The sequence below is a fragment of the Salmo salar genome, chromosome ssa13 (assembly GCF_905237065.1).
Source record: "Salmo salar chromosome ssa13, Ssal_v3.1, whole genome shotgun sequence".
Taxonomy (NCBI): domain Eukaryota; kingdom Metazoa; phylum Chordata; class Actinopteri; order Salmoniformes; family Salmonidae; genus Salmo; species Salmo salar.
The window spans coordinates 43,670,030-43,742,118 of record NC_059454.1 but is presented as its reverse complement, the minus strand read 5'-3'; the positions used below and the strand labels follow the sequence as shown (position 1 = coordinate 43,742,118).

Here is a 72,089-nt window from a genome sequence, read left to right as displayed (position 1 = left end):
TACCAGCACTCCGCTCGTGCAGGGCTGTTATTTCCATCCAGCTAGGACGGGTTGTGCAAGAGGTGCGCTCCAGACCTCCAGTGCTTACCCATGGCCCGGTAAATCCAGTTCCTGCTTCTCGTGCTGACCCTGAGGTGCGTATCCATAGTCTGGCGTCTCCTAAACCAGCACCACGCACCAGGCTTCCAGTGCGTCAGCCCAGTCCAACTCGTCCTGTACCTGCTCCCCGCACTAGCCCTGAGGTGCGTGTCCCCAGTCTGGTACTTCCAATACCAGCCCCACGCATCAGGCTTTCAGTGCGTCAGCCCATTCCCGAGCTTCCGACGACAGTACCTCATCCAGAGTGTCCGGCAACAGTGCCTCGTCCAGAACTCCCGGCAACAGTGCCTCGTCCAGAACTCCCGGCAACAGTGCCTCGTCCAGAACTCCCGGCAACAGTACGTGTTTGTTTTGGTTTTCCTTTGTCCTAAATAAAAAAGATGAGTATACATTTTCCCGCTGCGTTTTGGTCTACACCCTACAACACCCGTGACATAACCCCTTTGTTATGGCAAGCCTAAATAAGGTCAGGAGTAGAAATATGCTTAACAAGTCACATTGTTTAAAAGTTGCATGGACTCACTCTGTGTGCAATAATGTTTAACATGATTTTTGAATGACTACCTCATCTCTGTGCCCCACAGATACAATATCTGTAAGGTCCCTCAGTCGAGCAGTGAATTTCAACCACAGATTCAACCACAAAGACCAGGGAGGTTTTCCAATGCCTCACAAAGAAGGGCACCTATTGGTAGATGGGTAATTAAAAGCAGACATTGAATATCCCTTTGAACATGTTAAAGTTATTCATTACACTTTGGGTGGTGTATCAATATGCCCAGTCACTACAGTTGCTGCACCAGTTGCTGGAGAGGAAGGAAACTGCTCAGGGATTTCACCATGAGGCCAGGGGTGACTTTAAAACAATCCCCTCTTTTAAAATGCCTGTGGTAGGAGAACTGAGGATGGATCAACAACATTGTAGTTACTCCACAATACTAACCTAATTGACAGAGTGAAAAGAAAGAAACCTGTACAAAATAAACATATTTTAAAACATGCATCCTCTTTGCAACAAGGCACTAAAGTAATACTGAAAAACATTTCACAAATCAATACACTTGTTGTCCTGAATAAAAAGTGTTATGTTTGGGGCAAATCCAATACAACACATTAATAAGTATCACTCTCCATATTTTCAAGCATAGTGGTGGCTGCATCATGTTATGGGTATGCTTATAATCATTAAGGACTGGGGAGTTTTTCAGGATAAAAAAAGAAATGGAATGGAGCTAAGCACAGGCAAAATCCTAGACGAAAACCTGCTTCAGTCTGCTTTCCACCAGACACTGTGAGACGAATTCACCTTTCAGCAGGACAATAACCTAAAACACAAGGCCAAATCTACGCTGAAGGTGCTTACCAAGAAGACACTGAATGTTCCTGAGTGTCTGAGTTACAGTTTTGACTTAAATCTACTTCAAAATCTATGGCAAGACCTGGAAATGGTTGTCTAGCAATGATCAACAACCAATTTGACAGAGCTTGAATAATTTTGAAAATAATAATGAGCAAATGTTGCACAATCCAGGTGTGGAGAGCTCTTACAGACTTACCCAGAAAGACCCACAACTGTAATTGTTGCCAAAGGTGCTTCTACAAAGTATTGACTCAGGGGTGGGAACACAGTACTTATGTAAATGAGATATTTCTGGATGAAATGTTCTATACATTTTCAATCATTTCTAAAAACATGTTTTCATTTTGACATTATTGGGTATTGTGTGTAGATGTGTGAGAAAAACAATATATTTAATCCGGTGACACAACAAAACGTGGAATAACTCAAGGGGTATGAATACTTTCTGAAGGCACTGTATATGTACACCTCACCTCAATCTGCCAGTGATTTCTGAAATCAAGTTTGTATGAAAAATAAAGTCAGAACACCCCAACTTTACAGTATATAAATTAGATTGGTAGAGTAAGAAATAATAGAGGATATATATTTTTCTAGATGTAGTTATCCTCTCTTTTGTAAAGACAAAGACCACAACCTGTAAGTCAGAGTATAAGTGTATAAGTGTAAACAGATTTATAGCATGCCAGTGGCGCAGTGGATTAATTCCAGATAAAACACTGCAAAGCTCCCAGGTTCAATACCTGCATGTGATATCTACAAATTACGGTAAAACTATGTTTACAATGAATGTCTAATAAAATGCCGTATGTGTTGTTACATGGATTGTCGTTTAACTAACTTCCTCAATGGTAAGATAACACAAACACATGAAAGAAATCTCCATGGACTGTTCAAAACAAAATGGTATCATTCTGGGAACATTGGAAGAACATTGAGGGAATGTTTTGTGTAAACATGTCATCACAACTGGACAGATTTTAGGTTCTGGGAACCTTACAAGAACACAGAACAGCTGTTCTGTCTTCATTCTTGCAACATCAAAGGAATGTTTGTGCACCCTGATACAAACATTAAAACATGATCTGAATGTCAGCACAACTCGACAGTTTTAGTGTTTTGGGAACTTTTAAAGAACATTACAAAATATTCTGGGAATGTTCTTACAACATCAGACAACAGTTTTTTGTGTTTTGGCAACATATCTCTTGCCATGTCCCCACAATGTTACCACAACCTAAAGAAATGTGTTAGGAACTATTAAAGAACAGACTAAATGTGTTCTGGGAATGTTCTTGCAACGTCAGGTGAATGTTTTATTCAAATATAATCATAAGCACAACTGGACCGTTTTTCTTTTATGAGAACATTTGCCGCAACCTAACAAATACCAATTTTGGTATTCTGGGTAGTCTCCATAACCCACAGTCACAGAGAACAGGCACAGCATCTGCCATAGAGAGTACTGTATGAGTCATGTGTTTTTATGGGGCTCAGGGCAGCGTTGGCATTAGCATCTGTATTATGAGACCAACACAGAGACTCCATACAATAAAATAGAACATTAATTACATGTAATGTATCTCTATTGACACCCCCTTCTAATGTCATAGTACAGTATTTGATACAATTTCTGGATTTGTAAATGGAATATTAATACCGGAATTCTATACTTGTACAATTAACGTGAGTGACTTAATATCTTGGTAATGACTGATAATATTCATGACCATGAGAGAAGGGTAGTGGCATTGTAGAGCCCGTGTGCCCTGTGTCCCTGTCTCTATCTGTCTCTTTACTGTTGTTTAGTGGCCTGGCTGGCACCGAGGTTCTAGGGGCATTTCTGTGGCATCTGTTGCTCTCTCAGAGCAGGGCAATGCCCATCTGTTTTGGTCAACCCATTCCTTTCTCTTCTCCCTTTCTCAATTTATCTATTCATCTGTCAATCCATCGCTCATTCCCTCTCTTCATTCATCCCTCCATCCTTCTGTCCATTCCTCCCTCCCCTTTCCTTCCCTCCACCCCTCAATCTATTCATTCATCCATCCATCTGATCTGTTATTCTCTCTCATCATTCATCTCTCCTTCAAACCTACAGTTGAAGTCGGAAGTTTACATACACCTTACACATTTAAACTCAGTTTTTCACAATTCCTGACATTTAATCCTAGTAAAAATTCCCTATCTTAGGTCAGTTAGGATCACCACTTTATTTTAAGAATGTGAAATGTCAGAATAATACTAGAGAGAAGGATTTACTTCAGCTTTTATTTCTTTCATCACATTCCCAGTGGGTCAGAAGTTTACATACACTCAATTAGTATTTGGTAACATTGCCATTAAATTGTTTAACTTGGGTCAAACGTTTTGGGTAGCATTCCACAAGCTTCCCACAATAAGTTGGGTGAATTGTGTCCCACTCCTACTGACAGACCTGGTGTAACTGAGTCAGGTTTGTAGGCCTCCTTGCTCGCACACGCTTTTTCAGTTCTGCCCACACATTTTCTATAGGATTGAGGTCAGGGCTTTCTGATGGCCACTCCAATACCTTGACTTTGTTGTCCTTAAGCCATTTTGCCACAACTTTGGAAGTATGCTTGGGGTCATTGTCCATTCGGAAGACCCATTTGTGACCAAGCTTTAACTTCCTGAATGATGTCTTGAGATGTTGCTTCAATATTTCCACATAATTCTCCTCCCTCATGATGCCATCTATTTTGTGAAGTGCACCAGTCCCTCCTGCAGCAAAGCACCCCCACAACATGATGCTGCCACCCCCATGCTTCACGGTTGGGATGGTGTTCTTTGGCTTGCAAGCCTCCCCTTTTTTCCTCCAAACATAACGATGGAATACATAACGATGAAATACATCCACAGTTACAGTGAGGAAAAAAAGTATTTGATCCCCTGCTGATTTTGTACATTTGCCCAATGACAAAGAAATTATCAGTCTATAATTTTAATGGTAGGTTCAATTGAACAGTGAGAGACGGAATAACAACAACAAAATCCAGAAAAATGCATGGCAAAAATGTAATAAATTGATTTGCATTTTAATGAGGGAAATAAGTATTTGACCCCCTCTCAATCAGAAAGATTTCTGGCTCCCAGGTGTCTTTTATACAGGTAACGAGCTGAGATTAGGAGCACACTCTTAAAGGGAGTGCTCCTAATCTCAGCTTGTTACCTGTATAAAAGACACCTGTCCACAGAAGCAATCAATCAGATTCCAAACTCTCCACCATGGCCAAGACCAAAGAGCTCTCCAAGGATGTCTGGGACAAGATTGTAGACCTACACAAGGCTGGAATGGGCTACAAGACCATTGCCAAGCAGCTTGGTGAGAAGGTGACAACAGTTGGTGCGATTATTCGCAAATGGAAGAAACACAAAAGAACTGTCAATATCCCTCAGCATGGGGCTCCATGCAAGATCTCACCACGTGGAGTTGCAATGATCATGAGAACGGTGAGGAATCAGCCCAGAACTACACGGGAGGATCTTGTCAATGATCTCAAGGCAGCTGGGACCATAGTCACCAAGAAAACAATTGGTAACACACTACGCCGTGAAGGACTGAAATCCTGCAGCACCCGCAAGGTCCCCCTGCTCAAGAAAGCACATACACATGCCCGTCTGAAGTTTGCCAATGAACATCTGAATGATTCAGAGGACAACTGGGTGAAAGTGTTGTGGTCAGATGAGACCAAAATGGAGCTCTTTGGCATCAACTCGCCGTGTTTGGAGGAGGAGGAATGCTGCCTATGACCCCAAGAACACCATCCCCACCGTCAAACATGGAGGTGGAAACATTATGCTTTGGGGGTGTTTTTCTGCTCAGGGGACAGGACAACTTCACCGCATCAAAGGGACGATGGACCCATGAACCGTAAAATCTTGGGTGAGAACCTCCTTCCCTCAGCCAGGGCATTGAAAATGGGTCGTGGATGGGTATTCCAGCATGACAATGACCCAAAACACATGGCCAAGGCAACAAAGGAGTGGCTCAAGAAGAAGCACATTAAAGTCCTGGAGTGGCCTAGCCAGTCTCCAGACCTTAATCCCATAGAAAATCTGTGGAGGGAGCTGAAGGTTCGAGTTGACAAACGTCAGCCTCGAAACCTTAATGACTTGGAGAAGATCTGCAAAGAGGAGTGGGACAAAATCCCTCCTGAGATGTGTGCAAACCTGGTGGCCAACTACAAGAAACGTTTGACCTCTGTGATTGCCAACAAGGGTTTTGCCACTAAGTACTTAGTCATGTTTTGCAGAGGGTTCAAATACTGATTTCCATCATTAAAATGCAAATCATTTTATGACATTTTTTACATGCGTTTTTCTGGATTTTTTTGTTGTTATTCTGTCTCTCACTGTTCAAATAAACCTACCATTAAAAATATATACTGATCATTTCTTTGTCAGTGGGCAAACGTACAAAATCAGCAGGGGATCAAATCCTTTTTTCCCTCACTGTACACCTCCAGTTGACTCAAATTATGTCAATTAGCCTATCAGAAGCTTCTAAAGCCATGACATCATTTTATGGAATTTTCCAAGTTGTTTAAAGGCACAGTCAATTTAGTGTATGTTTACTTCTGACCCACTGGAATTGTGATACAGTGAATTATAAGTGAAATAATCTGTCTGTAAACAATTGTTGGAAAAATGTATTGTGTCATGCACAAAGTAGATGTCCTAACCGACTTGCCAAAACTATAGTTTATTAACAAGAAATGTGTGGAGTGGTTGAAAAACGAGTTGTAATGACTCCAACCTAAGTGTATGTTAACTTCCGACTTCAACTGTAAGTGTATATTAGACAACTGCTGGGTCTGCCCATGGAGAGCTTCTGATTGACATGTATACTATGGTGCATTGAGTTGGTTGGAACCTCTCTAGCGTGCTGACAATAAACAATGATTCATTTAAGACTGACTTCGAGTGTCCATGTGTAAGAATTTTTCCACAACATGAGAAAAGAGAAACGACAGTCCATCATTACTTTAAGACATGTAGGTCAGTAAATACGGAAAATTTCAAGAACTTTGAAAGTTTCTTCAAGTGCAGTTGCAAAAACCATCAAGCGCTATTATAAAACTGGTTCTCATGAGGACCTCCACAGGAAAGGAAGACCCAGAGTTACCTTTGCTGTAGAGGATAAGTTCATTAGAGTTACCAGCCTCAGAAATTGCAGCCCAAATAAATGCTTCACATAGTTCAAGTAAAAGTGTCACAGTATCCACAGAAGGTGGCGCCCCTCCCCGGTCGGGCGGTGCTCGGCGGTCGTCGTCGCCGGCCTACTAGCTGCCACCGATCTATGTTTCTGTGTCTTTTGGTTTTGTCTGTCTAGGTCCACACCTGTTCCTTGTTTGTCATTAGTGGGGGGGTATTTAGTTTGTCCTTTTTGTTCAGGAATTAGTGCGGGATTGTTTTCATGTCATGTATGAGGGCAGGTGGTATTTTGCGCTGCCTTTTATTCACAGCGTGCTTTTGATCAGTCATTTGTATTGCCGGGCTGCGCCCCGTGCGTTTTTGTTTTTGGAGCTATTCTCCTGTCGGGTGTGGTGCGCACCCTGCCTTGCGGCTACCTTGTTCAATGGTGTTTAATAAACATCTGTGTTACCGGACCTCAGTCTCCTGCACTTGACTCTGCCCCTTTCCTGCTACCTAAGATAGTCGTGACAAAAAGACACATTACAACATCAACTGTTCATAGGAGACTGTGTGAATCAGGCCTTCATGGTCAAATTGCTGCAAAGAAACCACTACTAAAGGACACCAATAAGAAGAAGAGACTTGCTTGGGCCAAGAAACACCAGCAATCGACATTAGACCGGTGGAAATGTGTCCTTTGGTCTGTAGTCCAAATTGTAGATTTTTGGTTCCAACCGCCGTGTCTTTGTGAGACGCAGTGTGGGTGAACGGATGATCTCCGCATGTGTATTTCCCACCACAAAGCATGGAGGAGGAGGTGTGATCGTGTGGGGGTGCTTTGCTGGTGACACTGTCTGTGCTTTATTTAGAATTCAAGGCACAATTAACCAGCATGGTTACCACAGCATTCTGCAGCGATACGCCATCCCATCTGGTTTGGGCTTAGTGGGACTGTCATTTGTTTTTCAACAGAACAATGACCCAACACACCCCCAGGCTGTGTAAGGGCTATTTTACCAATATGGAGAGTGATGAAGTGCTGCATCAGATGACCTGGACTCCACAATCCCCCGATCTCAACCAAATTGAGATGGTTTGGGATGAGTCGGACCGCAGAGTGACAGAAAAGCAGCCAACAAGTGCTCAGCATATGTGGCAACTCCTTCAAGACTGCTGGAAAAGCATTCCAGATGAAACTGGTTGAGAGAATGCCAAGAGTGTGCAAAGCTGTCATTAAGGCAAAGGGTGACTATTTGAAGAATCTCAAATGTTAAATAGATTTTCATTTGTTTAACACTTTTTTGGTGTGGGGGCTGTGCTTTGGCAAAGTGGGTGGGGTTATATCCTGCCTGTTTGGCCCTGTCTGGGGGTATCATCGGATGGGGCCACAGTGTCTTCTGATCCCTCCTGTCTCAGCCTCCAGTATTTATGCTGCAGTAGTTTATGTGTCGGGGGGCTAGGGTCAGTCTGTTACATCTGGAGTATTTCTCTTGTCTTATCCGGTGTCCTGTGTGTATTTAAATATGCTCTCTCTAATTCTCTCTTTCTCTCTTTCTGTCTTTCTCTCGGAGGACCTGAGCCCTAGGACCATGCCTCAGGACTACCTGGTATGATGACTCCTTGCTGTCCCCAGTCACCTGGCCGTGCTGCTGCTCCAGTTTCAACTGTTCTGCCTGCGGCTATGGAACCCTGACCTGTTCACCGGACGTGCTTGTTGCACCCTCGACAACTACTATGATTATTATTATTTGACCATGCTGGTCATTTATGAACATTTTAACATTCTAACATCTTGACTATGTTCTGTTATAATATCCACCCTGCACAGCCAGAAGAGGACTGGCCACCCCTCATAGCCTGGTTCCTCTCTAGGTTTCTTCCTAGGTTTTTGGCCTTTCTTGGGAGTTTTTCCTAGGGAGTTTTTCCTAGCCACCGTGCTTCTTTCACATGCTTTGCTTGCTGTTTGGGGTTTTAGGCTGGGTTTCTGTACAGCACTTTGAGAATATCAGCTGATGTACGAAGGGCTATATAAAAATAAATTTGATTTGATTTGGTTACTACATGATTCCATATATGTTATTTCATCGTTTTGATGTTTTCACTATTATTCTACAATGTAGAAAATAGTAAAAATAAAGAATAACCCTTGAATGAGTAGGTGTTCTAAAACTTTTGACCGGTAGTTTATTTCCACATAGAAGCCATGCAATTACTTAAAACAATGTTGACTGCAAACAGGTTCAAGTTAACATATTTAGCAAAGATGGGATGAGTCTACATTTTGTTATTTCGTTTCTGTAAGTTGTTTATCAAACTTGAAAGGACTAACATTGGAATTGCAGTTGATTCCAAGGCAATACATAAAATACCATAAACATACAACTTGAAGCAACCACATACACTACATGACCAACAGTATGTAGACATCTCATCCAAAATCATGGGCATTAAAATGGAGTTGGTCCCCCCTTTGCTGCTATAACAACCTCCACTCTTCTGGGAAGGCTTTCTACTAGATGTTGGAACATTGCTACGAGGACTTCAGCCACAAGAGCATTAGTGAGGTCGGGCACTGATGTTGGGCAATTAGGCCTGGCTCGCAGTCAGCGTTCCAATTCATCCCAAAGGTGTTTGATGGGGTTGAGGTCAGGGTGCTGTGCAGGCCAGTCAAGTTTTTCCACACCAATCTCGACAAACCATTTCTGTATGGATCTAATTCTGTGCATGGGGGCCTTGTCATACTGAAACAGGAAAGGGCCTTCCCCAAACTGTTGCCACAAAGTTGGATGCACAGAATCATCTAGAATGTCATTGTAGCATTAAGATTTCCCTTCACTGGAACTAATGGGCCTAGACCGAACCATGAAAAACAGCCCCAGATCATTATTCCTCCACCACCAAACTTTACAGTTGGCACTATGCATTCGGGCAGGAAGCATTCTCCTGGCATCCGCCAAACCCAGATTCCTCCGTTGGACTGCCAGATGGTGAAGCGTGATTCATCACTCCAAAGAATGTGTTTCCACTGCTGCAGAGTCGAGCTTTACATCACTCCAGCTGACGGTTGACATTGCGCATATTGATATTAGGCTTGTGTGCGGCTGCTCGGCCATGGAAACCCATTTCATGAATCTCCCAACGAACAGTTATTGTGCTGACGTTGCTTCCAGAGGCAGTTTGGAACTCGGTAGTGAGTGTTGCAACTGAGGACAGACGATTTTTACACACTATGCGCTTCCACACTTGGCGGTCCCGTTCTGTGTGCTTGTGTGGTCTACCACTTTGCGGCTGAGCCATTGCTGCTCCTAGACGCTTCCACTTTGATGAACTGACTTCTTGGAAAGGTGGCATCCTATGATGGTGCCACGTTGAAAGTCACTGAGCTCTTCATTAAGGCCATTCTACTGCCAATGTTTGTGTATGGAGATTGCATGGCTGTGTGCTTGATTTTATACACCTGTCAACAACAGATGTGGCTGAAATCGCTGAATCCACTAATTTTAAGGAGTGTCCACATACTTTTGTATATATTGTGTATTTAGCCATGGAGCACGTTCTGATTGGCCAGTGAGGGGCCAAGCCTCGACACACCTACAACTGGTTTATTCATCAAAACCCAGCCCTTTTGGCCACCGCCAGCCCTGTGCTGATTATTTCAGGTTGTGAAAATAACAAAAATATTTCTGACACACCCCGGAACCTATAGCTACCACCAGTGCTTAAATGTACCATTGCATTAGGTTTGTTAATCAATTACAAATTCCATGACCCTCAACTGGACTAAATAAAAAAATACTAAACCTTCCCCCTGACTATTATTGAAAAAAAACATGGCCCTCCCCCAGGTAACAATTGTGTAAATTTCAACCTCTGTCCCCCAAAAAATCTATGGCACTGTATTGCAGTGATAAAGGCATCACTACAGAACCGGGTTCGATCCCAGGCTGTGTCGCAGCCGACCGCGACCGCGAGACACGAGGCGGCGCACAATTGGCCCAGCATCGTCCGGGTTAGGCCTGGGTTTGGCCGGCCGGGATGCCCTTATCCCATCGCGCTCTAGCGACTCCTTGTCGTGGACCGGGCGCATGCACGCTGACTCATGTCACGTGTTGTACAGTGTTTTCACCGACACATTGGGCAAGTGTTAAGGAGCGCGGTTTGGCGGGTCATGTTTCAGAGGACGCATGGCTCGACCTTCGCCTCTCCCGAGCCTTTTGGGGAGTTGCAGCGAGGAGATAAGATCGTAATTGGATCGCAATTGATATCACAAAATTGGGGGGGAAAATGATCAATCCCCTTAGAGCAGCCAAATAACGCACAGAAATTGACCATAGTGATGGATCAACTAGTTTTAACCACTGTTATCATGCAGCTCGGGGTAGCCACTCAGAATTTATGCTGTGGTCTTCGAAAGAATTGATGCTGTGGTCTTCCAACATGGCCGCCAGGATAGGATCTTAATTTGATCACTCTTTTGATCACTCTTTTGTTTCTGATACAAACTTGTAGTGTATTCAAGGTTTAAAAAGGCTTCTAAAGTTCGTAAATGTCACTTTAAAATGTCAGACTTCATTTGCCCTAACAAAAAATGTATCAACCCCTACAAAAAATGTCCATTAATTATAATCCACACAATAATTCACATTTCCTGTTGCTACAGTATTATTGTCCTGCTGTAGCAAACTGGCTGAAATTAAGATCCTACATCTTAGAGAGGGATGTTCGCTGTCGCGTAAGTCCCACTAATAAACCAACCCGATCGAATTTCATCCATTATGGTTTTGGCACATCACCAAATCCCTGCCTCTTTCTAACAAATTAAATACAATAGATTATCTGTTGTTTAAAAAATGTAATTACTTCATTATGATCTGAATACAACCAATAACAATAGATACATACTGAATATGTCTTGTAAAATATCTATTTTTTTCAATCTCCTCTTTTTTTCCCCCAACCCCAGGCACTTTCATCCCCTGTCATCCATTTGCGCTTTCTGGGGACATAATTATTTAAATGAAGCCAGAAATATAAATATGTATAAATGATTATGAGGATCAGAGCAATATCATGGCTGGGTGTGTCATGAATACATTCAATGTACATTTCCAACACAGAGCAGCTAGAGTAGGATACTGTGTACACAATGGATGGATGATCCTTTTGAAAGCTAGTTCCAAGCTTGAACAAGCTTCCAAAGACAAGTCAAGCAGTTTGTTGACCGGCAGACTGTGTTGACTGGGTTGTTGTAATATAACTGGTTTGAGTAGCAACACTTCAATGATCAAAACAAAGGCTCCGCGGCAGTCTCAGTGAAAATGTGTAAATTACCAAGGTATGATTATAGTGAGTGTTGTCAGTGGCGGATTTAGGTATAGGCGACATGGGCAGACGCCCAGGGCGGCATCTTGCCGGGGTGGCACGGGGCGGCCGCACATTAAAATAAAATAAAAATTAAGTATTATTATATTATTAAGTATTATTATATTCGGAATGGTGACATTTGTACGATCCGTTTTCTATCTCTCATTTGCATGTCACGTCAATGATATCATGTCACCGTCTGGGACTGTGGGTCAAATAACCTTGTCGGAGTGGGCGCCCTGATTGTAGTTTGTGAGCTAGGCAGGTTACTGCCTGGGAAGGTCTCCCACTCAGAAGTACGAGATGGGGAGGGGGGCGGGGTAGGTTGACCTCAGGTCTCCCCACTGGAAGCTTGAGGTAGGGTGAGCGTGGGGAATCTATCAAATAGAGTACCTCTAACTTTGTACCGTACTAATGCAATTAATAATGCAATTAGTAGTGAAATTTTGTTTGTGTTTCTTGTTTGAAGTGCAATAGTGTAATAATCAGGTTCTCTTCTTTCTAAGTGTGTTATTCTATTTGTGTGTTTGTGTGATATAGGATTTGTGGAATTCAGTTTTATTTGTGTGTTTTTTGTTAGCAATAGGGTAATAGTGTAATAATTAGATTCTCTTTTTTTTATTTGTAGTTATATACAACAATTTGTTTATTTTTGTCTTTGGTACTTCTTTTTGTTTATTTTTGTATGTATTTTTATATTTATATCGTTTTAAATGTTATGATTTGGCTCCCTGGGGTTTGCCATACAAGCTACAACCGCAACTGAGTGTTGCCATATAACCTGGCTGGGTTGAGCTATTCAAACAGTCACCAGACAGGTCAGAGCTGACGGGGGAGTCAGTGACTGACTGTTCAGAGAATTTACCTGTGTCTTTACCCCCTATAGAGATGGCAGGTTTGATATCGGCAGGGGAACACCAAGCAGACCGTCTTTTTTTCATATTTCTGGAGGAATTTGGGAACGGTGTACGTGCGTGCCTGCCTGTATGTATATGTGCGCATGCCTACCTGTGTCTGCATGTGTGGCATGTGCCTGTGTGTGTTTTATAGCAGTTCTCTCCAGCTCTCCCCACTTAATTAGACTAGGCCAGGCCGTGGGTAGAGGAGAGCCCTGGAATACCCTCTGCAAGCCTGCCTGCTGGTCTCTCTCACTCCCTGGCTGCCTGCCTCACTTCCTGCCTCTCCCTTCCGGCCTCTCTCTTCCTGCTTGGTTGCTTGCCTGTCCTCCCTCCCTCCCTCCCTCCCTCCCATCACTGCGTAGCCTACCTGTGTGTAGCAGGACATGTTTCTCCGATTTGTTTTACTTTACTGAAATGAGACTTTGGTAAATAATGAGTATTTTGTTATGCTAGCTAGTACAGTTAATTATACAGTTGAAGTCGGAAGTTTACATACGCCTTAGCCAAATACATTTAAACTCAGTTTTTTACAATTCCTGACATTTAATCCTAGTAAACATTCCCTGTCTTAGGTCAGGTAGGTTCGCCACTTTATTTTAAGAATGTGAAATGTCAGAATAATAGGAGAGAGAATTATTTATTTCAGCTTTTATTTCTAAGTTGTGTGAATTTTGGCCCATTCCCCCTGACAGAGCTGGTGTAACTGAGTCAGGTTTGTAGGCCTCCTTGTTCGCACACGCTTTTTCAGTTCTGCCCACACATTTTCTATAGGATTGAGGTTAGGGCTTTCTGATGGCCACTCCAATACCTTGACTTTGTTGTCCTTAAGCCATTTTGCACAACTTTGGAAGTATGCTTGGGGTCATTGTCCATTTGGAAGACCCATTTGTGACCAAGCTTTAATAACTTCCTGACTGATGTTTTTAGATGTTGCTTCAATATATCCACATAATTTCCCTTCCTCATGATGTCATCTATTTTGTGAAGTGCACCAGTCCCTCCTGCAGCAAAGCACCCCCACAACATGATGCTGCCACTCCCGTGCTTCACAGTTGGGATGGTATTCTTTGGCTTGCAAGCCTCTCCCTTTTTCCTCCAAACATAACGATGGTCATTATGGCCAAACAGTTTTACTGACTCCAACCTAAGTGTATGTAAACTTACGACTTCAACTCTATATAGCTAACATCATGTTTGATGAAAAAGTACTTGAAGGCGTTAGTATTTTCAGATATGACTGTGTCATCACAAATTATGTGCAACAATCATGACAAGGGATACCTACCTTGTCCCTATTTATATATTTCCTTCAATCAGGGCTGTGTTTGAGGGGAACAAGATCTATTGGGCTGTCAAATTCAGACAAACGTCAGATTGCTTTGACCCAACAGAGCCGTTCAACTAAGAGGGAAATGATTGGTTGAGGTTGACAGATAAATTAATTTAGCTAGTTATGACGGAGGAGGTTCAGAGGCGGTGATGAGTAACCTAGCCTGAAAGACCTAGCTGAAGACTTGAATTTTTGTATTTATTTAACCTTTATTTAACTAGGCAAGTCAGCTCCCCAAGCTAATGCCTAGCCCTAGGCTTTAGTTTACCGGGCTAACACAGTCGTGTAGCAGAGACAGGCAGTGGACATGGAGTTGAACCCACTAGGGAGGAGGGTTATAATAATCAACTTTTGTCTTTTAATGTCCAGTTCGTTGTGTTATGACCACTTTACATACAGTAACCTTGAGGTGTGAAATGTAACGTCTGTCTCTCTGGATGATTAGAGGTGTAACTTCCAACTCGACTCCCGGCGGCTTTTGGTCCCCAGCAGGCAGTCTTGGCTCCGGCCTAAAGCCTCTCTCACTGTCTCACTATTCCTCAAATATTTTCTCTGCTCAACCAACCAAAATATCATGGAATACACCTCTGTCTTGGCACCTCCTGTAGCCTTTCTTTGCTCATCTACTTCAATAGCATGGAATACACTTCTGTGACCATCTCACTATCTCTCTATTAACCATTTCAGACAGAAGATGTGGTATGTTACCTGTAAAAAATGTATGTCAACGTTTATATTACCCCCTTTCAAACAGACCGTTATTTATCTCACTATCTCAAGGCATTGACATCTGCTGGTCAGCTCAAACTGCATGAAATACACTACCAACATCCTGAATACAGACATGGGTCATTGCTCCTATAGCCTCTCTCACAATATCTCAACTATCTGGTGAGACACTCAAACAGCATGGGATACACCTCTGTGTACCAAACCAACACTCTGAACACAGACATGGGTCGAATTGTTATTCGTTAACCATTAATCAATTGATAGGTGAAAGCAAGGCTTTTTCCTCAATGCATGTGTAAGATTAAACCGTGACGTACTAGGTGCCAGTTTCCCATGGGTGTGGGTAATTGAGATAAAGCTATGAGCTATATAAAGCTCAATTAGATCTGACTTGTGAAATTCAACATGATTTGCAGTCAATAGACAAACAATACTTTTGGATCACAACACCCCCTGATACACATCCACCAGATCATCGGGCTTCAATGCAAATCGGGAAGAGTCAGTGGAAATTGCATCCATTCAAATCGAATCCAGTTTTATTGGTCGCATAAGAACATTTGCGGATGTTATCACAGGTGTAACGAAACGCTTTTCTTTCTACTTCCAACAGTGCAGTAATGCCTAGCAATAATAATAAAAAAATACAAAATACAATACACACATACTCATAAAAATACATAAAAATAAGAAAATATCGGCGACCAGAATAAATATATATACATATAATGGTTTGTTTTGTATGTAAACATTATTAAAGTGACCAGTGTTCAATGAAGAATTTGTTCTTAACTGAATTGCCTAGTTAAGTAAAGGTTAAGGTGCAGGGTAGAGTATCGGGTGGTAGCCAGCTAGAACAGTGACTAAGGCTAGTGGTGACTGTTTAACAGTCTGATGGCCTGGAGATAGAAGCTGTTCCTCAGTCTCTCGGCCCCGGCTTTGATATACCTATACTGTCTCCGCCTTCTAGATGGTGGCGGGTGAACAGGCCTTGGCTCGGGTGGCTGAGGACCTTGATGATCTTCTTGGCCTTCCTGTGACACCGGGTGCTGTAGATGTCCTGGTGGGCATCACCCAGAGATGCATTGGGCTGACCATACCACCCTGCAGTTACAGATGGTGCAATTGCCATACCAGGCGGTGATACAGCCTGACAGGATGCTCTCAATGCTCTCAATGGTGCAGCTGTAGAAGGTTCTTAGGGGCCAAGCTGAATTTCTTCAGCCTCCTGAGGTTGAAGAGGTGCTGTTGCTCCTTCTTCACCACGCTGTCTGTGTGAAGGGACCATTTCAGGTTGTCAGTGATGTGCACGCCGAGGAACTTAAAGTTTTTGACCCGCTCCACTGCGGCCCCGTCGATGTGAATGGGGGCATGCTCTCTCTGCTGTTTCCTAAAGTACCAGATCAGCTCCTTCGTTTTGTTGACGTTGAGGGAGAGGTTATTTTCCTGGCACCACTCCGCCAAAGCTCTAACCTCCTTCCTGTAGGCTGTCTTGTTGTTGTTGGTAATCAGGCCTACCACTGCTGTGTCGTCAGCAAACTTGATGATTGAGTTGGAGACGTGCTTGGCCACGCAGTCATTGGTGAACAGGGAGTACAGGAGGGGGCTGAGCACGTACCCCTGTCCCCCATGTTGAGGATCAGCATGGCAGAGGTGTTGTTGCCTACCTTCACCACTTGGGGTCTGTCCGTCAGGAATTCCAGGACTCAATTGCACAGGTAGGGGTTCAGACCTAGGGCCCTGAGCTTAGTGATGAGCTTGGAGAGCACTATGGTGTTGAAGGCTGAGCTGTAGTCGATGAACAACATTTTTACATAGGTATTTCCTTTGTCCAGGTGGGATAGGGCAGTGTGCAATGCAATGGTGATTGCGTCGTCCATGGATCTGTTGGGGCAATATGGGAATTGTAGTGGGTCTAGGGTGTCAGGTAAGGTGGAGGTGATATGGTCCTTAACTAGCCTCTCAAAGCACTTCATGATGACAGAAGTGAGTGCTACGGGTCAATAGTTTTGGGAAGAGTCAACAGATCATCATCACTAACCTAACAGTTTTTTCTTATTAGCTATTTCCTTTGTGAAGTTGACCACTACAGTTAAATAGATGGATGAGAAATTACATTTACATTTTAGTCATTCAGCAGATGCTCTTATCCAGAGCGACTTACAAAATGCATACATTTCATACATTTTTTTCTCCGTACTGGTCCCCCGTGGGAATCAAACCCACAACCCTGGCGTTGCAAACACCATGCTCTACCAACTGAGCCACACGAGAAATCTAGTATTGGAGCTCCAACTACTGGTTGAAAAAAGATCTATGAAAAGATTATGGTTTATTAATTAAATTACTGCTTAGAATGCTTAGAAAACATAATTACTGTCTTATTTCTCCAGACAAATGAGATTGAGCCTGGCTTGAGACAGACTACCCAGTAATTTGAGCCTCTGGTGCTGATGAAAGCAGACTAATTATCTAACAGTGGAAAGGGTCTGTTGACTCTATTGTGGTGCTTATTGATCTGTTGATCTAGCAGAGTTAAGTCCATCTAATGATTTAATTGGTGTCTGCAAAGCCTAGTCCTAGAGCAACAGACCACACTATACAATATGTTCTGAGGAATAATAGACCAACTTGATTTAATGAGTGACCAACATACTAATACTGTAGCCTATTGAGTGTAAGGAAATGCAAATTGAAAAAATATGTTAAAAGAACTGCCATTGGAAATAGTGAGGTTTATGGTTAGTTAAAGGTAATGTTTGTATTTTGATTTTTTGACAGATTTGTGTTTGACTTGGATCTCTACAGCACAGGTATTGCCTCCTTGACTCTAATCTAGGCCCTCCTAGAGAAAAGACTACAATTAAGTTTTACTGTCTTCTTCATAAACCTAGTAATACTACTTTTATGTGGATTATTCTATAGGTTTAAGGTAGCTTCCTATATCAATCTATTATATAATTGATTATAAAGCCAAACAATCCATTTCATTTGAGTCGTCGGGGAGAATAGAATTGTGGGGCAGTGAAAGGAACGCTGGAAAGTCAGGAGAACCGCGCGCATATTGTCTGTGAGCCTCAGTATAAAGAGCCGCAGTGTTGCCTCTTTTTCTCACATCAACTGCAGGCATCGGTTTAGGACTAAACCGCACGTCGGAATAGGCTACAGTGCGTTTACGTGACCGAGGACCGTTTTTCTTTGGGGTTTCGCGTGTTTTACTCATTTTCTTTGAAGTCTTTTGTTCTATACCGTTACAAATATGAAGGAAAGGAGAAATACGCAGCCGTTGGTGGTGAGATGTAAACTGGTTCTTGTTGGCGATGTTCAATGCGGAAAAACGGCGATTTTGCAAGTCCTCGCGAAGGATTGCTATCCAGAGGTATGCGAATATTTGCAATACTGACATTTTAAGATACAAAGCATAAATGTTCTGCAGAGCATCCATATTGATTTAGTACATGCCTCTGTGGGTTTGATGAGCCTAATACATGTTTTTGTAAAGTTCGGAATATATTCTAATTGATAATGGATTAATTTCCGCTTCAGCTAGAGGCTGCTATAGCTGCTACACGATGCGCATTTCCAAGAATTCCGTTTTCACGTTGGATTATATCAACTTTTCTAAACCATATATAATCATGCATATAAACCATATATCATCATGCATAATTATTCCCCCATTCATTTAAATTGTTCATTTTATTCACTTTTTCCACTTTTTTTTATTATATCCCATGCATATAGGGACAGAAATGATTTACTGCATAATTGCTTATTGGACCAGCCTACCAATTAGTTACACTCAAATTTGTACTATTTTCACATTAGAGAGCTTCCTTTCATGTAGGTCCTAATTATGAAATGATAAATTCCATGAGGAGTAGCAGATTGTTGAGGTTATGTTGCTTCTCTCCGTAGACGTATGTGCCCACGGTGTTTGAGAACTACACCGCGTGTCTGGAACTGGAGGAACAGCGTGTCGAGCTCAGTCTGTGGGACACGTCAGGTAACAACACCCTTCATCCTACATCATCCCTCCTTTCTCTCCATCCGATATCCTCTCCTCTAACCATCTCACCCGCTATATGACCTGCGTCACAGTGGCCTGAAGTATTCGCTCTCAGGGCCGGCCTTTAGCTCTTTCTTTTGACTGTGTTGAACATTGATCCATTACTGACATGACTTACTATATCATAGCAACGCCTGAAAGCACAGCACATCCAGTGTTATTATGTGGCAGCACAATATTGATGTATGTGTAGTGTGTTCGACGACATGGAATCCTGGTCGTGTAGCTTACTGACACTAGCCTACAGTATGGGTTTTCAAAACCTCTCCTCGGGGAACCCCATCCTTTCCATGTAATTTAACTTTTCCAGAGCTAGCAAACCTGATTTAACTTCTCAACTAATTATACACTGATTATGTGAATCAGGTGAGTGAGTTCAGGGCTACAACTACATTTTGAAATGTCTGGGGGTCCGAGGAGAGGTTTTAAAACCACTGGCATAATATATGTTGTGCTAACTGAGTCTGTACCCTGTGGCCTACAGTGTGTTATTATGCTAACTATGTTAGGCTAACTGAGTGGAGCATGGGGTCATGGTGTTGGTGTAAAACCTCCCCAGGGCCCTCCACTGTAAAACCACTGACCTGAAAACAAACGACTAACTGATAACCTTGATATACCCTGCCAAGCTGCACCTGTTCATACCCCCCCCCCACACACACACACTGCTGCCCTCCCTCCCTGATACACACACACACACCACCCTCCCTCACTGACACACATCATGATGATCCACACATCTAGCCTAGATACAGTACCTGGATCTCATTCTATACACAGATCTCATTCTATACTCCCCCCACTCTAGATATACAGATACCACTGTAGGCTACTCTAGATATACAGATACCACTGTAGGCTACTCTAGATATACAGATACCACTGTAGGCTACGCTAAATATACATATAGCACTGTAGGCTACTCTAGATATACAGATACCACTGTAGGCTACGCTAGATATACAGATACCACTGTAGGCTACTCTAGATATACAGATACCACTGTAGGCTACTCTAGATATACAGATACCACTGTAGGCTACGCTAGATATACAGATACCACTGTAGGCTACTCTAGATATACAGATATCACTGTAGGCTACTCTAGATATACAGATATCACTGTAGGCTACTCTAGATATACAGATACCACTGTAGGCTACTCTAGATATACAGATACCACTGTAGGCTACTCTAGATATACAGATACCACTGTAGGCTACGCTAAATATACATATAGCACTGTAGGCTACTCTAGATATACAGATACCACTGTAGGCTACGCTAGATATACAGATACCACTGTAGGCTACTCTAGATATACAGATACCACTGTAGGCTACTCTAGATATACAGATACCACTGTAGGCTACGCTAGATATACAGATACCACTGTAGGCTACTCTAGATATACAGATATCACTGTAGGCTACTCTAGATATACAGATATCACTGTAGGCTACTCTAGATATACAGATACCACTGTAGGCTACTCTAGATATACAGATACCACTGTAGGCTACTCTAGATATACAGATACCACTGTAGGCTACTCTAGATATACAGATACCACTGTAGGCTACTCTAGATATACAGATACCACTGTAGGCTACTCTAGATATACAGATACCACTGTAGGCTACGCTAGATATACAGATACCACTGTAGGCTACGCTAGATATACAGATACCACTGTAGGCTACTCTAGATACACAGATACCACTGTAGGCTACTCTAGATATACAGATATCACTGTAGGCTACTCTAGATATACAGATACCACTGTAGGCTACTCTAGATATACAGATACCACTGTAGGCTACTCTAGATATACAGATACCACTGTAGGCTACTCTAGATATACAGATACCACTGTAGGCTACGCTGGATATACAGATACCACTGTAGGCTACGCTAAATATACATATAGCACTGTAGGCTACTCTAGATATACATATAGCACTGTAGGCTACGCTAGATATACATATAGCACTGTAGGCTACGCTAAATATACATATAGCACTGTAGGCTACTCTAGATATACAGATAGCACTGTAGGCTACTCTAGATATACATAGATATACAGATAGCACTGTAGGCTACTCTAGATATACAGATACCACTGTAGGCTACTCTAGATATACAGATACCACTGTAGGCTACTCTAGATATACAGATACCACTGTAGGCTACTCTAGATATACAGATAACACTGTAGGCTACTCTAGATATACAGATACCACTGTAGGCTACTCTAGATATACAGATACCACTGTAGGCTACTCTAGATATACAGATAACACTGTAGGCTACTCTAGATATACAGATACCACTGTAGGCTACGCTAGATATACAGATACCACTGTAGGCTACTCTAGATATGCAGATACCACTGTAGGCTACTCTAGATATACAGATACCACTGTAGGCTACGCTAGATATACAGATACCACTGTAGGCTACGCTAGATATACAGATACCACTGTAGGCTACGCTAGATATACAGATACCACTGTAGGCTACGCTAGATATACAGATACCACTGTAGGCTACTCTAGATATACATATAGCACTGTAGGCTACGCTAGATATACATATACCACTGTTGGCTACTCTAGATATGCAGATACCACTGTAGGCTACTCTAGATATGCAGATACCACTGTAGGCTACTCTAGATATACAGATACCACTGTAGGCTACTCTAGATATACAGATACCACTGTAGGCTACTCTAGATATACAGATACCACTGTAGGCTACTCTAGATATACAGATAGCACTGTAGGCTACTCTAGATATACATATAGCACTGTAGGCTACGCTAGATATACAGATACCACTGTAGGCTACTCTAGATATACAGATACCACTGTAGGCTACTCTAGATATACAGATATCACTGTAGGCTACTCTAGATATACAGATACCACTGTAGGCTACTCTAGATATACAGATACCACTGTAGGCTACTCTAGATATACAGATAGCACTGTAGGCTACTCTAGATATGCAGATACCACTGTAGGCTACTCTAGATATACAGATACCACTGTAGGCTACTCTAGATATACAGATACCACTGTAGGCTACGCTAGATATACAGATACCACTGTAGGCTACGCTAGATATACAGATACCACTGTAGGCTACGCTAGATATACAGATACCACTGTAGGCTACTCTAGATATACAGATACCACTGTAGGCTACTCTAGATATACATAAAGCACTGTAGGCTACGCTAGATATACAGATACCACTGTAGGCTACTCTAGATATACATATAGCACTGTAGACTACGCTAGATATACATATACCACTGTTGGCTACTCTAGATATGCAGATACCACTGTAGGCTACTCTAGATATGCAGATACCACTGTAGGCTACTCTAGATATACAGATACCACTGTAGGCTACTCTAGATATACAGATAGCACTGTAGGCTACTCTAGATATACAGATACCACTGTAGGCTACTCTAGATATACAGATACCACTGTAGGCTACTCTAGATATACAGATACCACTGTAGGCTACTCTAGATATACAGATACCACTGTAGGCTACGCTAGATATACAGATACCACTGGAGGCTACGCTAGATATACAGATACCACTGGAGGCTACTCTAGATATACAGATACCACTGGAGGCTACTCTAGATATACAGGTACCACTGTAGGCTACTCTAGATATACAGATACCACTGTAGGCTACTCTAGATATACAGATACCACTGTAGGCTACTCTAGATATACATATAGCACTGTAGGCTACTCTAGATATACATATAGCACTGTAGGCTACGCTAGATATACAGATACCACTGTAGGCTACTCTAGATATACAGATACCACTGTAGTCTACTCTAGATATACAGATATCACTGTAGGCTACTCTAGATATACAGATACCACTGTAGGCTACTCTAGATATACAGATACCACTGTAGGCTACTCTAGATATACAGATAGCACTGTAGACTACTCTAGATATGCAGATACCACTGTAGGCTACTCTAGATATACAGATACCACTGTAGGCTACTCTAGATATACAGATACCTCTGTAGGCTACGCTAGATATACAGATACCACTGTAGGCTACGCTAGATATACAGATACCACTGTAGGCTACGCTAAATATACAGATACCACTGTAGGCTACTCTAGATATACATATAGCACTGTAGGCTACGCTAAATATACATATAGCACTGTAGGCTACTCTAGATATACAGATAGCACTGTAGGCTACTCTAGATATACAGATAGCACTGTAGGCTACTCTAGATATACAGATACCACTGTAGGCTACTCTAGATATACAGATACCACTGTAGGCTACGCTAGATATACAGATACCACTGTAGGCTACTCTAGATATACAGATACCACTGTAGGCTACTCTAGATATACAGATACCACTGTAGGCTACTCTAGATATACATAAAGCACTGTAGGCTACTCTAGATATACATAAAGCACTGTAGGCTACTCTAGATATACAGATACCACTGTAAGCTACTCTAGATATACAGATACCACTGTAGGCTACGCTAGATATACAGATACCACTGTAGGCTACTCAAGATATACAGATACCACTGTAGGCTACTCTAGATATACAGATACCACTGTAGGCTACTCTAGATATACATAAAGCACTGTAGGCTACTCTAGATATACATATACCACTGTAGGCTACTCTAGATATGCAGATACCACTGTAGGCTACTCTAGATATGCAGATACCACTGTAGGCTACTCTAGATATACAGATACCACTGTAGGCTACTCTAGATATACAGATACCACTGTAGGCTACTCTAGATATACAGATACCACTGTAGGCTACTCTAGATATACAGATACCACTGTAGGCTACTCTAGATATACAGATATCACTGTAGGCTACTCTAGATATACAGATATCACTGTAGGCTACTCTAGATATACAGATACCACTGTAGGCTACTCTAGATATACAGATTCCACTGTAGGCTACTCTAGATATACAGATACCACTGTAGGCTACTCTAGATATACAGATACCACTGTAGGCTACTCTAGATATACAGATACCACTGTAGGCTACTCTAGATATACAGATACCACTGTAGGCTACGCTAGATATACAGATACCACTGGAGGCTACTCTAGATATACAGATACCACTGTAGGCTACTCTAGATATACATAAAGCACTGTAGGCTACTCTAGATATACATAAAGCACTGTAGGCTACTCTAGATATACAGATACCACTGTAAGCTACTCTAGATATACAGATACCACTGTAGGCTACGCTAGATATACAGATACCACTGTAGGCTACTCAAGATATACAGATACCACTGTAGGCTACTCTAGATATACAGATACCACTGTAGGCTACTCTAGATATACATAAAGCACTGTAGGCTACTCTAGATATACATATACCACTGTAGGCTACTCTAGATATGCAGATACCACTGTAGGCTACTCTAGATATGCAGATACCACTGTAGGCTACTCTAGATATACAGATACCACTGTAGGCTACTCTAGATATACAGATACCACTGTAGGCTACTCTAGATATACAGATACCACTGTAGGCTACTCTAGATATACAGATACCACTGTAGGCTACTCTAGATATACAGATATCACTGTAGGCTACTCTAGATATACAGATATCACTGTAGGCTACTCTAGATATACAGATACCACTGTAGGCTACTCTAGATATACAGATTCCACTGTAGGCTACTCTAGATATACAGATACCACTGTAGGCTACTCTAGATATACAGATACCACTGTAGGCTACTCTAGATATACAGATACCACTGTAGGCTACTCTAGATATACAGATACCACTGTAGGCTACGCTAGATATACAGATACCACTGGAGGCTACTCTAGATATACAGATACCACTGGAGGCTACTCTAGATATACAGATACCACTGGAGGCTACTCTAGATATACAGATACCACTGTAGGCTACTCTAGATATACAGATAGCACTGTAGACTACTCTAGATATGCAGATAGCACTGTAGGCTACTCTAGATATGCAGATACCACTGTAGGCTACTCTAGATATACAGATACCACTGTAGGCTACTCTAGATATACAGATACCACTGTAGGCTACTCTAGATATACAGATACCACTGTAGGCTACTCTAGATATACAGATACCACTGTAGGCTACTCTAGATATGCAGATACCACTGTAGGCTACTCTAGATATGCAGATACCACTGTAGGCTACGCTAGATATACAGATACCACTGTAGGCTACGCTAGATATACAGATACCACTGTAGGCTACTCTAGATATACATATAGCACTGTAGACTACGCTAGATATACATATACCACTGTTGGCTACTCTAGATATGCAGATACCACTGTAGGCTACTCTAGATATGCAGATACCACTGTAGGCTACTCTAGATATACAGATACCACTGTAGGCTACTCTAGATATACAGATACCACTGTAGGCTACTCTAGATATACAGATACCACTGTAGGCTACTCTAGATATACAGATAGCACTGTAGGCTACTCTAGATATACATATAGCACTGTAGGCTACGCTAGATATACAGATACCACTGTAGGCTACTCTAGATATACAGATACCACTGTAGGCTACTCTAGATATACAGATATCACTGTAGGCTACTCTAGATATACAGATACCACTGTAGGCTACTCTAGATATACAGATACCACTGTAGGCTACTCTAGATATACAGATAGCACTGTAGGCTACTCTAGATATGCAGATACCACTGTAGGCTACTCTAGATATACAGATACCACTGTAGGCTACTCTAGATATACAGATACCACTGTAGGCTACGCTAGATATACAGATACCACTGTAGGCTACGCTAGATATACAGATACCACTGTAGGCTACGCTAGATATACAGATACCACTGTAGGCTACTCTAGATATACAGATACCACTGTAGGCTACTCTAGATATACATAAAGCACTGTAGGCTACGCTAGATATACAGATACCACTGTAGGCTACTCTAGATATACATATAGCACTGTAGACTACGCTAGATATACATATACCACTGTTGGCTACTCTAGATATGCAGATACCACTGTAGGCTACTCTAGATATGCAGATACCACTGTAGGCTACTCTAGATATACAGATACCACTGTAGGCTACTCTAGATATACAGATAGCACTGTAGGCTACTCTAGATATACAGATACCACTGTAGGCTACTCTAGATATACAGATACCACTGTAGGCTACTCTAGATATACAGATACCACTGTAGGCTACTCTAGATATACAGATACCACTGTAGGCTACGCTAGATATACAGATACCACTGGAGGCTACGCTAGATATACAGATACCACTGGAGGCTACTCTAGATATACAGATACCACTGGAGGCTACTCTAGATATACAGGTACCACTGTAGGCTACTCTAGATATACAGATACCACTGTAGGCTACTCTAGATATACAGATACCACTGTAGGCTACTCTAGATATACATATAGCACTGTAGGCTACTCTAGATATACATATAGCACTGTAGGCTACGCTAGATATACAGATACCACTGTAGGCTACTCTAGATATACAGATACCACTGTAGTCTACTCTAGATATACAGATATCACTGTAGGCTACTCTAGATATACAGATACCACTGTAGGCTACTCTAGATATACAGATACCACTGTAGGCTACTCTAGATATACAGATAGCACTGTAGACTACTCTAGATATGCAGATACCACTGTAGGCTACTCTAGATATACAGATACCACTGTAGGCTACTCTAGATATACAGATACCTCTGTAGGCTACGCTAGATATACAGATACCACTGTAGGCTACGCTAGATATACAGATACCACTGTAGGCTACGCTAAATATACAGATACCACTGTAGGCTACTCTAGATATACATATAGCACTGTAGGCTACGCTAAATATACATATAGCACTGTAGGCTACTCTAGATATACAGATAGCACTGTAGGCTACTCTAGATATACAGATAGCACTGTAGGCTACTCTAGATATACAGATACCACTGTAGGCTACTCTAGATATACAGATACCACTGTAGGCTACGCTAGATATACAGATACCACTGTAGGCTACTCTAGATATACAGATACCACTGTAGGCTACTCTAGATATACAGATACCACTGTAGGCTACTCTAGATATACATAAAGCACTGTAGGCTACTCTAGATATACATAAAGCACTGTAGGCTACGCTAGATATACAGATACCACTGTAAGCTACTCTAGATATACAGATACCACTGTAGGCTACGCTAGATATACAGATACCACTGTAGGCTACTCAAGATATACAGATACCACTGTAGGCTACTCTAGATATACAGAAACCACTGTAGGCTACTCTAGATATACATATAGCACTGTAGGCTACTCTAGATATGCAGATACCACTGTAGGCTACTCTAGATATGCAGATACCACTGTAGGCTACTCTAGATATGCAGATACCACTGTAGGCTACTCTAGATATACAGATACCACTGTAGGCTACTCTAGATATACAGATACCACTGTAGGCTACTCTAGATATACAGATACCACTGTAGGCTACTCTAGATATACAGATATCACTGTAGGCTACTCTAGATATACAGATACCACTGTAGGCTACTCTAGATATACATATAGCACTGTAGACTACGCTAGATATACATATACCACTGTAGGCTACTCTAGATATGCAGATACCACTGTAGGCTACTCTAGATATGCAGATACCACTGTAGGCTACTCTAGATATACAGATACCACTGTAGGCTACTCTAGATATACAGATACCACTGTAGGCTACTCTAGATATACAGATACCACTGTAGGCTACTCTAGATATACAGATAGCACTGTAGGCTACTCTAGATATACATATAGCACTGTAGGCTACGCTAGATATACAGATACCACTGTAGGCTACTCTAGATATACAGATACCACTGTAGGCTACTCTAGATATACAGATATCACTGTAGGCTACTCTAGATATACAGATACCACTGTAGGCTACTCTAGATATACAGATACCACTGTAGGCTACTCTAGATATACAGATAGCACTGTAGGCTACTCTAGATATGCAGATACCACTGTAGGCTACTCTAGATATACAGATACCACTGTAGGCTACTCTAGATATACAGATACCACTGTAGGCTACGCTAGATATACAGATACCACTGTAGGCTACGCTAGATATACAGATACCACTGTAGGCTACGCTAGATATACAGATACCACTGTAGGCTACTCTAGATATACAGATACCACTGTAGGCTACTCTAGATATACATAAAGCACTGTAGGCTACGCTAGATATACAGATACCACTGTAGGCTACTCTAGATATACATATAGCACTGTAGACTACGCTAGATATACATATACCACTGTTGGCTACTCTAGATATGCAGATACCACTGTAGGCTACTCTAGATATGCAGATACCACTGTAGGCTACTCTAGATATACAGATACCACTGTAGGCTACTCTAGATATACAGATAGCACTGTAGGCTACTCTAGATATACAGATACCACTGTAGGCTACTCTAGATATACAGATACCACTGTAGGCTACTCTAGATATACAGATACCACTGTAGGCTACTCTAGATATACAGATACCACTGTAGGCTACGCTAGATATACAGATACCACTGGAGGCTACGCTAGATATACAGATACCACTGGAGGCTACTCTAGATATACAGATACCACTGGAGGCTACTCTAGATATACAGGTACCACTGTAGGCTACTCTAGATATACAGATACCACTGTAGGCTACTCTAGATATACAGATACCACTGTAGGCTACTCTAGATATACATATAGCACTGTAGGCTACTCTAGATATACATATAGCACTGTAGGCTACGCTAGATATACAGATACCACTGTAGGCTACTCTAGATATACAGATACCACTGTAGTCTACTCTAGATATACAGATACCACTGTAGGCTACTCTAGATATACAGATACCACTGTAGGCTACTCTAGATATACAGATACCACTGTAGGCTACTCTAGATATACAGATAGCACTGTAGACTACTCTAGATATGCAGATACCACTGTAGGCTACTCTAGATATACAGATACCACTGTAGGCTACTCTAGATATACAGATACCTCTGTAGGCTACGCTAGATATACAGATACCACTGTAGGCTACGCTAGATATACAGATACCACTGTAGGCTACGCTAAATATACAGATACCACTGTAGGCTACTCTAGATATACATATAGCACTGTAGGCTACGCTAAATATACATATAGCACTGTAGGCTACTCTAGATATACAGATAGCACTGTAGGCTACTCTAGATATACAGATAGCACTGTAGGCTACTCTAGATATACAGATACCACTGTAGGCTACTCTAGATATACAGATACCACTGTAGGCTACGCTAGATATACAGATACCACTGTAGGCTACTCTAGATATACAGATACCACTGTAGGCTACTCTAGATATACAGATACCACTGTAGGCTACTCTAGATATACATAAAGCACTGTAGGCTACTCTAGATATACATAAAGCACTGTAGGCTACTCTAGATATACAGATACCACTGTAAGCTACTCTAGATATACAGATACCACTGTAGGCTACGCTAGATATACAGATACCACTGTAGGCTACTCAAGATATACAGATACCACTGTAGGCTACTCTAGATATACAGATACCACTGTAGGCTACTCTAGATATACATAAAGCACTGTAGGCTACTCTAGATATACATATACCACTGTAGGCTACTCTAGATATGCAGATACCACTGTAGGCTACTCTAGATATGCAGATACCACTGTAGGCTACTCTAGATATACAGATACCACTGTAGGCTACTCTAGATATACAGATACCACTGTAGGCTACTCTAGATATACAGATACCACTGTAGGCTACTCTAGATATACAGATACCACTGTAGGCTACTCTAGATATACAGATATCACTGTAGGCTACTCTAGATATACAGATATCACTGTAGGCTACTCTAGATATACAGATACCACTGTAGGCTACTCTAGATATACAGATTCCACTGTAGGCTACTCTAGATATACAGATACCACTGTAGGCTACTCTAGATATACAGATACCACTGTAGGCTACTCTAGATATACAGATACCACTGTAGGCTACTCTAGATATACAGATACCACTGTAGGCTACGCTAGATATACAGATACCACTGGAGGCTACTCTAGATATACAGATACCACTGTAGGCTACTCTAGATATACATAAAGCACTGTAGGCTACTCTAGATATACATAAAGCACTGTAGGCTACTCTAGATATACAGATACCACTGTAAGCTACTCTAGATATACAGATACCACTGTAGGCTACGCTAGATATACAGATACCACTGTAGGCTACTCAAGATATACAGATACCACTGTAGGCTACTCTAGATATACAGATACCACTGTAGGCTACTCTAGATATACATAAAGCACTGTAGGCTACTCTAGATATACATATACCACTGTAGGCTACTCTAGATATGCAGATACCACTGTAGGCTACTCTAGATATGCAGATACCACTGTAGGCTACTCTAGATATACAGATACCACTGTAGGCTACTCTAGATATACAGATACCACTGTAGGCTACTCTAGATATACAGATACCACTGTAGGCTACTCTAGATATACAGATACCACTGTAGGCTACTCTAGATATACAGATATCACTGTAGGCTACTCTAGATATACAGATATCACTGTAGGCTACTCTAGATATACAGATACCACTGTAGGCTACTCTAGATATACAGATTCCACTGTAGGCTACTCTAGATATACAGATACCACTGTAGGCTACTCTAGATATACAGATACCACTGTAGGCTACTCTAGATATACAGATACCACTGTAGGCTACTCTAGATATACAGATACCACTGTAGGCTACGCTAGATATACAGATACCACTGGAGGCTACTCTAGATATACAGATACCACTGGAGGCTACTCTAGATATACAGATACCACTGGAGGCTACTCTAGATATACAGATACCACTGTAGGCTACTCTAGATATACAGATAGCACTGTAGACTACTCTAGATATGCAGATAGCACTGTAGGCTACTCTAGATATGCAGATACCACTGTAGGCTACTCTAGATATACAGATACCACTGTAGGCTACTCTAGATATACAGATACCACTGTAGGCTACTCTAGATATACAGATACCACTGTAGGCTACTCTAGATATGCAGATACCACTGTAGGCTACTCTAGATATGCAGATACCACTGTAGGCTACTCTAGATATACAGATACCACTGTAGGCTACGCTAGATATACAGATACCACTGTAGGCTACGCTAGATATACAGATACCACTGTAGGCTACGCTAGATATACAGATACCACTGTAGGCTACGCTAGATATACAGATACCACTGTAGGCTACGCTAGATATACAGATACCACTGTAGGCTACTCTAGATATACAGATATCACTGTAGGCTACTCTAGATATACAGATACCACTGTAGGCTACTCTAGATATACAGATTCCACTGTAGGCTACTCTAGATATACAGATACCACTGTAGGCTACTCTAGATATACAGATACCACTGTAGGCTACTCTAGATATACAGATACCACTGTAGGCTACTCTAGATATACAGATACCACTGTAGGCTACGCTAGATATACAGATACCACTGTAGGCTACGCTAGATATACAGATACCACTGGAGGCTACGCTAGATATACAGATACCACTGGAGGCTACTCTAGATATACATATAGCACTGTAGGCTACTCTAGATATACAGATAGCACTGTAGGCTACTCTAGATATGCAGATAGCACTGTAGGCTACTCTAGATATACATATACCACTGTAGGCTACTCTAGATATACAGATACCACTGTAGGCTACTCTAGATATACAGATACCACTGTAGGCTACTCTAGATATACAGATACCACTGTAGGCTACTCTAGATATACAGATACCACTGTAGGCTACTCTAGATATGCAGATACCACTGTAGGCTACTCTAGATATGCAGATACCACTGTAGGCTACGCTAGATATGCAGATACCACTGTAGGCTACGCTAGATATGCAGATACCACTGTAGGCTACGCTAGATATACAGATACCACTGTAGGCTACGCTAGATATACAGATACCACTGTAGGCTACGCTAGATATACAGGTACCACTGTAGGCTACTCTAGATATACAGATACAACTGTAGGCTACTCTAGATATACAGATACCACTGTAGACTACTCTAGATATGTGTTAGCGACAGTGGGTCAGGATGGCTTATGATTAGCAGAATCAGTATGGTTTGGCCGTCAGCATACTGTAACAACTTAATCTTACCTTAATGTTATTTACATGGATCATCATGATCAACCTATAGCCTATATCTCATTCCATACTCAGATACCCTACTCTAGATATGTGTCTGTTGGCTACAGTAGGCCAGTGTGGCTGAGCCTGTGACTATTAATATGTATTACTACCCTTTGGCTGCATTCATAGTGGATATTGTGAATCCTTTATATAAGAGACCCCACTTGGAGCCTATATAAAGTCATGTTTACCACCGCCATCGTCGTCCACTCTGCATGTGTTGTCCCCATGAACAGAATGAAACGTAAAAATAGTGAATGTAATTTGTTTCAGTGCAAATCTCTGGTTCTTTTTTTAATCCGAGCCCTGGCCTCTGATCTGATTGGTCGGACTGAGTGGCACAGTGCCCGTTGATGGGCAGAGGGCAGAAGTAGGGAGGTGTTAGTGGGAAGAGCCAGTGGATTTGGCAGAGGGAGGTATCAGAAGGTTTTTGGAGCAGATGAGAAACTCAGTGAGATATGGTAGTTATGTAGCAGCCTATGGCCTGCATTTCAACCACCCAAACACTGAAATCATGGCTAAAGCGACTTTAAAAACTATTCTAAGGTGCTACTGCACATCAAGTCCCATTTTAAAATGCCTGCCAAATTAATCCTTAAGAGGGTATTGACGCACCCGTGCATAATAAAGATAATAAAAAAATCAATGCATGGGCTGTGTCGCAATCCATCACATCGTGCTTACACTACCGGTCAAAGGTTTTAGAAAAAATTCAAATTGTTATTTTTTTTACTATTTTCTACATTGTAGAATTACAACTATGAAATAACACATTTGGAATCATGTAGTAATCCAAAAAGTTTTATACAAATCAAAATCAATTTTATATTTGAGATTCTTCAGATAGCCACCCTTTGCCTTGATGACAGCTTTTAACACTCTTGGCATTCTCTCAACCAGCTTCACATGGAATGCTTTTCCAACAGTCTTGAAGGAGTTCCCACATATGCTGAGCAATTGTTGGCTGCTGTTCCTTCGCTCTGTGAGCCGACTCATCCCAAACCATCTCAATTTGGTTGAGGTCGGGGGATTGTGTAGCCCAGGTCATCTGGTGCAGCGCTCCATCCCTCCCCTTCTTGGTAAAATAGAAAGATGAGACTCTCACGAACATGATGGTGTTCTCCAGGTCGGCTGAAGGCAACCCAAACAAATTAATGGAAGTATGGAGGTAGTATTGTGGCAACAAAAATAAGGGGTTAAATATCTGTCGTCGCCCCCCCCAAAAACCTTTTTCCTGATCTTTCTTATATTTCCTAGATATAAGACAGATGCTTCAAAATCTTATTCGTTATGATTTATTTTTTGACTGTCTTTTTTGCCCTTTATGAATGTGTTATTCAATGCGTTTCTATGGGGATAGTAGTAAAGGCAAACTTAAATATTTTATGAAATACTTGTTAAAACATATTTTTTTGAATACCTACTAAAATTAAATAGCTAAATTATCCATGGTATGAACATGTCAACACAATTCCATATGTTAGCTTAGTAGAAACCCCCCCCCCCAACGGCTTAGACTTTAAAAAAATAATCGAAGAAAATGACCGTCTGTTCTCTCTTTCTCTCTCCCCCGCCCTCACTCTCCCGCCCTTGCTCTCCCCCTCTTTCTCTCTCCATCCCCCTCTTCTTTGTCTCTTTGTGACTGACAGCAGCCAGTGTCCATATTGAAAACATAATGTCGGCCAGATAACTAACACACTGTAATGTCATGGTCGTGTCAGGCAGTTCTGCCTAACTGATGGTCATCATGCCTCATGCATGCCACAGAGTGACCCCATAACTGTAATATGTTATAATTGTATGAGCTCTACTGCTGCTGCTGTGGCCATAGATGTATAATTACTAGAAAGGGAAACCATTCAATTGACTTGAATAGGAATCACTGTTCTAGTAATTATATTTCTATGCCAGCCTGACGCTCTCTCTCTGAGTGAGTCTCTCCTCATTAGTTATGCTCCTCTCCATTGATTGGACTGATCTCATCATTGGGTTTCGTGGCAGCTCTCTCCGACGGTTCTCTGGGATTTACTGGCTAAAATCAATCCGTTGGTTTTAATCAGTACGCTAGACCGTTCGGCATGCAAGAGAGAGAGAGAGGGGTGGAAGAGGGACTGGGTCTGCCTGACACTTAGCTCCACACACACACACACACACACACACACACACACACACACACACACACACACACACACAGTGGCTGTAACTCATGAAAAGTAAATTATGATCTACAGTGTTTGGTGTTAGATTGTTTCAGAGTGATTGAGGGTCTTTTAAATGGACTTCCTGATACCAGGCTTTGTATTGTCAAGATATATTATAAGATGATTAGGCTAACCTGCATACACTACATTGATATATGCATCTATATTACAGTACACAGACATTTAGCTGATGAGACAATCTGCATTATGCTAGTAAAACATTCCAAGACCATTAAGAAATTAAAGAAAATATCAAATGATTCTATTCATGTATTATAACACATTCATAGGGAAGCAGGGGATATGGGGAATGAGTCAGGGTTTAGGTGAATCCCATTGCAATTCAGGAAGTAAACTGAAATGCCAATTCTCCTCATTGAAAATGAATTCAAATTTCAGTTTAGATAGGGAAGTGACTGAATTTAAATGGAATTGACCACAACTCTGAAATGTGTCAAGGCTTACTCCTATGATGTCAGGGTGGATACTAATCATTTCCAATGGACATTGGATGGGGATGGGTTGTTTTAGGATTGGATGGGCATGGGTTGTTTTAGGATTGGATGGGCATGGGTTGTTTTAGGATTGGATGGGTGTAACAGTGTAGGTTCCGTCCCTCTCTTCGCCCCAACCCGGGCTCGAACCAGGGACCCTTGCACACATCAACAACTGACACCCCACGAAGCATCGTTACCCATCGCGCCACAAAAGCCGCGGCCCTTGCAACGCAAGGGGCAACCCTACTTCAAGTCTCAGAGCGAGTGACGTCACCGATTGAAACGCTATTAGCGCGCACCACCGCTAACTAACTAGCCATTTCACATCGGTTACATGGGCATGGGTTGTTTTAGGATTGGATGGGCATGGGTTGTTTTAGGATTGGATGGGCATGGGTTGTTTTAGGATTGGATGGTCATGGGTTGTTTTAGGATTGGATGGGTTGTTTTAGGATTGGATGGGCATGGGTTGTTTTAGGATTGGATGGGCATGGGTTGTTTTAGGATTGGATGGGCATGGGTTGTTTTAGGATTGGATGGGTTGTTTTAGGATTGGATGGGCATGGGTTGTTTTAGGATTCCCGAACTGCAGCCCTTAGGGGTGGATATGTCAGGATGGTTACATCCCAAAACCCAGTGAGTTATTCCAGCTCTCAGTCTGCATCATTAATCTGCCTGACCTTCGGAATGTCCTCTTTTCCTCTTTCTAAATGAATTGGAGGGTAATGACGTGGATTCTTAGGCATAACCACGAAGGAACTCACTCTTTGATTTAATATAGTACACCCCAAAGTAGACTGTCTCTGCCCCTCGCCCACCTGGATGTAATCCTAAACATCCAAATATTCACACTAGTATACCTTTTAGAATTTATGCCCAATGCGTTGCTTAGTAGTAGGCTAGTGTGGATATTGGGACAGGCCAGTCCAATTCCACTATCCCTTCGTCCTTCCATCCCACTTCCACAACACTGGCCCACTTTCCACCTCTACTGATTGAGTTCAGTCCTAGCCATGACAGGAATGGTGATACCGTTTTAGTTTTCTTTTCTTCTTTTTCTCTTTTTTTCCTCTTCTTCTTTCTACTGAATCCTCCCCGTCTATGTTTCATGCATCGGGAAGTATCCATCTGTACACGGGGAAAGAGGGAGGAGCAGAGTGGAGGAGAGGAAAGTGAAGTTGTGAGCGAGAGAGAGAACACGTGGCTCGTAGTTAGGATCTGTGCTTTCAGTGGTTGGGTCGGCTCTCTCACGACGTCTGGAGAAGAGTTAACCATCTCAAGGGGCAACGTTAATGTATAGCAATCTTCTGACATGTGCAAAATCGGACAACCTGAGCACTCCACTGTACAGTGTTGTATGGCTGTGGTGGCATTGTCAGCCTGTAGCAGAGGAGAAGCCTGTAAAAGAGCGGAGGAAAAGTGCCTCTTCTGTGAAGGATTAATGGTAGTGGAGGTCTCACTGTGATCTGCCACTGACAGCCACACTCCTTCCCTCTTCTCTCCCTTCTTCCCTCTCCTCCTTCCTCTCCCTCCCTCCCTCCTGCAGCTACCTAGGCTATAGCTCAGCGGCTAACACAGTCTTGCTACATACAAGAAATCTGTGTTCAAACCCCAGTTGGTCATAACAGCAGGTCATTCCTAAGGACATGTGTGTGTGTCCCCCCCCCCCCTGCTCATCCCTCTTCTGCTGAGTAATTTGCCCGTATTTCATTGAAATGGCTCCCCAGCCACCTGTTTGCATCCTGTCCATCGATCTCTGCATTTAAATCAGTGGCCATTTAATGCAGAGTCACACGCTGGGCTCCTCGGTCCGTGACTGCCCTTCTCTTCCCCGACACACCCACGCCTCACACACACACACTCACCTCTTAATCTTCTTTGGGAGGCAGAGGGATGCTCGGCTAGCCACCTCCATGCAGACGCTGACGGACACACTGATCACGATAATGAGAATCGGCCTTTGTCCCTGCCTTTGAACTGCCTTAATTAATTGGTCTGATGTTATTAGTGTGTCTGACTGTTTCTTAATGCCATAATGTAAATTATAATATAGTAATGATAATGTAATATCTATATTTATGACACACACACACACACACACACTCATTCATTCATACTACACACACATCACATCTGCTGCTGTCAAACTCTTAGTATGATTGCTGAATATTGCACATTTTAATCACTTTCCCCCCAAATCTCCCTTTCCCCAAAACACATGTAAATATTGGACTATAAATTGTGGCTTCCTGTATTATACTTATGCTAAAATGTTTATTATATTCTACTGAGCCATTTACTTTATGTTCGTATTCTTATCTTTTATTATTTCTTATTGCATTGTCGAGAGGGAACGTGCAAGTAGGCATTTCGTTGGGCGATATATACCATGTATCTCCTCTACATACGACTTGAAACTCGAACTGTTTTTCCACCTCCTGTGGAAAAACAGCGCAAGTCGATGCGCATGATCTGTCTGATATTGTTTCGGTAGCTCAAAGTACGTGCTCTCCATCACTCAATGGTCAGGAGTGAGCTGAGGAAACCTCATTAAGATGAAAGCCGTAGCCTTTTCTAAAGGCGTAGCTGCAGACGGAAGTGTTTCGGGATGCAACAAGCTAGTCCTGTCGTTCCTCTACAGTAGCTACACAGAACATCAAGCTACTCAGATATTCTACCACAGCTTGTCATTATTCCAAACACGACTCACAGCAGCTGGCTAATTCAATTGTACCCTTTGATAATGTGGAGAATCATTAACTATTTATGGACTGATCTATATGAACACACGCCCATGTTCTTTGTGCTCTTTTGAAGGCAGTGGTACAGTATCCTTTTTCTGTGTTTTTCTGTACATCACATTGTACATATATTAGCTTGGATAAATGTAATATGTAATGAACGGTGCCGTCATCGGCTAGTGTGGTGTATATATATATATATAGCCGTAAGGGGAAATATAGATTGATTATACCCATTAGCTGCCCATTGGAACAAGGTTATCCCTTCGTGCCTCTCGTTTTCCCTTTGATTAGACTAAGATATGAGAATCACCTTTCACTGATGCCAAATATAACCAATAAACAAAGTGAACGAGAGACTCAAGTAACCAAGGGGGGTGTGTGTGTGCGTGGTGTGCATGCTTGACTGTGTGTGTGTGTGTGTGAGCCCTCATACATGTGTGCAGGCGTTTTCATGCATGTGTGTGCGCCTCAACATTGTTTTAACAGAGGAATGTGTAGAGCAGGAAGCAGGGTAGGTGGGTGGGCAGTAAGGCACAGCAGTGTGTTTGCGGGATGTGTAAAATGATTGATTGGCAGTTGCGGCCAGCCTTTAAGGAGGGGTGGGAGGAATGCCTTATGCAGATGGAGGATTCCAAGGCTGTTGCTGTGGTAACGGCAGAGGGACTGGAGGTATTGCGCCGTGCTGAGTGGGGGGAGGACAAGGGGGCGTTTAGAGGGGAGAGAGAGAGAGAGAGAGAGAGAGGGGGAAGTGGTTGCTTAAGGATTCCGAGCACATGAGTAGGAGCATCTGCCTGCTCTGCTGCCCCCAGCCAGCCTCACTGTTCTGTTCCACTTGCCTAATCCACTGCTAAAAAAGATCATTGTGGATTTAGTGCCTTGGTTGTCCTCTTCTCCCCCTCTGAAAGACCAATAGGGGAGAGGATGAGAGGGAAAAGAGAGGAAAGGGACAGCATTGCTCAGCTCAGTATGAGAAGTGATATCCCCCAGAGATAATCCCTGATCTCTGTCCGCTCTTTCTCTCACACACACTCTTTCTTTCTCTCGCTCTCTTTCCCTCTCTCTCTCTCTCTCTCTCTCTCTCGCTCTCTCTCTCTACTACACCGAACTACAGGTTGTTTGTTCTATTAAATATGATGTCAACTTTCTGCATTATATTTAGAAAAGAAAACAGTCTACCATATTTTACCCTCGATAGTGTTTGTGGCGGTTGTTTGACAAAGTCTTTTTTTGTCTTTCATTGGACGCTCTCCATTTAAGCATTTGCTTCATGTTGTCTTGGACGCCTGTTAACAAGTGTCTCTCCTCTCCTCTAGGTTCTCCCTACTATGACAACGTGAGGCCTCTCTGTTATAGTGACTCTGACGCGGTGCTCCTTTGTTTCGACATCAGCCGCCCAGACATTTTCGACTGTGGGCTTAAGAAGGTAATGGTTCCCATCTCTCACTTATGTCTGTTTTTTTAACTCTGTTTATTCAGTTTTACACACATAATAAGACAACACAATAAACAATATAAATAATATATGCAAGTAGAACATTTAAAAAAAAATATATATATAAAGATACTGTATTTTAGACAAGTTAAACACACTGGGCAGAAGGGTACAGAGGTTAAAGGGCAATCTGTAGTAAACAGACACTGGATAGGGGTGGAGAAATGCAACCACTCACACTCACAGACAGTCATGGCCATAGACTGACCATCCACTGGACCAAATTAAAGTTTACAATTTTTTTTCAAATATAATTTTTCTATTTTATATAATAGAAAAGGCATGTGGTAATGAGGTATCAGGGTTGGAGATAAACAAAAGGAGGTTGTCAGCATATGACGAGACTTTCTGCTCTAAGCCCGTCCTGAGTATACCTCATTAGACCGCAGTGCAACGGCAAGGGGCTCGATTGCCAAAGCAAATAACAATGGGGAGAGTGGACAACCCTGTCTGGATCTGCGGTGCAAGGGAAAATAGTCAGAGAACAAGTTGTTAGTCCGTACTGAAGCCATGGGAGAGAAATAAATACTATTTTTCCACGCAATGAATTTGGGACCAAAGCCAAATCTATAAAGGGCGACTGTTAGGTAGTCCCACTCAACACGGTCAAAAGCTTTTTCCGCATCGAGCGAGACCACCACCTCTGGGTCCCCCAACCCTGGGGTATACAGTATATTTATAAGGCATCTAATATTGAAAAACAAATACCTATTTCTCATAAAGCCAGTATGGTCAGAGTGCATTACTTGGTGCAGCGAGCCTTCCATATGGATGGCTAAGGACTAGGATTTTGTAATCACAGTTTAAAAGCGAGATTGGGTGATAAGATCCACATTCCAGGGGATCTTTGTTTTTCTTTAATAGTAATGAAATTGAAGCCTGATAAAGACTAGGCAGTAGCTTTGATGAATTAAGGCAGTCTGCAAATAATGGAGACAGGAATGGGCAAAGCAGACCGGAAAACATCCTGTAAAATTTGTTTGGAAAACCGTCAGGACCTGGTGATTTACCACTTTTCATTGAGGACGCTGCAGTTGCAATCTCAGGTGTAAATGCTTCTTCTTAACCGTCATGGGAGTCTGTATCAATTGAAGGCATATTCAGAACATCGAAGAATGAATCAATCAGCAAAGGGTCTTGAAGAGATTCAGAGGTTTATAGCGCAGAGTAAAATTGTTTGAATTGATCTCTTTATGTATAACTGTGGTAGCGTCAGACAGGGTCCTTATTTGTGGGATTAAACGTGATGCCTCAGATTTACGGATCCGGTGTGCAAGGAATTTACTGGCCTTGTCGCCTTGCTCATACAATCTGTATCGAGCTCGTAAGAGTAATTGTTCAGCTTGTCTGGTAGAGAGCTCGTCAAATTCAGATTGGAGTAGCTGGCGTTCTTTATATAGATCAGAGGAAGGCTCTGTAGCGTACTTTTCATCCAATGTAGCTATGGCTTTGCTCAGGTCTCAAAGCCGCTGAGAGTGAGCTTTGTTTTTGGTGGCTGTGTAAGAACTAATTTGGCCACGTAGGTTTGCTTTGAGGGACTCCCATATGGAAGAGCAGGACATATCTGGGGTTGAATTAAATTCTAAGAATAAGGTAATTTCAGAAGAAATTAAATTGACAAACTCATCTGAGAGTAAAATGGAATTAAGACGCTGTTGATAACACATAGGCGGTTGCTGGGGAAACTATAGCTCAAGCACTAATGGTGAATGGTCAGAAAAAAACAATACTCTCATAAGAACACCTCTGAAGGTTTGGCAGAAGTTTTTTTGTCCAAAAAGAAGTCATCAATGCGGGAGTATGTTTGATGAACATAAGAAAAAAAGGAATACTGTCTATCTGTAGGGTGTAGTAAACACCAGGCATCGCACTGCATATTTCTGAAGAAAATATGAAATAAGTAGAACACATTTAGATGGGCCTGAAGATCTTTGCGATGACTTGTCAAGAACTGGGGATATTGTACACTTGAAGTCCCCCCTAACATCAACGAATGGGAATCTAAATTGGGTATATCAGATTAAAAGATAGAATTTAAACTTATATCATCCCAACTGGGAGCATAAACACTAGCCAAAACAAGAGGGGTAGTAAACAGTTTACCAGTTACTATGGTGTATCGTCCCTTAGGATCAGGAATAACCTCAGAAGCAACAAAGGGAGTAGTTTTATCAACCAAAATGGCAGCAACTCTTGATTTACTATAAAAGTTAGAGTGGAACAGTTGACCAACCCAGTTCCTGCGAATCCTAAAGTGTTCACCAGTCCTCAAGTGAGTCTCTTGTAGAAATGCTAAATTTATGTTCAAACCCTTTAAATGTGTTGTTAGACACAGGGTTGTTAGCCACTTTGATGTTCCACAAAATGTACTTGATGGTATTATTTTGGCCACCCTGAGCACTCCCGTTATACAACCCTGTCATTAGAGCATAGAGTGGAAAAGCAATGAATACCCAAAAGTGTCAGGATAACTTGTCTCAGAGTAACAATGTACGGTGTAAGATATTTGGAAAAAATATGGAAAAAGAAACTAAAAGGAAGACAGAGTGACAACATTAGAACTGGACAATTCAACCTCCTTCCTCCTCCCATGCACCTCCCCCCACCCCAGACAATACCTCCCCAAATGAGGTACAACCCTAAATAGAACATGTTTTCTTTGCACAGTATGTCTTTGAGAGTGCGGTGTTAAACCCAAACCCATAGTCCTGCCCTGCAAAGTAACGCTCTGTGTTAGTGAATCAAGCAGCAAAAAAAGAGAAGGAAAATAAAAAGTTCATCCCCTGTGCAAACGAAATTAGGAAAGCACCACTTGTAGATATATAAAATTATATTCCCAGTCTTATAACAGGTATTGAGAGAGAAAATAAATAGAATGTATCAAGGCTCTCAGCCAAAAACCTCTAATATGAAGTAAGCAAATCGTATTAGAACAACCCCAAAAAAATTTGACAACGTACAGTCAAGCCAACAAAATTACCTCTGTGCAACGTTGAACGTTTGTGGGTATAAATGACGTTAAAAAGGTTCAACGCTGAAGTGAAGACTCCCCAAAAACTTGTAGCCTCGGAACATTTACTGTTTACTGGGTCGAGGCAAACGGATGCGGTAAACAAATAACCGAAAATATTTCGGGGTCAATGAGACAATATGTAAACAAATTCAATAGGTCAACGAGACCGCATGGAAACAAACAAATTACGTAAACCCTTAATAAAATGAAATAAAAATGACTGAATGCTTTTAAGGCAAGCACACTGGATGACCAAAACATTCAATCACATCAACCCCCGAACTATACAGGAATAGTACAGTTATAACTAAACACAGTTATACCACAGGTGGGCTACTTACTTACTATCCACAGTTAGGAAGCAACAGTTGCTGATCTATGAGCAAGTTCAAGACTTCTTGATGTGGCGTTGAATGTGAGCCATAACCTCCTCCGGAGAATCAAAGGTGTAGTCTTTGAAAGCCATAGATGGGCCGGGAATCGCAGTCCGCACTTCATACCTGGATGGTCCCGTAGTAGTCGATTGGCCTGCCCGAAAGCTGCGCACTGCCTGGACACAGTGGGGGAGTAGTTGCCGTAAATAGAGAAGCTCTGTCCTTGAAAGCTCAGTGGTATTGCGGGCTTATCTGAGAATCTCCATTTTCTCATGGAAAAAGTGTACTCTAAGAATAATGTCACAGGGCCTCTCACTGTCCCGGGGCTTTGGGCGCAGTGACCGGTGGGCATGATCAATCAGGGGCTTCTCATCAATAGCGAGAACATCCTTCAGCAGCCCAGAGATGAAATCGACTCTGGGACCAATACCTGTCTCAGGTTATTGCGATGAGAAAATCCCTCTAAGCTCACACAGCTCTCCTGTACCTTTTTCAGATCCGCAGTCAGGTGTTTCACGTCAGCGTCCAGGGAGGTAGTCAGGTCAGAGACACTGGAAGCGGAGGTCTCCAGTGCTGCAATCGTCATGGTGTGCAACTTTTGAGTGATGTGATAGCTGGCACCGTCTCGTTTCGCAGGATAGTTAAATCTACTTTTAAAGTATCAGAAACCTCTTGTATTCGGGCCTCAATCGTAGCAACTATCTCCATTTTCATTTCAACTATCTCCGAGCGTAGTAGCTTGATGCCCTCGAATGTTCATTTCAGCGCCACCAGGCAAAGCTGCACCCCCGAGTAAAGTGCTAGTCTCAGGGCCCTCAGTCTCAGGACAGGGCGGTGATAAAAATGGGTCTTGTAGGCCGGGTTTTCTCAAGTCATGTTTTTGGCCTTATGTTTCGTCGACATGCTGACATTTGAAAGCAAAGCTGTCTTGGGTATTACAGAAAGGGATCACCAAACTAATATTTCGCACATGTGCGCCTCTAGCGGGCGTGAGATTGACATGCTGACTCCAGGAATATCCGCCAGAGAATTGAATGTTCATTTCTCTACCATAAGCCGCCTCCAACGTCGTTTTATAAAATATGGCGAAACGTCCAACCGGCCTCACAACCGCAGACCACGTGTAACCACGGCAGCACAGGACCTCCACATCCGGCTTCTTCACCTGCGGGATCGTCTGAGACCAGCTATCCGGACAGCTGATTAAATTGAGGAGTATTTCTGTCTGTAATAAAGTCCTTTTGTGGGGAAAAACTCATTTTGATTGGCTGGGCCTGGCTCCCCATTGTGTGGGCCTGGCTCCAAAGTGGGTGGGCCTATTCCCTCCCATGGCTACGCTCTTGTCCAGTCATGTGAAATCCATAGATTAGGGACTAACTCATTTATTTCAATTTACTGATTTCCTTATATGAACTGTAACTTAATAAAATAGTTGAAATTGTTGAATGTAGCCTCATACATCATAAACTAATAGGCCAAAAGTATGTGGACACCCCTTCAAATGAGTGGATTCGGCTATTTCAGCCACACCCGTTGCTGACAGGTGTATAAAAACGAGCACACAGGCATTCAATATCCATAGACAAACATTGGCAGTAGAATGGACCATACTGAAGAGCTCAGTTGCTTAAACATGGCTCTGTCATAGGATGCCACTTTTCTAACAAGTCAGTTCGTCAAATTTCTGCTCTGCTGGAGCTGCCCCGGTCAACTGTAAGTGCTGTTATTGTTAACTGGAAAAGTCTAGGAGCAACAACGGCTCAGCCACGAAGTGGTAGGCAACACAAGCTCACAGAATGGGACCACTGAGTGCTGAAACGCATAGCGCACGTACAAATAGTCTGTTCTCAGTTGCTACACTCACTACTGAGTTCCAAACTGCCTTGTCAGCTCAAGAACTGTTCATTTGGAGCTTCGTGAAATGAGTTTCCATGGCTGAGCAGCCGCACACAAGCCTAAGATCACCATGTGCAATGCCAAGCGTCGACTGGAGTGGTGTAAATAGTGTCCAAATACTTTTGTATGTCTCCAGCCATCAGGCTAAAATAATCTGGCTGTTATTGGGGTTTTCACAACTTGATATTCAAAACAGAGGCAATATATTGTTGCTATCTAGTTTATAGCTAGTTTATGTACTTCATAAGGCAGGTACATTTGTAATTTGGGAGACCTATCTATAGAATTAAGAATTATAATACTAGAATGGGTATAACCTTCTTATGATGTCCCCAAAGGTCAGCCATTTTGGTAAGGGAGTTGATCAACCAGTGCTGTGATAATATATTGTGTAAAACAATGAATATGAAGATTATCTGCACTGTTTGTTAGCTAGCTATAGCCAGCCAGTTTTAGAGGAATGATCAGTGTTGCCAACAATGTTTCAGTGAGATCCGCTATTGGCTTGATTTGTCGCTAGAAGTCATTAGATGTCGTTTTGCCGTTGATGTGATGACACCCCACCAATTTTCCTTGCTGAGCGTTTTTGCCTCCCCTCTCCTGTCGAACACCCCCTCCCCTTGTGCTTCTGCCTGTGTGCGGCTGTTGCTGTGACTTCTGTTGCAGAGACAGCTTCTCCCGCTCTCGTTTGCAGCATAATTGAGTGGGAAAAGTTGCAAAATGCTATCAAAACCATAGAAACTCTCTTTGTCAAACCTCTCCAAAGGCAGCCTGAAAGTAGCTGAATTTGTCGCTCGAATCTTTTACCAATAAAAGTCACTGGAGGGGTCTGAAAATGCAGTAAATATAGCGACTAAGTTGCTAAGTTGTCAACTCTGGGAATGATAACATACATTTTCCAAATGAACTGCCAATATTCCACTGGCTGAAATCAGCTGATGTGACTTAGACACGTTGTAAATGAAACCAGTACTGATATTGTATCATATAACACTCACAGCTTTCCAAGAAAACACACATTTATTTTAGTGGCTATTTATTCAGAAGATTGGTATAAAATTCATATAAACTATATTTATAACTCTACAACAGTAATTTGGGTTGACAATATTTATATTTATGAAATATCACATGCCTTGCTGTTATTTTCCTGCATAAGTAAAAGCAGGAAATGCATCACCTATGCCTCTACTGCCATTCATTACAATTAGGAATTAATTCAGGATCTCTCTATCTGGACCTAACCCTAATCCTGACTTGTTCATTATGACTATGTGTGAGTAAATATCTGCTCTGTTGTCTTTCCAGTGGAAGACAGAGATCCTAGATTTCTGCCCCAGCACACGCATTCTTCTAATTGGCTGTAAGACCGACCTGCGCACTGACGTCTGCACCCTGATGGAGCTGTCCAATCAGAAACAGGTCCCCATCACCCATGAGCAGGTGAGACTGAGATCGCGCACGCACACACACACACATACACACATTACACACACACACACACTGGGTCTGTTCAGGAGGGTACGATGTTCTTGATAGAGCCGTTGTATCTGTTGTATGGAACAGAACAAAGTCTCACCCACTCTCTCTTCTCTGCCCCCCTCCTACCTCCTACCTCAGGGTTCCTCCATGGCCAAGCAGCTAGGTGCTGAGGCCTACCTGGAGTGTTCAGCGTTCACCTCAGAGAAGAGTATCCACAGTGTGTTCCGGACGGCCGCTCTTGCTTGCATCAACAAGCTCCAGCCGCTCCCCAAGACCAGCCCCACCCGACGCCTCTCGAAGAGACTCCTCCACCTCCCCAGCCGCTCCGAGCTGCTCTCCTCTACCTTCAAGAAGGAGAAGACCAAGAGCTGCTCCGTCATGTGAGTGGAGACCCAGGGCGGGGGGTGTCACTCCCCTCCCACACGCTGCTCCGATTCCCCAGAACCCCTGACTGTTTGGTTCGGGGAAGGGGGGGAGGGGGGGTTCATAACGATGGCTTAATGAAGAGAAGGCTCTTCTTCCATGTTGAATCCTTCCTCACCCCCCCTCAAAGTGAAATCAATTCAGAACAAGTGGACACCTTGCTGTCCACTTTGTCCTGAAGTACTCTTCAGTGCATATCTCATATTTTTCAGTACTGTATCTTGGCTTTTTGATCATCAGCTATCCATTGTTCTAACTTGTTACAGTAACGGTATGCAACCATGATGGTGTGACATCACTACTATTTAGGCACATGTTGATTTGTCCAAATTGGAAAATGTGCAACGTGTGACAAAGTTATGACTTTGTGAAGAAAAAATGCCTCTCAAGAAAATGTATTGCCTATTTTTCAAAAACAAATCTAGCATGAAAATATATCAGACATTACTGAACATTGTATCCCTCCTACACTGCAGAGTGGGAACTATAGGGTGTAGCAACGTGAGCAAATCGGTGGTCTCCCAAATGGGTTTTGGGCTCTTCTTGATTTAGGCCCAACGAGGGCTGATTGAGAGAGGAGTGTTTGATTTGACCACAGCGAGAATAGAGGACCATTACAGTGTCATTGTCTCGGCCGTGATAAGAGCAGCAGGTCTAGACAGACAGGCAGGGAGGGAGGGAGGCAGAGACACAGACAGACAGACAGACAGGCAGACCGACAGACAGGCAGACGCCAGGCTAGACTGTGTAGCGTGAGCCATCCGCGCTCTTCTAGGCTCTCAGTCAGTGGAGTACCAGGCTAAAGAGGCAATGTACAGAACAGATAGATAATGGAGCTTTGGGATAAGCAAAGAAAATAGGGAAGTAAACAAAACAACAAGTAAATGTACTGGAGTGCTAGAAATCCAGTTGTCTCCCATCATTTGATAAAGAGGAAACCACTTCCAGGGAGTGGGGTATTGTTCTTCCCTGGGCCATAGACACAACATGGTTTAATGTAGATCTGTCAGGAGATCTGGGAACTTGCGTATTGCAATGGATACCAGGTCAATGTTGAAAATCCCCTGAGATGATTCTTTAAAGGACTGTCTGTTTGCAACTACAATAGGCTGCTTAAAAACTGTCAGGATGAATCCACTGGGGAAATGGGATTTCCAGTTTACAGACCTACTACAGGAGAAATAAAGTGTTTCAGTACCACATTATTAGTATTTTGATCAGTGTTTCAGCTAAATTCATCTAGCAGCTTTAGGCCTGAAACCAGATATAAAGCATGTAGAACAGATAATGTAGCTATATATTTTGTAATTAGATCAACTTTGATAACTAACAGTCACCTAAATAAAAACTAGACAGTCAGGAAGAATCAAATATTCCAGAAATGTTATGGCATAGGCCCCTCTTGATTTTGTTATAATGTTTGAGTCACTAAGACAGCATAAGAACACAGCATAAGCCATGACAAAATGTGTAGAACTGCAGCAAATTAACTTTAAAACAGCAACATTTTATCTGCGGCGAAGAGGACGGACTCCAAAATGTTTGGTCGGAGGCCGCGCCATTGGCCACTCGCGTTGGGTTTCATCACGAGGGCTTTATCAAGAGAAGGATTTCTTCCATGTTGAATCCTTCCTCACCCCCCCTCAAAGTGAAATCAATTCAGAACAAGTGGACACCTTGCTGTCCACTTTGTCCTGAAGTACTCTTCAGTGCATATCTCATATTTTTCAGTACTGTATCTTGGCTTTTTGATCATCAGCTATCCATTGTTCTAACTTGTTACAGTAACGGTATGCAACCAGGATGGTGTGACATCACTACTATTTAGGCACATGTTGATTTGTCCAAATTGGAACATGTGCAACGTGTGACAAAGTTTTTATCTTGTGAAGAAAAGTTTTAACTCCTCCCCCACACGCTAATTTTGCCACCCGCTGCTGAAAAAAATCCTAGGAGAAACACTGTTGATAACCAACAAAGATGTGCAGTCTTTAACATCGTATCCCCCCAGGTTCATCTTGATTGTTGAAAATATAGCTGTTGATTTATTTCATTTTCAACAATCCAATGTAGCACCCGATTTCCTTTACTCTCTTACTCTTCTAAAATGTTTCTTCTCGTCCTTCTATTTCTCTTGTTCCTCTAGTAAACCTCCAGTGAGCAGCACTTAAGTCCCACTAACATGGAGGGCAGTCCAGTCCAATGTGTCGCTAAACTATGACCCTTTTTTTTGCTTCAATCGTTGGCTCCAAGGTTATAAATGTGTGTGTACACTATGGCATTGATCTAGCTCTGCTTTAGCATATCAAGCAATAATGATCCAAGTTATTGCGACGCGAAGTCAACTGATCGAGTGGCAATAAAAAAATGCAGCTTTGGGATCAGTTTGGGAGACATGTCATGTGACAGCTCCATGGACAAACAGTAGCCTATGTACAGTACGGCAAAACAAACTGAACCGCCATCATTTCTGCTGTAAAAAAAAGAAGCTGCCATCCCATCTGGGTTTGCCCCTTTCTCTTCTTCTACCCGTCAGTAGCCACTGGTATGTAGGGTAACCAATGACATGGCTTGCTGTGCCACTAAACCATTTTTTAAATCGGAGACTAAAGGTGAATAATGCTTTTTGAGGATGCCAGTGAGTCTGCTATCAGTTGTACAGTATCGTTAGGAGATGAGTGAGTAAAGGAAATGGCACTAAGAGATGATCTGGTCTAAGACATTAGGCTCCAGCCACTGTTGGCTAGTTGAAGCGTTTTGCGTCGGGGTACGTTATGTGGAAGCCTCCTAACTTCGAACAATCGACTAACCAATGCGCAGGCTGGCCCTGTCCAAAGAAAGATATTTTTCCTTTATTCGTTTTTTTTTCTGGGTTTATTGTGTTTTCATTTTCGTGTTAAAGCGTGAATTGAATCCTTGTTTTGATTTTGTGACTGAAGACCGCGTTTGTTAACCTATGTGGTGAGCTGTGGTAGTCAGTCAGTCAGTCACAGTGATTAGAGGAGTGATTTGATTTGCACAAAGGCTCTAGTTCCTTGTTGGTCACACACTGGAATTCCTCAACAACGCCTAGCAACAGTTCAACACAGGAAACCAATCGAGACTCAGACTGGCTCCTCCGAGTCTCTCGGTTGGTTCGTAGCACAGATAGGGAGTGAAGAGGGCGTATCACATAACAGGACAGATCCACATACATTGTAACTCCAGATTCTGCTTCTGTCTCAAGGGTTGATCGGAATTTGGATACAGAATATTTTTTTCCTTGAGTTTTCTAAGAGTTCCAAGCTCATACAGGGGGCTCAGGTATTGGATACAGAATCATTTCATGGACCATATCAGTTAATATGCAGCCAGCCATTGTGTAGTACAGTCAGTGTGTGGTACATTGATGCAGTCCGACTCCTAGCATGTCCTATAACAGTTGTATGATTGTACATATCTTGTTTTATAATCTTTGTAAAGACATCTTTAAAGAATGTCTCCGGAAAATGTTTGATTCAAACAGTGAAAGACCAATATGTTGTTGTTGATGTGAATATTTATTTGATAGCTTTTATTGCTATTTTCTTTGCTTTTTTGGGGGGGGGGGTTGACATGTAGTTGTTTGTAATGTATTTTGGACATTGTACTTCCTTTCTTTTTCTTTTGCTCTGCTAATAAAGCTTGTCATGACTGGCACCATGAGTTACAGTTTCAGCCGTATTTATTAACTAGCATAGCTCCCAGACACCCACAAATGAACCAATTAATTCAAGGGCAAATGTTATACAAGTTGGTTTCATTTATGATTGTCCTGTCAACCTACAGTTTCTACCTGATCCATACATTTCATGTAGAGTAACTTTAAGGAGTGAATATACTGAAATTGTCTATTGCTCGTGTAATCTTCCCCACTGTGTGTAAATGGCTGATCAGAAGCAGCAGGGTAATTGTATCTGTCTAAGGGGCTATTGACACGGTCACAAAGGACAATGATTGCACGTCTTGTGACTCAATCACACGTCATTGACCGTGATAATGTCAGCCCCTTGACAGCTCTGCCCTATCAATCGTGTGTGTGTGTGTGTGTGTGCATTCGTGCGTGTGTTTAGTGTGTCTCGTTGACTTCTTTATAGAAAGGCCACACCACCGTACCCATATCAAGTAGTTCTCTCTTTAATGATCAGGCATATTAACCCCCAGTAGACGGGCCAATCCCTCTTGTCTTATCAGTTTAAACCTGCAGTGAGGTCATCAGACAGACAACTCCGGGAGAATCATTGCAAGGATCGGAGCTTCGCCTTCTGCGTTTAGTTTGGAGAGGGAGAGAAGAGCGAGTGGATCAGAATAGCATCTCTCTCACACAGGGTTTACAGGCAAGCATTAGAGTGCACTCGTATGAGCACTCAGAGCTAGTGCACTCAATCCTAGAACATAATGAAGGAAAATAAGGAAGCTCCACACTGTACTTTCCCGATCGACACACAGTAAAAACCTCTGAAAGTACAGAATACTGCCGTATCCTCCTAGTATAATTCCCCTCCCAGGGATGTTCTGTACTGTGACAGACAGACTGACAGGTTGCACTCTTGGCACACCTTCCCCTCTTCCCCTCTACAATCTGTTTGAAACCTTCCCTCGTTCCCTCCCTGTCTTCTCCTCGGTGACACAACATCTGTCTCCCAACGTGCCACATCTGGGACTTTGCGTGTTTGTGCGTGCACTCGTGTGAGTGTGTGTGCACGTGTGTGTGTGTGTGTGTGTGTGTGTGTGTGTGTCTGTGCCCCATCCCATTTGTGTGCGTGCCTGTGCAGTTTAAGCATCCCAGCTGGTGGTGGGTGCCTAAGACAAGGCCCGTTGCCAGGAGACAGGTGGCAGAGGTGCCAACCCCAACCCACTGCCTGGTCAATGTGACCTCACACAGCCTGTCTCAACATCTTACTTTGGTCCCCAGATACCCAGCTCTAATTACTTGGAGGAACCCGTGCCATCAGGTCACATCTGCAAGTCAAATCCACCTCCATGATGTTAAAGCAATGGTGTGTATACGGTACAGACGTTTGATCTATCCTTACTTGTGTATTGCCTGGATCAGGGATGGTGTGTTTTATTAGTTGTTTACCAGAGTTGCTCTCTCTTGCTCTCTCTTTCTCTCTCTTTGCCATCTGTGAAATGGTGTTTTTCCACCTAGTGACTGCCACTGTTTAAATCCCTCTCTATGCTTTAGAGAGTAACACCGCTCCACAGTGGATTAACTTCCCCAACAGGAAGACAGGTTTCCAAATCCCCCTGTTGCTTTTAGAACACAACAATACGGTTGGTTTCAAACTGAGCATGTCCACAACAGTTCTAGTGAGAGAATGAATAGGTCTAGTGAGAGAATGAATAGGTCTAGTGAGTGAATGAATAGGTCTAGTGAGAGAATGAATAGGTCTAGTGAGTGAATGAATAGGTCTAGTGAGTGAATGAATAGGTCTAGTGAGTGAATGAATAGGTCTAGTGAGTGAATGAATAGGTCTAGTGAGAGAATGAATAGGTCTAGTGAGAGAATGAATAGGTCTAGTGAGTGAATGAATAGGTCTAGTGAGTGAATGAATAGGTCTAGTGAGAGAATGAATAGGTCTAGTGAGTGAATGAATAGGTCTAGTGAGTGAATGACGAGGTCTAGTGAGTGAATGAAGAGTTATAGTGAGAGAATGAAGGGTTCTGGTGAGTGAAGGAAGGGTTCTGGTGAGAGAATGAAGGGTTCTGGTGAGTGAAGGAAGGGTTCTGGTGAGAGAATGAAGAGTTCTGGTGAGTGAATGAAGAGTTCTAGTGAGTGAATGAAGAGTTCTAGTGAGTGAATGAAGAGTTCTAGTGAGTGAATGAAGAGTTCTAGTGAGAGAATGAAGAGTTCTAGTGAGAGAATGAAGAGTTCTAGTGAGAGAATGAAGAGTTCTAGTGAGAGAATGAAGAGTTCTAGTGAGAGAATGAAGAGTTCTAGTGAGAGAATGAAGAGTTCTAGTGAGAGAATGAAGAGTTCTAGTGAGTGAATGAAGACTTCTAGTGAGTGAATGAAGACTTCTGGTGAGTGAAGGAAGGGTTCTAGTGAGCGAATGGAAGGTGTTTCTTGTTTCTCTCCCATCTCTATGATTCCCCTAAAGGCTGTGAGACGGTGGAGCCAGTGTGAGGCTTTATCTAGGTTGTGTTCAGTAAGGCACAACGTAGCAAAGTGTTTTACAATAGAAAACTCAAAGCTGTGTTCTTATTGAACAAAGTCAGGCAGTCCCTCCCCCATTTCAGAACATTTATAAACGTTTTCTAATCTCTCACAATGCCATGGTACAGTCCTATTAGGCCTTGAACCAGGGACTCCAACAGGCTACATGAGTCAACTGGGTAGTCCCACCACCGTCACCTGGGGTGGATGGATACGATGTAACCAAGCCGGCACTCCACACTGCACCCGCTCACACCCGGTGTGAGGGCATTTAAATGGGCTGCATACGCCGCCAGTCGCAGTAAATTAGGACATCTGGACAGGCAGAGAAAGCTCCATTGCTCAGTCATCCATGGCCGGGCAGTAACTCCAGGGCACGCTGGTTAAGGGAAATCAGTTTCCTGGCATTGCCGTGGCAATGTGGCACAGTCCAATGAGCTTCCAGGATCAGCCCTAACACTGTATTTGGTGGTGAAGACATTTCCTTATTGCGTTCTTAGCAGCTTTTGTTATCCTACACAGTGTCATTGGCATCATGACCATAGGGGGCACAGGGGCACGCACCCCGTCAGATTTGTCCGATTTAACAAATATATATACATTTTTTGGTTTATTTGTTTCTGTGTAATACTACTAATCACCTAGCAATTTTATGAAGTTGGCTTTAGCTAGTCCAGACAGGTTCCCGATCTCCCAACCTCATAACTAGCTACCAAGAAGCCATTTCAGGCTGTCAATCAAGTTAGAGTAGCTAGCTTGTCTAACTATCTTAGCTGGCATGGCTGCTGGCAAGGTTGGTAGACTTAAAACAAGCAATTACTAATGTCCTGAATAAGACCCACATTCCTTTCAATCTTTTACCCAGATTTTAGCAGAGATGCGGAGAAGCATATTTCGTTTCTTTAAAAAAAGGTATACTTAGATATGCAGAAAAAAACATAATATAACTAATATAACTAATAATATAAATATGCTTAATTATATATATATATATATATATATATATATATATATATATATATATATATATATATATATATATAATTAAGCATATTTATTATGACTCTATATTGCAGGAAAATCTGTTTCAGGTGTTTGAAAAATGCTAAATTCTACCACCCTTCCGGACCACCCCCAGCCATCCGCCTCAGAATTTAGTGTGGTTCAGTTTTACTATGTGTGTCCATTGCCTTGTTATATGTGTTTATACATGTGTAACTAAACTAATAACTCAATTCTGTGCTAGGCTAGTGACACATCGTTTTCCCCTCCCTGTTGGAGAGAGAGAGAGACAGAGGGTTGGAGCTGAGCGGGTCAGAGGGGACCCCTGCTGTGATCTGACCAAATAGCCCTGATTTCTGTTGTGTTCTGTTGTGTAATGTCAAGCCCTTGTTCCTGGCACCGAGACCTCTAAGGACACAGCAGAGGAAATCAGCAGACTGTTTGCCACATCTGTTAATTGATAAGGTAGGTGATGTTTGTGTGTGTTGGCCACATGATCAGTGTGTGTACTAATGTTTTGTTCATTAGCCGAGGTGCACTTGCCTGCATGTGTGTGCACTAATTAATACCTGTAGAGAAAAAGTGAACACCGCTCTCTGATTACTGATGAGCTCTCTGCTTCTGCATGCTCACATGCAAACACACACACACCCGCAAGCATGCACACACACACACACACTACACACTGCCTTTTCCTCTGCTTTTGCCTCTGCCGCAGTGCAGAGCCAGGCCAGCACATCCGAAGCCATCAATTTCCCGACTCAGACAGTTTGGCTCATAAAGGGAAACTATGACAGGGCTCAGCAGATCATGATGGTACAGCCACACTACGGCTGTGTCTGGGCCCTAGTCAAAGTGGTGCAATACATAGAAAACAGGGTGCCATTTTGGGACGACACACTACGCCACTACATATCCTCACTCTCACTACCCTCTCCTTTGTCGGCTTGTGTGAATGGCTCTTTTATTCTACAACAAATTGTCAGGGATAGTTGAGAGCTGCATTAATTTGTCTGTGTACTTTGTCTAGCACACTGGTGTGATGTTGTGATTCTAGCCATTCCTACAGTGTCAAGTGTCAAGGGTGTATGACTTAGCCACCTGAGGGAAAATAGGAAGACACCCTGAGCCTTGTCTTTGTTATCTGTATCGAGTTTGATGATATTGTTATTATTTACATGACATCATCATCACATCCTGTTATAGTATTACTAACCCATCTCTAAACACATTTGAATGGTTACTGCAATGATGACAGGGAGTGAACATTAGTCTCAGGGACTAACCTGCCGTTGTGTCCCCCCTCAAGCCCCCCTTACACCCAAACCCTGCACCCCCACCCCTTGCACCACCCCAACCCCCAACCCTGCCCCAAATCGCCTCAAAACCTGGCATCCCCAGCCCCCACCCATAACTCACCCTGAGCCCCACCCCTGGCACCTGAAGCACTACCCTGATCCCATACCTCACCCACACCGCTCCTCCACTGAGCCACACAGTCAGACATGATAAACAATTGTTTAATATTCCCTATGGTTCCCCGTGACCCCGTGACACTGTGAGGGCATCAAGTCATTCTTCTGGTTGGTTTTTACAGACTCAACAGAAATCCCCTTGTTTCTAGGACACATCACAATGTATTAAAGAGGACAGGGCCAACAACATGTCTGGGACGCAGTCAAGCAAGTTAGGAACATGCACGCCCATGCACGCACTCTCACATGCATGCACACACCTGGCTGAGTAATCATTGGTTTAGTTTAATCAATTATTTTGTGCACATGAGGATGTATATTTACCTGCATGGTCCATTTTCTATGAAAAAGCTATTTCACAAAAGTAATCTCTGGTGAATAACAATTCCAGACATATAATTCACTGCAATCTATTTACTAAAAATACCCCCCCCCACACACACACACACATACACACACACACATGCAGAGTATACATGCACACACTCCCCGCCTCCATTTGTGATCACCAGGCAACAGAACACAAAGGCCGAGGCATCTGATGTACATAATGTGAAAGAGTCTGAGAGAACAGGAGAGATCGCTGGGCTGCTTTGAACACACACACACACACACACACACACACACACACACACACACACACACAGACTCTCGCCCTGTGGATTTGGCTCCCATCCATGTCCTGTGTCTTCACAAGCCAAACAACAAGGAAGCCTCCAGCACAGACCCCTCAGCCTTTAGTGTGTGGGTGTGTGTGTGTGTGTTACACTCTTGCCAAGCCTCCTCTGAACTGCACTAATGGAGAGACTAGCAACTAGAAGAGCCGCTGCTCTCGCTGTCCTTCCTGCTCCTTAGTGCTGCTGTGCTGATTAATATGCTAAATTAGGTCAGCTGATTACATTGTGTAATGCTGATTATTAGTCTGTATTGTGTGTGTTGTATTGTGTCTCTCTCCTGTCTTTGTCTCCCCGCCCTCCCACCCCTCATTATGTTAATTGGCACGTACAGACAGACTGTTATGATTGATACTCCACTAAAGCATTATCAAAATCAAATGTCACCACTTGAAAAGGCCTAGATGAGGAATATATCTCCACCATGTCTATCAACAGGGATTCAGAACACAGTTAGCTTCATTATTTCAATAGCCTCTCGTCGAGGCACAATAAGCACAGACAACGTTCCAAATGTGATCTGGAGAGATCACACGTCACCATTAGTGATCAATCTAATGTATGTGTATGTCTGTGTGTATACGGCCCCAGGGGCGGTGCAGAGAGGGGAGAGGAGAGTAGAAAGGGTAGTGAGGATGGGAGCAAAAGAGAGAGAGTGGGAGGGAGACAAAGGGGGAAGCAGGACACTGCAGGCACCACTCTCTGCCTGTCTTTGTTCCTGTCACTTGATTGACTCCCCTATAGGAAACCATGGCTACAGGCCGGAGCATGTGCCTTAATGGGATGGGGGAGCGTAAGATGTGTGTTTAGCTTCCTGCCTCTTGAAGTGGAATGCATCTATAAACTGCAAAGTGAGCAGTGATCAGGAGGAGGTATCTACCATGAGGGGGGGATCATGGTTGAAAGAAAAAAACTGTGTAGGCCTAAAATAGATACTGGTGGATCATGGTTGTCCTGCTATTGAGGAGTGACACAGGACCTGTTCAGAGTAGCACTTAGAATACATCCACAGTCTGGAAGGAGTGGATGTTCTTAGAATACATCCACAGTCTGGAAGGAGTGGATGTTCTTAGAATACATCCACAGTCTGGAAGGAGTGGATGTTCTTAGAATACATCCACAGTCTGGAAGGAGTGGATGTTCTTAGAATACATCCACAGTCTGGAAGGAGTGGATGTTCTTAGAATACATCCACAGTCTGGAAGGAGTGGATGTTCTTAGAATACATCCACAGTCTGGAAGGAGTGGATGTTCTTAGAATGTACTAAAAAGTGGAACTGAAACATACAGTGATGTGGATGTTGTTTGGTTATGTAAGAAGAGAAAAGAGGGGCATTGGGGGATCAGGTCTCACTGGCTACAGCCTAGTTCTAGGTCTCACGGGAAGGAAGGAAGGAAGGAAGGAAGGAAGGAAGGAAGGAAGGAAGGAAGGAAGGAAGGAAGGAAGGAAGGAAGGAAGGAAGGAAGGAAGGAAGGAAGGAAGGAAGCTGAAGAAAAACAAGGTAACCAATTTGTGGCTTTAGACTTCTAGATAAATTATATTCTACTCTAAATACCATTTTATCTTTCTTAATTTTGAAGTTAATTCACATTAAGTACAGAAGGACTGTCCCCAATATAAGAAGCAGCCAGTGAATGTTGAGGTTGTTGTCACGACAACATCAGGTATGTATATAAAGTGTGCATTTCCTTGCGGTTTTACATCATAGAGAGACATACCCACTTCAACTGCTCTACCAGATACTTCATCCAAGACTATACAAGCCTAGACATGACATTCACAGTCATGAAGGTAATGGCCTGTAGCCTAATGCCAATGAGGAGTGACAACACAGACCATGCCAACACCAAACCCTCCATGTATAGCAACTGGGGACACCACACTCGGTGACATTTACTTGCCCCTTGCTGGCTTCGTCGGCACAAGTTGAATAGGTCATGGCATTTGAGAAAGGTACTGTACAGTATGTGATGTACAGATGTAGGTTCTTAATTTGATCACTATTTTGTTGTTGAGAATTTGTAGTGTATTTGAGTTTTAAAAAGGCTTATGAAGTTTGTAATTTCCACTTTTAAATTGCAGACTTGATTTTCCTTAAAGAAAAATGTCAACCCCTACAAAAATGTCCATTACGTAATTATAATCCACATAATAATCCAAAATCCTGTTGCTGCATGATTATTTTCCTGCTGAAGCAAACTGGCTCAAATTATGATCCTACATCTCGAGCTACAATCCTTCCACTGACGTCCCTCAAAGTGTTTGGCCCAATTCTTGACTTACAGTGTTGCTCAGAGTTCATTGGTGAAATGCTTAGGGTGTTGTGGATATTTGAGAGAGATTGGTGTATGCTGGCAACAGTTCAAATGACTGTAATCCTGTTTGATGTTGTTATTCCTATCTCACAGGAAAGGAATTCTTCACCAGTTTCTCCACACACAGTTCTCTCTCTCTCTTCTCATCCTCCTCCTCCTCCTTCCTCGCTCATTAGGCTAAATACCTCTCAGACGTCTAATGGCAGTCATAAATAAAAGAGGTTTGTGGAGATGTGTGTGTGTGTGTGTGTGTGTGTGTGTGTGTGTGTGTGTGTGTGTGTGCGTGTGTATGTGCGCGCATGTGTGTGTTTGTGTGCGCATGTTGCATCGCCACACAACAAAAGGAATGGGATTGGAAGATAAAACAGACATTTTTTAATCAATGCCTGGCTGGGCCCAGGTAAGATACAGAAATACAGCCCTGTTACTATGCAACACTGTCTGCTGCACTATCTGAAGAAATTCCTATGTAAGATTACTTCAGAGCTTCCTTCTCTCTGTCTTTCCTCACTTTCATTGCTCTCTCTCTTCATAAGTCGGGACTTTGATTGTTTGGAGGAAGCCAGTTGGTAAATCTGCATTTATTTTCCTGATCCTGTGCTTTTTGTTTTGATATGGAACTGTGGTGTGAACAGGAGTGCCCACAAAGCTCATCACTAAGCTAAGCACCCTGGTACTAAACACTTCCCTCTGCAACTGGATCCTGGACTTCCTGACGGGCCGCCCCCAGGTGGTAAGGGTAGGCAACAACACATCTGCCATGCTGATCCTCAACACTGGGCCCCTCAGGGGTGCCTGCTTAGTCTCCTCCTGTTCTCTCTGTTCACCCACGACTGCATGGCCAAACACGACTCCAACACCATCATTAAGTTTGCTGACGACACAACAGTGGTAGGCCTGATTACCGACAACGATGAGTCAGCCTATAGGGAGCAGGTCAGAGACCTGGCAGTGTGGTGCCAGGACAACAACCTCTGATTTGGCATGGGTCCCCAGATCCTCAAAAAGTTCTACAGCTGCACCATCGAGAGCATCCTGATCGGTTGCATCACCGCCTGGTATGGCAACTCTTCGGCATCCTACCGTAAGGCGCTACAGAGAGTAGAGCATACGACCCAGTACATCACTGGGGCAAAGCTTTCTGCCATCCAGGACCTATATACTCGGCGGTGTCAGAGGAAAGCCCAAAAAATGCACGGCACGCAGTACCGGAGCACCAAGTCAAGGACCAAAAGGCTCCTTAACAGCTTTTACCCCCAAGCCATAAGACAGCTGAATAACTAATCAAATGGCCACTCGCTGTTTATTGCTGCTACTCGCTGTTTATTATCTATGCATTGTCACTTTACCCCTACCTACATGTACAAATTACCTCAACTAACCTGTACCCTCGCACGTTGACTCTGTACTGGTACCCCCTGTATATGGCCTCATTGTGTTACTTATTAGAATACATATACACATATATATATATATATATATATATATATATATATATATATATATATATATATATATATATATATATATATATATATATATATATGTGTGTATATATATATATATGTGTGTATATATATATATATCTATATATGTGTATATGTATTCTAATAAGTAACACAATGAGGCCATATACAGGGGGTACCAGTACCGAGTCATATATATATACACTGCACATCTACCATTCCAGTGTTTAATTGCTATATTGTAACTACTTCGCCACCATGGCCTATTTATTGCCTTACCTCCCTTATCCTACCTCATTTGCACATACTGTATATAGACTTTTTTTACTGTATTATTGACTGTATGTTTGTTTATTCCATGTGTAACTCTGTGTTGTTGAATGTGTTGAACTGCTTCGCTTTATCTTCGCCAGGTCGCAGTTGCAAATGAGAACTTGTTCTCAACTAGTCTACCTGGTTAAATAAAGGTGAAATAAAATAAAATAAAATACTTTGCATGGGAGGCATTTGTAATCATGTGTTGCATTTTTCCCGTGGTGTAAATGATAGAAAACCATATTTAGTTTCCATGACAGCAGCAGTGAAAAATTAAATATCATGAGAACTGTGAAGCTTTACAGAGAAGAGGGACAGGACAGACAGACAGACAGACAGACAGACAGACAGACAGACAGACAGACAGACAGACAGACAGACAGACAGACAGACAGACAGACAGACAGACATTTTCACTCTGCGTGTATTGAGAGAGGGGAAGACAATCTATTGGGGCGGACATAGAGAACACTCACGACATGGATGAATGGGTAAACCCACAACGTGGTACTTTAAATATCTCCTTTAACTACAGCAATATCCCTGAATAGTTTCTAAAGCATATGATATTCAGCAGCATTATTGTAGGTCTACACTGCACAGTATTCTCTCGCTCTTTCCCCATCTATTTCCTTCCGTCCCTCTCTCTCCCTTTCTCTCTCTCTCACACACACAGACACACACACACACACATAGACACACACACACACATTTGTTTTACTATCCTTGTGGGAACAAACATTTGATTCCCATTCAAAATCCTATTTTCCCTCACCCCAAACACTTAACCCTAAACCGAACCCTAACTCCTAACCCTAGTTCTAATCATAAACCTAACCCCGAAGAGAGAAAGAGAGAGAGAGAGAAACAGAGAGAGAGAGCGAGAGAGAGGAAAGACTGATATAGTGCTGCTATTCTCCCAATGTGGAGACGCTAGCTGTTGTTGTAAAGGAAGAACAGCTTGAGGAGAGCTTCCAATCTGTCTTGTGGAGGTCTAAGCCAAGACCCAATGGTTGTTGCCAGCAGCACATTAGCTCTGCTCTGTGTGTGTGTGTGCCCTGTCGGTGAAGTAAGTCGGTAAATCTGTCAGCAGCATTACTAAGAAAAGAAGAGGGTCTGTTCTGCTAAATCAAGCAGACAAAAAGCCATGTAGCGTCGGCTATGAATCACAGAACAGAATGTGAGAAACAGCTTGGACAGATTTAAATCAAATCCAATCAAATTGTATTGGCCACATACACATGGTTAGCAGATGTTATTGCGAGTGTAGCGAAATGCTTGCGCTTCTAGTTCTGACAGTGCAGCAAGATCGAACATGTAATCTAACAATTCCACAACAACTACCTAATACACACAAATCTAAGAAAAGGGATGGAATAAGAATATTTACATATAAATATATGGATGAGCAATGACAAAGGGGCATAGGCAAGATGCAATAGAAGGTATAAAATACAGTATATACATATGAGATGAGTGATGCAAGATATGTAAACATTATTAAAGTGGCATTATTAAAGTGATTAGTGATCCATTTATTAAAGTGGCCAATGATTTCAAGTCTGTAGGTAGGCAGCAGCCTCTCTGTGTTAGTGATGGAAAACACAAACATACACGTGCGTGCGCACACACACGCTTAAGGCTGGTGTGTATGCACAGGTATGAAGATATACAGTTGAAGTCGGAAGTTTACATACACTTCGGATGGAGTCATTTAAACTCGTTTTTCAACCACTCCACAAATTTCTTGTTAACAAACTATATTTTTGGCAAGTCGGTTAGGACATCTACTTTGTGCATGACACAATACATTTTTCCAACAATTGTTTACAGACAGATTATTTCACTTATAATTCACTGCACCAAATGTTGTCACCTTCTCACCAAGCTGTTTGGCGATGGTCTTGTAGCCCATTCCAGTCTTGTGTAGGTCTACAATATTGTCCCTGACATCCTTGGAGAGCTCTTTGGTCTTGGCCATGGTGGAGAGTTTGGAATCTGATTGATTGATTGCTTCTGTGGACAGGTGTCTTTTATACAGGTAACAAACTGAGATTAGGAGCCCTCCCTTTAAGAGTGTGCTCCTAATCTCAGCTCGTTACCTGTATAAAAGACACCTGGGAGCCAGAAATCTTTCAGATTGAGAGGGGGTCAAATACTTATTTCCCTCATTAAAATGCAAATCAATTTATAACATTTTTGACATGCGTTTTTCTGGATTTTTTTTTTGTTATTCTGTCTCTCACTGTTCAAATAAACCAACCATTAAAATTATAGACTGATCATTGCTTTGTCAGTGGGCAAACGTACAAAATCAGCAGGGGATCAAATACTTTTTTTCCCTCACTGTATATCGACATAACCTGAACGGCCGCTCAGCAAGGAAGAAGCCACTGCTCCAAAACCGTCATAAAAAAGCCAGACTACGGTTTGCAACTGCACATGGGGACAAAGATCGTACTTTTTGGAGAAATGTCCTCTGGTCTGATGAAACAAAAATAGAACTGTTTGGCCATAATGACCATCATTATGTTTGGAGGAAAAAGGGGGAGGCTTGCAAGCCAAAGAACACCATCCCAACCGTGAAGCACGGGGGTGGCAGCATCATGTTGTGGGGGTGCTTTGCTGCAGGAGGGACTGGTGCACTTCACAAAATAGATGGCATCATTAGGAAATAAAATTATGTGGATATATTGAAGGAACATCTCAAGAAATCAGTCAGGAAGTTAAAGCTTGGTCGCAAATGGGTCTTCCAAATGGACAATGACCCCAAGCATACTTCCAAAGTTGTGGCAAAATAGCTTAAGGACAACAAATTCAAGGGATTGGAGTGGCTATCACAAAGCCCTGACCTCAATCCCATAGAAAAATTGTGGGCAGAACTGAAAAAGTGTGTGCGAGCAAGGAGGCCTACAAACCTGACTCAGTTACACCAGCTCTGTCAGGAGGAATGGACCAAAATTCACCCAACCTATTGTGGGAAGCTTGTGGAAGGCTACCCAAAATGTTTGACCCAAGTTAAACAATTTAAAGGCAATGCTACCAAATACTAATTGAGTGTATGTAAACTTCTGACCCACTGGGAATGTGATGAAAGAATAAAATCTGAAATAAATCATTTTCTCTACTATTATTCTGACATTTCACATTCTTAAAATAAAGTGGGGATCCTAACTGACCTAAAACAGGGAATTTTTACTAGGATTAAAATGTCAGGAATTGTGAAAAAACTGAGTTTAAATATATTTGGCTGAGGTGTATGTAAACTTCCTGACTTCAAACTGTACATCGACAAAGACACGCACACCTCATGTTCTGCTCTTAAGTAAGCAGACGGGGCCTAGTGAATAAAAGAGTAAATCAGCGATGTAGGCTCACATTCTGTCACAGAGCGAAGAAAGGGAACAGAGGACCGAGGGGGAGTACTGGGCACTGAGCTGCAATAGCCTCACCACTAACATACAAAGGACCCATTACAGTAAGTGGACATTTTGTTTGAGACCACTTACCTTAGCAGGCTAATATTATCTCATGTAGATCAAACTCAAATACACGCAATTTCGCAGACACTTTTATCCAAAGCGACTTACAGTCATGAATGCATACATTTCACGTATGGGTGGTCCCGGTTCCCACTATCCTGGTATCGCAAGTGCCATGCTCTACCAACTGAGCCACAGAGGACCATATTATGCATGAGTCCAGAGGACACAGCGAGACAGTGGAAGGACAGGTGGCTGTGAATAATCAGTAGGCTTAAAGTGACACCTCCCAATATGGCCGACACAAAGGGAGATGAACTGTGACTGTTGGGAGGGCAGAGAGATGACACCTTGTAACCCCAGAGACTCTGAACAGTGTTGCTGCAGTATTTGCAACCTAAACTCAGAAGCCTTCAAAGTGTACCTTAAAACCTTTTAACATTTGAACCTTTTAACCTTTTACTGCAAGGGTCTAAATCAGGGTCACACGGCGTGATTCTTGGTAGTCTTAAACACATCTACTTTGAAACAAAAGCATACACCTCACACACATGGTTATGGGCTTAAAAAAATTGTTGAAATGTATTACATTTTGAGTTTGCGTCCCAATATTACACTTTATATCACAGAAGACTAAAATGCGACAACACTGTTTGACATAAAAACACCGGATTTTCATCACAAAAAAGAGAATTATTTATGAATTTTGGAATTATGAAAAATATGAATAACATTCCAACCATCAGGCCAAAGAGGGCGATTTCTGTCATTAACGGCAGGAAAGGGTTCCACACCCTCAGAAGGTTTTGATCGTCTTAGTGACCCACATGAAAAGGTGTATGATAAATCTATCTGTATGATAGATTTAGAGTCCTCCTGCAGATATGAAATTCATTCAATTCAAGAAATTCACAGTGATTGATGTTTTCGACACAAACATGCAACTGACTGACCCATCTTCAGTGTTCATAAAGAAGCCTATGCATGAGGAAATCTAAGTCTATTCAGGAAGACTATTGAAGTATTATTTTTCTATTCTTCTAAGTGGTCTGTCTGTCTGTCTGTCCCAGTGAGTGATGAGTGAGTGAGGGGTGTACTGATGTTGAATAACTCTGTCAGAGAGAGATAGTGCCATGATGCCCAAGGACGGAAAACGACAACAGATGGTAGAAATAGAGAAAGTAGAAATAAGCTTCCGATAGGAAATGGAGCATAAAGCAATGTGTTATAGAGGGCAGCTTATGGAGACAGTGATGTTAATTTGGGATAGATAGCATGTAGCTCTACTAATCAACAACAATGTGGGCTGATAAGGGAGGGAGGAAGAACTCTACCAGTGTTTCTTTTACTCATTTCAGACAGAAGATGTGGTATATTACATGTAATAAAACATATAAGGAAATATTTATATGACCCCCTTTAAGAATTTTTTTTACTACTTATTTTTTTCATTTCACCTTTATTTAACCAGGTAGGCAAGTTGAGAACAAGTTCTCATTTACAATTGCAACCTGGCCAAGATAAAGCAAAGCAGTTCGACAACATACAAAAACACAGAGTTACACATGGAGTAAAACAACATACAATCAATGATACAGTAGAAAACAATAAGACTATATACAATGTGAGCAAATGATGTGAGATAAGGGAGGTGAAGGCAAAAAAGGCCATGGTGGCAGAGTAAATAAAGTATAGCAAGTAAAACACTGGAATGGTAGATTTGTTATTTGAAGAAAGTTCAAAGTTAAAATATAAATAATATGGTGCAAAGGAGCAAAATAAATAAAATAAATAAAGTAGGGGAAGAGGTAGTAGTTTAGGCTAAATTATAGATGGGCTATGTACAGGTGCAGTGATCTAGGAGCTGCTCTGATAGCTGGTGCGTAAAGCTAGAGAGGGAGATAAGTGTTTCCAGTTTCAGAGATTTTTGTAGTTCGTTCCAGTCATTGGCAGCAGAGAACTGGAAGGTGAGATGACCAAAGGAGGAGTTGGCTTTAGGGGTGACCAGAGAGATATACCTGCTGGAGCGCGTGCTACAGGTGGGTGCTGCTATGGTAACCAGTGAGCGGATATAAGGGGGGACTTTACCTAGCAGGGTCTTGTAGATGACCTGGAGCCAATGTATTTGGCAACGATTATGAAGCGAAGGCCAGCCAACGAGAGCGTACAGGTCGCAGTGGTGGGTAGTATATGGGGCTTTGGTGACAAAACGGATGGCACTGTGATAGATTGCATCCAGCTTGTTGAGTAGGGTATTGGAGGCTATTTTGTAAATGACATCGCCGAAGTCGAGGATCGGTAGGATGGTCAGTTTTACGAGGGTATGTTTGGCAGCATGAGTGAAGGATGCTTTGTTGCGAAATAGGAAGCCAATTCTAGATTTAACTTTGGATTGGAGATGATTGATGTGAGTCTGGAAGGAGAGTTTACAGTCTAACCAGACACCTAGGTATTTGTAGTTGTCCACAAATTCTAAGTCAGAACCGTCCAGAGAAGTGATGCTGGACAGGCGGGCAGGTGCAGGCAGCGATCGGTTGAAGAGCATGCATTTAGTTTTACTTGTATTTAGGAGCAGTTGGAGACCACGGAAGGAGAGTTGTATGGCATTGAAGCTCGTCTGGAGGGTTGTTAACACAGTGTCCAAAGAAGGGCCAGAAGTATACAGAATGGTGTCGTCTGCGTAGAGGTGGATCAGAGATTCACCAGCAGCAAGAGCGACATCATTGATGTATACAGAGAAAAGAGTTGGCCCAAGAATTGAACCCTGTGGTACCCCCATAGAGACTGCCCGAGGTCCGGACAGCAGGCCCTCCGATTTGACACACTGAACTCTATCAGAGAAGTAGTTTGTGAACCAGGCGACGCAATCGTTTGAGAAACCAAGGCTACTGAGTCTGCCGATGAGGATGTGGTGATTAACAGAGTCAAAAGCTTTGGCCAGGTCAATGAATATGGCAGCACAGTATTGTTTCTTATCGATGGCGGTTACGATGTCGTTTAGGACCTTGAGCGTGGCTGAGGCGCACCCATGACCAGCTCTGAAACCAGATTGCATAGCGGAGATGGTGCGGTGGGATTCGAAATGGTCGGTAATCTGTTTGTTGACTTGGCTTTCGAAGACCTTAGAAAGGCAGGGTAGGATGGATATAGGTCTGTAGCAATTTGGGTCAAGAGTGTCACCTCCTTTGAAGAGGGGGATGACAGCAGCTGCTTTCCAATCTATGGGAATCTCAGACGACACGAAAGAGAGGTTGAACAGGCTAGTAATAGGGGTTGCAATAATTTCGGCAGATAATTTTAGAAAGGGTCCAGATTGTCAAGCCCAGCTGATTTGTAGGGGTCCAGATTTTGCAGCTCTTTCAGAACATCAGCTGAATGGATTTGGGAGAAGGAGAAATGGGGGAGGCTTGGGCGAGTAGCTGTGGGGGGTGCAGTGCTGTTGAATGCAGTAGGGGTAGTTAGGTGGAAAGCATGGCCAGCCGTAGAAAAATGCTTATTGAAATTCTCAATTATAGTGGGCTTATCGGTGGTGACAGAGTTTCCTATCCTCAGTGCAGTGGGCAGCTGGGAGGAGGTGTTCTTATTCTCCATGGACTTTACAATGTCCCAGAACTTTTTAGAGTTTGAGTTGCAGGAAGCAAATTTCTGTTTGAAAAAGCTAGCCTTGGCGTTTCTAACTGCCTTTGTGTATTGGTTTCTAACTACCCTGAAAAGTTTCATATCGCGGGGGCAGTTCGATGCTAATGCAGAACGCCACAGGATATTTTTGTGCTGGTTAAGGGCAGTCAGGTCTGGGGAGAACCAAGGGCTATATCTGTTCCTGGTTCTAAATTTCTTGAAAGGGGCATGCTTATTTAAGATGGTGAGGAAGGCATTTTAAAAAAAATAACCAGGCATCCTCTACTGACGGGATGAGGTCAATATCCTTCCAGGATACCAGGGCCAGGTCGATTAGAAAGGCTTGCTCGTTGAAATGTTTCAGGGAGCGTTTGACAGTGATGAGTGGAGGTCGTTTGACCGCTGACCCATTACGGGTGCAGGCAATGAGGCAGTGATCGCTGAGATCTTGGTTGAAAACAGCAGAGGTGTATTTAGAGGGCAGGTTGGTTAGGATGATATCTATGAGGGTGCCAGTGTTTGCGGCTTTGGGGTTGAACCTGGTGGGTTCATTAATAATTTGTGTGAGATTGAGGGCATCAAGCTTGGATTGTAGGATGGCTGGGGTGTTAAGCATGTCCCAGTTTAGGTCACCTAGTAGCACGAGCTCTGAAGATAGATGGAGGGCAATCAGTTCACATATGGTGTCCAGAGCACAGCTGGGGGCAGAGGGTGGTCTATAGCAGGCGGCAACGGTGAGAGACTTGTTTTTAGAGAGGTGGATTTTTAAAAGTAGAATTTCAAATTGTTTGGGTACAGACCTGGATAGCAGGACAGAACTCTGCAGGCTTATGTGCAGGTATACATACCCCTTTTATACAGATCAGTGGTTAACTGGCAAATTGGAAGGGTGGGGGGTGTTGTTAAACCATGGGGGCTGTTTTCATTTAAAATTAGGGAGGTGTTAAACAATGGAAGTGGTAATGAATTGACCTGCAAAAAAGCAGAGAATCATTCACACAGACTCAATACCTGTACTTTGGTTACATGGTCTATGAAAATGCAGGAATCATGAGTAGGTCTTTAGGTGGTTTTTAATTTGCCATGTTTCTCACCCACTACCCCTTTCAGATATACAAAAAGGCTGGTATAAAAAAGCAGGCATTAGTTGGATTTTGGTCTGTGTATGAAAGGGATCTCTCTCTTGCTCTCTCTCTCTCTATAAGTACTGTATGTTCCAGTACAAAATTGCAACCTATTCCCTATATAGTGCACTACATTTGACATAGTAGTGCACTATGTAGAGAATAGAGTGCCATTTGGGACGCAATGTAATGTATCCCTGTCCCACTGCCAGCAGGTCACATAACCGCTGGCAGTGACAACCCTCACTAAGCCAAAGACACTGAATTAACGTACACTTCTAAATCTCTCTTGACGTCACATAGCCCTGTTATTGACGGCCAGATGGACCTCCCTGATCAAACTCTTTACCCTGCCGGCTGGCATACAGGAAACGGAGGGAGAGACAGGGAGAGAAAGTTGCCACAGCATCAGATGGAGAGAGAGAGCTGGACCTCCCTGACCAAAGCCTGGCACACAGCACAGCACAAGACGGGGAGAGACGGGCATAGAGATACATTAATCTCTATGGATGCTTGTACCACAGCATCAAATCATATCATGCGGCCATTTTATTGGTCGCATACACATATTTAGCAGATGTTATTGCGGGTGTAACGAAATTCTTGTGTTCCTAGCTCAAACAGTACAGGAATATCTAACAACACACAACAATTCACACAAATATAAAAGTAAAAGAATGGAATTAAGAAATATAGAAATATTAGGACGAGCAATGTTGGAGTCCGGAGTATAAGTATACATATACACTGCTCAAAAAAATAAAGGGAACACTTAAACAACACCTACTAGATCTGAATGAAAGAAATAATCTTATTAAATACTTTTTTCTTTACATATTTGAATGTGCTGACAACAAAATAACACAAAAATAATCAATGGAAATCCAATTTATCAACCCATGGAGGTCTGGATTTGGAGTCACACTCAAAATTAAAGTGGAAAACCACACTACAGGCTGATCCAACTTTGATGTAATGTCCTTAAAACAAGTCAAAATGAGGCTCAGTAGTGTGTGTGGCCTCCACGTGCCTGTATGACCTCCCTACAATGCCTGGGCATGCTCCTGATGAGGTGGCGGATGGTCTCCTGAGGGATCTCCTCCCAGACCTGGACTAAAGCATCCGCCAACTCCTGGACAGTCTGTGGTGCAACGTGGCGTTGGTGGATGGAGCGAGACATGATGTCCCAGATGTGCTCAATTTAATTCAGGTCTGGGGAACGGGCGGGCCAGTCCGTAGCATCAATGCCTTCCTCTTGCAGGAACTGCTGACACACTCCAGCCACATGAGGTCTAGCATTGTCTTGCATTAGGAGGAACCCAGGGCCAACTGCACCAGCATATGGTCTCACAAGGGGTCTGAGGATCTCATCTCGGTACCTAATGGCAGTCAGGCTACCTCTGGCGAGCACATGGAAGGCTGTGCGGCACCCCAAAGAAATGCCACCCCACACCATGACTGACCCACCGCCAAACCGGTCATGCTGGAGGATGTTGCAGGCAGCAGAACGTTCTCCACGGCGTCTCCAGACTCTGTCACGTCTGTCACGTGCTCAGTGTGAACCTGTTTTCATCTGTGAAGAGCACAGGGCGCCAGTGGCGAATTTGCCAATCTTGGTGTTCTCTGGCAAATGCCAAACGTCCTGCTCGGTGTTGGGCTGTAGGCACAACCCCCACCTGTGGACGTCGGGCCCTCATACCACCCTCATGGAGTCTGTTTCTGGCTGTTTGAGCAGACACATGCACATTTGTGGCCTGCTGGAGGTCATTTTGCAGGGCTCTGGCAGTGCTCCTCCTGCTCCTCCTTGCACAAAGGCGGAGGTAGCGGTCCTGCTGCTGGGTTGTTGCCCTCCTACGGCCTCCTCCACGTCTCCTGATTTACTGGCCTGTCTCCTGGTAGCGCCTCCATGCTCTGGACACTACGCTGACAGACACAGCAAACCTTCTTGCCACAGCTCGCATTGATGTGCCATCCTGGATGAGCTGCACCACCTGAGCCACTTGTGTGGGTTGTAGACTCCGTCTCATTCTACCACTAGAGTGAAAGCACCGCCAGCATTCAAAAGTGACCAAAACATCAGCCAGGAAGCATAGGAAATGAGAAGTGGTCTGTGGTCCCCACCTGCAGAACCACTCCTTTATTGGGGGTGTCTTGCTAATTGCCTATAATTTCCACCTGTTGTCTATTCCATTTGCACAACAGCATGTGAAATTTATTGTCAATCAGTGTTGCTTCCTAAGTGGACAGTTTGATTTCGCAGAAGTGTGATTGACTTGGAGTTACATTGTGTTGTTTAAGTGTTCCCTTTATTTTTTTTGAGCAGTGTATATATATACACTACCAGTCAAAATTTTGGACACACCTACTCATTCAAGGGTTTTTCTTTATTTTTACTATTTTCTACATTGTAGAATAATAGTGAAGACATCAAAACTATGAAATAAGTAACCAAAAAAGTGTTAAACAAATCAAAATATATTTTATATTTGTGATTCTTGAAAGTAGCCACCCTTTGCCTAAATGACAGCTTTGCACACTCTTGGCATTCTCTCAACCAGCTTCATGAGGTTGTCACCTGGAATGCGTTTCAATTAACAGGTGTACCTTGTTAAAAGTTAATTTGTGGATTTTCTTTCCTTCTTAATGCGTTTGAGCTAATCAGTTGTGTTGTGACAAGGTAGGGTTGGTTTACAGAAGATAGCCCTATTTGGTAAACGACCAAGTCCATATTATGGCAAGCACAGCTCAAATTAGCAAAGAGAAACTTTGAAAGTTTCTTCAAGTGCAGTCGCAAAAACCATCAAGCGCCATGATGAAACTGCCTCTCATGAGGACCGCCACAGGAAAGGAAGACTCAAAGTTACATCTGCTGCATCTCAATATCAACTGTTCAAAGGTAACTGTGTGAACCAGGCCTTCATGGTCAAATTGCTGCAAAGAAACCACTACTAAAGGACACCAATAAGAAGAGGAGACTTGCTTGGCCCCCCAAAAAATGAGCAATGGACATCAGACCAGTGGAACTCTGTCCTTTGCTCTGATGAGTCCAAATTTGACATTTTTGGTTCCAACCGTCATGTCTTTGTGAGACGCAGAGTAGGTGAACGGATGATCTCTGCATGTGTGGTTCCCACAGTGAAGCATGAAGGAGGAGGTGTGATGGTGTGGGGGAGCTTTGCTGGTGACACTGTCAGTGATTTATTTATAATTTAAGGCACACTTAACCAGCATGGCTACCAAAGCATTCTCCAGTGATACACCATCGCATCTGCTTTGACCTTAATGGGACTATCCAGTGCAGATTTTAGCATGTAAATCTTGGTTAAAAAAAAAGAAAGTGCCAGCAAACACACTACACAACACTAAACAATACATTAATTGCACTGTAACGATGAGCACCGATACAATGTATCTATAATTTCTCTTCGTCATTTCTCTTCATATGATTTGCCAGTAGACTGTCAACTTGATTCATGATGATGACTGCTAGCTAAGATTTTGAAAGTATGATGTTGACATGATTAGTCCAATCAAAGCTACTGTACATATAACGTGATTGGACTTCATTTTATCTGTGACCAATGACCTTGAGCCTTCTTGGATGGACACTTCTAATGTAACTCTATGGCAGCACATAAGGGGCTAGAATTTCCTATGTCTACCCTTATACTTGGCGGTGACGTAGTGTCCCCATGAGAGAGAGAACACTGAGCCAATCACGGCGCAACACTCCGTATTTTCTGCTGGCTTGCCCCACTACTACAGAAAGCACTGAGCTAGGCTGAAACACCTGCATTT

The 72,089-nt window shown here is 42.6% G+C and overlaps 1 protein-coding gene across 1 annotated transcript; it reads left to right on the top strand.

The window, feature by feature from the left end:
• Positions 1–18,033: 18,033 nt before the first annotated feature.
• Positions 18,034–50,325, top strand: rnd1b (Rho family GTPase 1b). Its single transcript, XM_014135775.2, has 5 exons — positions 18,034–18,317; positions 18,857–18,944; positions 39,275–39,384; positions 46,045–46,179; positions 46,357–50,325. The coding sequence occupies exons 1-5, from the start codon at positions 18,198–18,200 to the stop codon at positions 46,600–46,602; spliced, it is 699 nt and encodes a 232-aa protein (XP_013991250.1). The 5' UTR covers positions 18,034–18,197; the 3' UTR covers positions 46,603–50,325.
• Positions 50,326–72,089: the final 21,764 nt, after the last annotated feature.

Bases quoted from the DNA above. Each gene is read 5' to 3' on its own strand.
- rnd1b (XM_014135775.2), top strand. From the start codon at position 18,198: ATGAAGGAAAGGAGAAATACGCAGCCGTTGGTGGTGAGATGTAAACTG. The intron at 18,318-18,856 runs GTATGCGAATAT...TTCTCTCCGTAG, and splicing joins CGAAGGATTGCTATCCAGAG to ACGTATGTGCCCACGGTGTT. The intron at 46,180-46,356 runs GTGAGACTGAGA...CTCCTACCTCAG, and splicing joins TCCCCATCACCCATGAGCAG to GGTTCCTCCATGGCCAAGCA.